Below are 71,703 nucleotides of genomic sequence, written 5' to 3' on the forward strand. Positions count from 1 at the left end.
AGAAGAAAAAAAAACCTTTCTTCTAATGTGAAAAGGAAAAAATGAGGATGGGGGAAACCCATAACAGAGAAAGCTATAACATGATGTATTTTATATGTATGTTATAGATAATACATATAACATTCTCATAGCTATCGTGTAGATATTTTGAATGTTAAAAAAATTTAGTGATGCGATCACATCGTGCACCACAATCCCTTGAAATGAGAAGAGCACGATTGGAAACATTGCTTTTGAAGACCTCCTGGAAGATTACAAGCAGATTTGATTGGCTCGGATTCCAAGAGCAGAAAACACACGACCCGCGAGGTGAGTATGATGAAATCGCTACAGAGCAAGAGAAATCACGGGGAGACTGAGACAGACTGTGTGTCTTCCAGAGATGACCCACCACAGCATCTCCCAGCCCACATGTGTCTTGAGAACGTTGCCATTTCTCGAAAAGTTGAATCCAATTCACCTCCCCTTAAATATGGGAAGGTTTGGAAATTGTTTACAAAAAGATTCGTTAGAAATAGTGTTGTGTGACTTCAAGATTGGAATTAAATCAGAGTTTGTCAATCCTGACACTCCTAATGCTTGTGGCCAGATACATCTTTGATGTGGGGACTGTCCTGTGCCCTGTGGGGATATTTACCACCATCCCTGGCCTATACCCACTAGCTGCCAGCAGCGGTCCTCATCAGTTGTGACAACCAAAAACGTCTCCAGACATTGCCAAAAGTCCCCTGGGGGACAGAATCATTCCCACTGAGAATCACTGGGCTAGGTCATAAAAGGTGATACAGCTTTGTCACTGGGTCACTCACTTTTGAGCCCTTGGTCCCCATGTAAACGGTGCAACTGTAGTGACTCCACCGATCTGTCAGAACAAAACAGGCCTCCAGGAGACGTTCTGGCGAGGTGGCGAGCCATCCAATGGGGTGTGTTCCAAGCTGAGGCCCCAGACATTGTGACGGACATTCCTTCTGTACCCTATACAAATCTCTGACTCACAGCACATGTGAGAGTAAGACAATTGTTATTTAGGATAATACTTTCTTTTAATAAGAGAGAGCATTCTTCCTTTTCTTTTTCTTTTTTTTTTAATGTTTATTTTTGAGACAGACACAGCGCGAGTGGGAGAGGGGCAGAGAGAGAGGGAGACAGAACCTGAAGCCGACTCCGGGCTCCAAGCTGTCAGCACAGAGCCCAACGCAGGGCTGAACTCATGAACTGTGAGGTCATGACCTGAGCTGAAGTCAGATGCTTAACTGACTGAGCCACCCAGGCGCCCCTTGGATAATACATTTTAAGGTAATTTGTTTCAAAGCTATAGTAATGGGGATATTTTGTATCGGGCGTGGAGTGATACAAATTATAAATAAATAACAAACCCTGTTTATCAGATCAGACTAAGAGACTGTAAAATCTTTTTTTTTCAATGTTTATTTATTTTTCAACAGAGAGAGACAGCATGAGCAGGGGAGGGGCAGAGAGAGAGGGAGACGCAGAATCCAAAGCAGGCTCCAGGCTCTGAGCTGTCAGCACAGAGCCCGACGCGGGGCTTGAACTCACAGACCGTGAGATCATGACCTGAGCTGAAGTCGGACGCTTAACCGACGGAGCCACCCAGGCGCCCCGAGACTGTAAAATCTTTTAACACTTAAGGAAGATCCAAGGCACCTTACAGATTTTCAAACAGACATAAGGCCCCTAAGGATCACAAGGGAGTGCCTCACAGATTCTTGCCATTCAGCAAGAGGATTCCGAGAGACCAAATTGTTGTCTCACAGAAGCCCTGTGGGAAGCCCAAAGTGGAAAAGCGTGGATTTGGAGAGATTTGTGGGTGTACCTATCGTCCAATGACACTCGTTATCAATTGAAACACAGCCAACCCACTAAATGTTCAAAGTCATAGATCAGTGTAGACTGAAAGTAAGAGATAACCTGAAATAAAGAGGCCATTGGAGCCCCCAACTTTTCCAGAAAGCAAGCAGGTTGGGAAGACTATGCGGCAGCTACACGAACCGCTTCTTGTGGGAAAGGAAGGACAATTTAAAAGGCAGAACTAAGAAGTGCAGAGGAGAAAGGTGAGCCACGGAGAGCAATGCCCAGGGAGCTGGCCTGCCCTAACGGATATCAGATTTACAACAGACCGGGGACTGCTGTGTGCTTTCTGCCGCTCTCTCATTTTGAAGGGGAGTGTTGGTGATGCACATAACCTCTCTGTTTGGATTGTAGGTCTTCACATTGAGAAGGACACTCACTGAGCAGGGCTGCGGAAACGGTCTTGCTCACAATTATGTCCGTTGCACATGATGGAGGCTCAGTAAAAGAGAATGGATAGAGAATAAATATTACAGGGGTGCTTGGGTGGCTCCGTCGGTTGAGCGTCCGACTTCAGCTTGGGTCATCATCTCACAACTTGCGAGTTCGAGCCCCGTGTCAGACTCTGTGCTACAGTTCAGAGCCTGGTGCCTGCTTTGAATTCTGTGCCTCTCCCTGCCCCTCCCCTGCTCACACTGTCTCTCTCTCTCTCTGTCCTTCTCAAAAATAAATAAACATTTAAAAAATGTAAAGAGGGGCGCCTGGGTGGCACAGTCGGTTAAGCGTCCGACTTCAGCCAGGTCACGATTTCGCGGTCCGGGAGTTCGAGCCCCGCGTCAGGCTCTGGGCTGATGGCACAGAGCCTGGAGCCTGCTTCCGATTCTGTGTCTCCCTCTCTCTCTGCCCCTCCCCCGTTCATGCTCTGTCTCTCTCTGTCCCAAAAATAAATAAATGTTGAAAAAAAAATTAAAAAAAAATGTAAAGAAATAAAATAAATATTGACGTAAGTAGTTAGGGGCAGGGAATCTGCCTTGGAACTCATGTAACCCCACTAGCTCAGTGTCTCATCCCTTTCTTTCCCTAGGTGATCTATTGGCCAACCTTTTGGCCGGGTGCCTCCCAAGGTTAGGGGAGGGGAGGGAGCCTCGCAGGCCTAGGCTAGAAGAGGTTTTAGCACACTAGGGAACTGCAGGAGCACTGGCTGCAGGCTCAGTCTTTGCCCAGAAAAACGTGACCCGGTGGGGAGAAAATTACTCTGGAGATCCGAAAACTCCCAGCCCATGACCTATCAGAGCACAGTCCTGAAATGACCCCAGGTCCGCTGGTTGCCAGGGGAGGGTGCCGGGTCCTTGGGGGTCCTCAAAATTCTATGCTCGATGCCTCGCTCCATCCTCTCTGCACGTGCAGTCTCAACCTCCCAAATAGCCCCGAGTGTCACCTCTAGGATTATGACTTCTGCATGTAGGTCTTTTTTTTTTTTAAGTTTACTTAGTTATTTTGATAGAGATAGAGTGAGCAGGGGTGGGGGGCAGAGAGAGAGAGGGAGAGAGAGAATCCCAAGCAGGTGCCACACTGTCAGCACGAAGCCTATTGCAGGCCTTGAACTCATGAACCATGAGGTCACAACCTGAGCTGAAACCAAGAGTCAGGCGCTTAATGGACTGAGCCACCCAGCTGCCCCGTCCATGTGTATGCCTTTACCCAGAGTCCTATCACCAAACATTAGACCCGTATTTCTACCTGCTGCCCTAGAACGTCTCCACTCAACAGGTCCAACATGGAACATCTATTTTCAAACTTTCTTGCCCTTAAGACCTGGTCTTCTTCCTGTGTTCCCCTTCTATGTGAGTGGATTCATCCTTCTGCTACCAGAGATAGGGACACAGACGTCATCCTTGATTCCTCGACTTCCTCAAAGCCCATACCCAAGAAACCTCACACCATCATTTGAGCACTTATAATATCACCTATCATATTGACGGCTACCCATCTTCTATATAACAACCTTCCACATTAGGGGATAGTCTACCTTACGAATCCTGTGTCTTCAGGTTGTGGGGTTTTGTTTTTTATTTTTTTAAAGCAATCTCTATGCCCAGTGTGGGGCTTGAACTCAGGACCCTGAGACCAAGAGTCGCATGCTCCACCAACTGAACCAGACAGGTGCCCCTCAGTTGTGGTTGTTTTAAAATACATCCACAAACTGCCTCATATTCTTCCTTGTCCCTTCCCTTGACTATATACTGGATGTTGTGACTCCCCTGTAATGCATACACAACATATGGCTGAAATGATTCTGGAAACTTCTAAGGCTATGCCACAAAACAATTTACTGCCTCCTCCACTCCTCTATTCTTTTATCACTCGCTCTAGTTGAAGCCAGCTGCCATGTTGAGCAGACAGCCCAGACCACCATGGGGAGGCCCATGTGGCTGTGATGAGGAACTTCCACGTCCTTCCTGCCAATGTCCATACAAGTGACCCACGGTAGAAGCAGATTCTCTGTCTCAATGAAGCCGTCAGGTGACTTCAGGCCAGTTGATATCTCGACCACATGGGAGACCCGGAGACCACTGACTCTGCTTTCCAATTCCTGATTCACAAAAACTGGTAAAAAACTATTGTTGTTTAATAACTAATTATATATCAACGGAAAACTCAATTAACAATGTAGAAGACGCAATTGACATCTCCAGTCTCCTTTGCAGATAGAACATGGGCACTTGAATACAGCTGCCAATCAGAAGCAATGTGTGACATGTTAATCTTAAAGTGAAAAGCGAAGAGATTCAGGCTCTGTGTGGAAATTCCACGTTTTCTAGCTGAGGTGACGGTTTCCCATGGCGGCAAGTTCAAGTTTCTGGCAAGGAAATGGCACGATCAAATGGCCATTCCTTCCAGTTCTTACCAAAGTCGGCAAAGGTGTGAATGGAATTAATAAAACTATTTATGCTCCTTTTGCATTTCAAGGCAGATTAAAGGTGTATGGACATTTTATATCTCTTTACAGGTATGGGTTAAGACCCAAACATTAAAATACAGATTTAACTACCCCCACAAAGCAATATAAACAGAAAGCAAAGCTTACCATGTTATAATATAAATGATAACATTTGCAAAAATAGAAATTATTATAGGATATTAAATTCTCATTACTCAGGTTAAAATGCAATTCCTTTTCCCCAAAGTATAGTTTCTTATTATTAATACATCATGTGCTGCAAACGACGCACCACATTTTAAAACTGACCCAGACAAAAAATATTTCAGTGAATATTTATAAAATTGAAGCCACACAAATAGATGAGACTCAATTGCAGAAGGTTGAACTGAGTCTCCTCTCCAACTTCCCGGGTGTTCTGATGAGCTTATTAATACAGGGAAAGCACTTCTTGATTTCCACTTCTGAATTTCCAGTCTGACAACGTCCCAGGCAGGGCAGCTATGTACTTTCTTGCCAGAGAAGACTGATTCTTTGCAACTAGCTCCCCACAGGCAGGCTGGCGTCCTCGTTGCTCTGGAGGGTCTTTTCCTTCCCCATCTCCTGCACCGAACTGGTCACCGGGTCGTCCACCTTCTCATCGAGTCCAGTGAGCACTTTCAGCGGTTCGTGCTGGATCGTCGTGAAGTTGGATCATCATCTCCTGAAGACAGAGGTGGCCTGCGCTCTTTGGAACCGGCTGCCACGCACCTGCTTCTGGGGAAACCTGAAAATGTTCTCGGTCCTTCAGGCACGACAGCAAGGACGATCCTCCCCACATACTGCAGAACTGTGACGGTCTCCAGCGCGGGCAGGCCACGGTTCTGGGCCAGGTCGCCGCGGAGGGCGCTGACAGAGCTGGAGAGCATCGTCTCCAGTGTCATCATGAAGAGGCTGGCAGGCCCCAGGCGGGCGTGATGACGCACAAGTCCACCCGGGGGGAGACTTTACCCAGCTGCTCTGAACACCTTGCCCATGAGGTTCTTCATTAGGCCGGGACTGCCGCCTCGGTTCTTATCCCGATCTTCTTTCCACTTTTTGTCAGGGCTTCAGACCACGTCATGACCTCAACACTTCCTTTGTATTGTGACGCTGCAGATCAAACACACTCATGGAAATCATAGAAGTCTCAGTCCAATAGGATACGTTCACCTAAATGAGACCCCAGGTTGAAGTAAAAACCCGACTCTCCGTCCATGTCTGTTTTTCAATTCTAAAAAGAACGCTCAGTGGTTTGATCCAGGTACCATTCTTCCACTTCTCCCAATGCACTCGAAGACAACTTGCCCCAACCCTCTGCATTTCCCTTGTAAGGGGCTCTCCATTAAGTTTGAGTTCTCCCCTATCTCTTTACAGGAGACATGGCTCATATATTCTGACACAGTCTGAAGATAATAGAGGCATAAAGGTGAACTTCAAGGGTTAACTCACAGAGTTCTCTGCATCCTGTCCCCCAGAAGGTGCCGCCTGCACAACACGCGGAAGGCAGTGTGTGGCCATGTGGTCTCACAGAAGGCAAGACAGGGATGGTGACTGCCCTCCAGGGAACAAGGAAGGCAGACATTAAAGACATGGTTCAGATTAATGAGGCACCAGCACAGTCAGTGCAGCTAAGGGCACGTACTAAGAGCTGAGGAAGAGGACGGACTGGAGGGTAGCAGAAAGCCCCACTTTTGCAGACACCTGTGGCTCCGGAGGATAAATGACACCGGATTTTGATCTCCTCCTCAAAAAGAAGTGGAGACATTAGTAGTGGTCACACAGGAAAGTGTAAAGACTAAATGAGATAAAGTTTGCAAATTTTAGGCTGATTACAGATGAGAGTCCACCTGACCGCAGTAAATGGTCGCTGCCTGCAGGGCTAGTAGGACATCCAATACTGGGTAGAGTCCACACTCAGCCAAACCAGCTCAAGCTTTCAGTGCAGCTCCCTTAACACCCTCAGGGGTGTGCATGGGGCCCCTCCCCCCACCCTGGACACTCCTGGAGAGGGCAGTGTCTGCAGGACCGTGAAGGAGCAGAGCCCAAGTTTCCCCTCTGGGGTCAGTACCTGGAACATAAAGGAGAGAGATCTCACAGCGCAAAGAAGGTCTCTGCGGGGAACCAGCCTCTTGAAAGTTGTCTGACAGAAATGGCTGCTCTGTGAATAGGATAAAGCGGTCAGAGCTCCTTCCCTCAGGCTCACTCACCTTCAGACCACTTCTGGTGATAGTTTGAAGGCACAGTGGAGAAGACAAAATTTGTAGAAACGAGGAGACCAGTTTTAAAAATTATGAAGGAGAGGGTGATGAGAAATGGGACATTCCTAGATTTTCAGCCATTGAAATTCATGGCCCTAATTCAAAAGCTATTTCTTGGGTCAGTATTTGGGTAAAGTAGGTGAGTACTTCCTTCAAGTACTAAATATAAAGAGGCACCAAGTCTAAGTAATCAAGATAAATACCTTAATGCAATACTTTAAAATGTAAGTTAATGCAGAACATCCATGTGGTACAAAATATCAACATGTTAAATACAGAGGAGAACTGACCTTGCACGTGCAAGTTCCTGAGTCTTCAGAGGAGCCACAGTGCATATGAAATTTTGGCAAATTCCATTCAGTCTAGGAATTTCTTGCCAAAGAAAATACAAAGATCTCACCTGCTAAATGTGCTGAATGCTTGTGCACAACACCACCCTTCCTCTTTAACCATAGAGTCCAGTTGGAATACTGGGAGAGATGTTTCATTAATCAGGAGTTAAATAAAAATGACATGAAGTTTGTCAGGGAGACACAAGAAATTGTCAAACGTACAGTCCTACCAACTGAAAAGAAGAAGTAATCTCCACTATATTATTGAGTTTGTTTCCATCAATGGTGGAAGAGTAAAGTTATATTCAATTGTGTGCATTCAATCCCACTGCAAAAAGTTAACAAAAATAGCGGTTGAATATCTTAATATGAGAATGTTTAATATCTTATGTCTAATATTTTAATGTAATATTTACTATCAAACACATCATGGTGACCAAGTTGACCACGGTGCTGTGCGAGATTCTCAATTACTCCTTTGCAAAGTGCAATCTGTTCATGCCCCGCACAGGCTTCCAGGTGGCCAATGTTGCTAGAAGTCAGCAGAACGCTAGTGGGCGCCTTCACTTCCTCACAAAGAGCATCCAGATGCTGGCGGCACGCGACTGGCTCCCAGGACTGTATCAGCGCTTTGATCCAAGCGCGCCCCATCGCCCCATCGCTTCATCGCCCATCGCCCCATCCTTCCATCCCCCCACCGTCCCATAGCCCCATCGCCCATCGTCCCACCGCCCCACCGCCCCATCGCCCCATCGCCCCAACATCCCATCGCCCCACAGTCCCATCGCCCATCGTCCCATCGTCCCATCGCCCCATCGCCCCATCCTCCCATCGTCCCACAGTCCCGTCGTCCCTTGATTCAGACGCTGGCCACTGTTGCTAGAAGTCAACAGAACGCTACTGGGCGCCCGACTTCCTCACAGAGACATTCCAGTGCTGACGGCGCGCGACTGGCTCCCACGACTGTATCCGTGCTTTGGTCCAGGCGCGTCCCATCGCCCCATCGCCCCATCGTCCCATCGCCCCACAGTCCCATCGCCCCATCACCCATCGTCCCATCTTCCCACCGCCCCATCGCCCATCGTCTCATCGCCCCATCATCCCATCGTCCCAAGGCCCATCGTCCCATCGCCCCACCGTCCCACCGCCCCACCGCCCCATTGCCCATTGTCCCATCGTCGCATCGCCCCATCGTCCCATCTTCCCATCGCCCCATCGCCCATCGTCCCTTCTGCCCATAGTCCCATCGTCCCAACGCCCCATCGCTCCATCGTCCCATCGTCCTATCGCCCCATCGCCCCATCGCTCCATCGCTCCATCGCCCCATCGCCCCATCCTCCCATCGTCCCACAGTCCCGTCGTCCCTTGATTCAGACGCTGGCCACTGTTGCTAGAAGTCAGCAGAACGCTACTGGGCGCCCGACTTCCTCACAGAGAGCATCCAGATGCTGGCTGCGCGCGACTGGCTCCCACGACTGTATCCGTGCTTTGGTCCAGGCGCGTCCCATCGCCCCATCGCCCCATCGTCCCATCGCCCCATCGCCCCATCGTCCCATCGCCCATCGTCCCAATGCCCCATCGCCCCATCGTCCCATCTTCCCATCGCCCCATCGCCCCATCACCCCACCGTCCCACCGCCCCATCGCCCATTGTCCCATCGTCGCATCGCCCCATCGTTCCATCGCCCCATCGTCCCATCGTCCAAAGCCCCATCGCCCAACGCCCATTGCCCCATCGTCCCATCGTCCCACCGCTCCATCGCTCCATCGCCCCATCGTCCCATCGTCCCATCGCCCCATCGTCCCATCGTCCCATCGTCCCATCCTCCCATCGCCCCATCGCCCCATCGTCCCAACGTCCCATCGTCCCATCGCCCCATCGCCCCATCGTCCCACCGCTCCACCGCTCCATCGTCCCATCGTCCCATCGCCCCATCGCCCCATCGCCCCATCGTCCCATCGTCCCATCGTCCCACAGTGCCGTTGTCCCTTGATTCCGACGCCTGATCACCCCGTCGTCCCATCGCGCTAACGTCCCACTGTCCGCTCATCCCGTCTCTCCATTGCCCCCTCCTCCCACCCTCCCATCTTCCTGCCTTCGGGCCCTGTCCTCCGTACCCTCTTACCCCCCAATCCTGTCCCAGCCGGTCTCGGCCACGGCCTCAGGCTCACACGCTACCCTAGGCTGACAGGGCGATTCAACGCGCTCACGTGGGTTCGGAGCCTCCAGTTAGTTTAGGAAACGATTGTTGGAAAAAATGGCCCGGCTGCACTCTCGGCGCAAAAGGAGAGTTCGGGACACAGGGAGCCCAGAAAACTCAAGGTCCACGCCTCCCTCCCCGTGGAGGATGTTCCTGGCGGAGGAAGCACAGAGGAGGTGCCCGCCAGGCGCTAAGGGCGGGGAGAAGCAGGGCTTTGCAGGGACTATAAAAGCAGCACACAGTTGGCGCCCAGAGCGCCTCAGCCCTCGCTTTGCCCTGGCGCTCTTGGAAGGGCTCAGCCTGGAGTCCCCCGAAGCTGCCCAGAAGCTGCCCCGACGCTCCGCTTTCTGTTTCAAAGCCACAGCTTCTTTGCCCTAAAGCCACTTCCGAGCGCCACCTGCCGGCCGCCTGGAGAACCACCGAAATCGTCAAGGGCCCAGATCTGTGGTTGGCCTTGCTAGGCAGCATCCCTGCCTGCTCCCTTGCTGGAGACCTGCCTTGGCTCCAGAGTCCAGGAAACAGGGACATCCTCCTACTTTTGAGACAGTTGAAAAGGAGCCCCTCTCACACATGCCTGAATGACAGAACCTCCTGTTTCAGACTTCCTTGGGAAAGAGGCTATATCGCCCAAGTGCAGAAGGCACAAACCACCTGTTTCCACCATCAGATGCTCCAGCAGATCTCAGCCTCTTCAGCACAGACAACAGCCGCGCTGCTAGGGGCGACGCCCACCTCCTTACCCTCCTGTCTAGCCTGGATCTCAGCCTGGAACACCTGGAGCCCCCGGAAGAAGACAACCTGGCCCGTGTTTGGGAATTGTGGCCTAGAAGTACTTCTAAAGCATCCATCGGTATATGAAGGAAAAGACACACAGTCGCTCTACCTGGGTAGCAGGTGAGAAATATCTGAAACCAAAACCGTGAACTTAAAAAAAAATTAAGTTTATTTATTTATTTTGAGAGAGGCAGAGACAGCGGGAGCAGGGGAGGGGCAGAGAGAATAGGAGAGAGAGAGAATCTCAGGTAAGCTCTACCCTGCCCACACGGAGCCAGAGGGGGACCTGGAAGTCAAGTCTGATACCATGACCTGAGCTGAGACCAAGAGTGGGAGGCTTCATCCACTGAGCCACCTAGGGTCTCCAAAATCATGAACTTAAAAAAAAAAAAAAAGTATAGAAGACATGTTTAGGAGAAGAACATGATCTATTTCCATAAGTAAATGATCATGTGATGTAATTTTAAAATCTGATCAAGGTTTGGGGCGTATTTGCGATTTCCAAAATGTAAAGTCCAAATTTTAAGTGGAGAGGTGTTTGGGGATAGTATTTTCTGAAAGACGTTTGTCAGTAAGTGAATGCCAGCTGTTGTACCAGATCTATAGAAAACTAGAAGACAACCGTGCAGGAGTTCCAGCTCAGATGTCTCTTCTGGTTGGCTCATCTTCAAACAGTGACTCAAGGACACGAGGCCCTTCCATTCTGTGACTTGACCATATTCAGCACAGGACTCCAAATGGGTGTGAGATGCTTGAGTCTATTCCAGTTAGTTGTAAAGGGAAACAATATGGAAGATCACATGGGAGGTTTTCAAGGGTCAAGGCTAGACCCCACAGGACAGTATCACTTCCACCACCATTTGTCTGGTCCGAATGTATTCTCATGGGCTGCCTAAGTGTCAATATCAAGTGCGTCCACTGGGAAACAGACTCTACTCTGGTGACTGTGGAAGAGAGGAGTCCAGTGAAAGTGAGTTTTCACTGTTACATTATTTGTACTGATGCTTTTTTTTTCTTTACGTTTACTTATTTTTGAGACAGAGAGAGACAGAGCATGAATGGGGGAGGGTCAGAGACAAGGAGACACAGAATCTAAAACAGGCTCCAGGCTCCGAGCTGTCAGCACAGAGCCTGATGCGGGGCTCGAACTCAAGGACTGCGAGATCATGCCCTGAGCCGAGGTCAGCCGCTTAACCGACTGAGCCACCAAGGCACCCCAGTACTGATGCTTTTCTCAAGGGGAACAATAGCCAATATGTTGGCAGCACACTTTTTCTTGAAAAGCTCAAAACGACTGACCCAAAGTCTGACTCCACAGTTTAAACCGGGGGGAGATTCAATCCAAAGGATGTCACTCTTTAGACTTGACAGCATCATTGATCCACTGAAAGAAGCATTGCAATCGATTGCCAGAGGCCGATGTTGGAAAGTGGCCATAAGGGTGGAGATGAGGTCTTGGAACACTTTGTAAAATTCAGTTATCATTATGTGAGGGAGGTGAGCAAGGTATGATGAGGTAGCTCCTTGCAGGTACTTGAGGCTCCCTGAAATAAAAGAGGAGAGTGAGTCTTCCATTGATGACCAGACCCGTGATTCTCGTCTTAATATTCTAAATACTGAAAATACAAACTTGAAGGAAATTTCCACACACAGAAATCTTTCTTTCTTCTTTCTTTCTTTCTTTCTTTCTTTCTTTCTTTCTTCTCTTCTTCTTCTTCTTCTTCTTCTTCTTGTATTGTTTTGTTTTTAAATGCCTCACAGGCTATTCCATTATAAGTTCCCTGTAGGACCGTGAGGAATTCATATAGGATCTTCAGATCTATTGTCCTTGCAAATCACATGATTCATATCTCTGTAGCCTCTGTTGGTAGTATTCTTTCTCCTGTAATTACCATGCTTGTTTTCCTCATGAATATTGATTGTGCTCTGGAAATGATGTGAACCAGACTGGGTGCCTAGAAAAACAGCCGGCTAAGATGATGTCTCTCCCCTTAAGTATTTTACAGACCCCTGGAGGGAGGTATTCTAAGGAGAAAACAGAGCAGGTCAGGGACCAATCTGTTTGGGCTGCCTTAAAAAAATAGCATACCCTGGGTAGCTTGTAAAAAGCAGTAATTTATTGGGGCGCTTGGGTGGCTGAGCCAGTTGGGCGTCCGATTTGGCTCAGGTCATGATCTCGTGGTTTGTGAGTTTGAGCCCCGCGTCGGCTCTGCGCTGACAGCTCAGAGCCTGGAGCCTGCTTCAGATTCTGTGTCTCCCTCTCTCTCAGTCTCTCTCCCACTCACCCCTGTCTGTGTCTCTTTCTCTCTCAAAATATAAATATTAAAAAAATTTTTAAAAAAAGCAGTAATTTATTGGTCACAGTTCTACAGGCTGGAAATCCAAGAGTGGGGTGTCTCTTATAAAGGCCCCAATTCCATCATGAGGGCTATACTCTTGTTCTCGCGCTACCTTCCAAAGGCCCCACCACCTAATACCATCACTTTGGAGTTAGGACTTCAACAGATAACATCCAAACAGTCTGACCATAGCGGCTCCTTAAAGGCTCCATGCCCGCCATTTAGAAGATAGAACACAGCTGTGCCGAGGGACAAGCGTGAGGAGGCAGGTTGGCAGGCAAGGACAGGGCGCCAAGAATTAGGAAGCCAAAGTCTTGCTTTCTGACAGGAAGGGAAGCTCTGATTATTACCCACCCTGCCCTCCCCGAATTCTACATATCGAACTGAAACGGAGCCTACTCTCCCACAGAAATAGACGGAGATAGGAGCATGCAGCTAATGGTTCATGTTCTTTCTGAGTTGTCTCCAGAGAAGCTCAGGGTGAAGGCTCGATCATTGGCGCTTCGGATCACCAAGTCCGGGGATCAACGGTCAGGTGACTGTGAGCTCTGGGGTCCAGGAGAGTTGGAGTTTCGATGTGTTGTTCTGTGCAGGACGCCAGGCTGGTTAGTTTTCTGTGATGACCACGTTGAGGGGCGATTTGAGATGAGGCCACACCTGGGGGTTCTTCCTCGTGCTGGGCAAAGGCTGAAAATAGTGCTGTTTTGGCAGCCGGAGTCCCAGAGCCCTATGTGCAGGAAAGCAAATAAAATCCCAGTGGCTTCAGCAATAATCTCAGTAGGCCACGTGGGTAGCAGGAGACTAGAGCAGAAATTTCAGCCATTGTCTCTACAATCTTGCTCAGCACCTATGGCCCTGATGAAGCAAACTAGCATGGTCATTCACGAATGCCTTCTGGTAGGAGGAGAAAATCAGTGAGACGCCTGCAGTAAAAGTGACTTACTGAGCCAGTATTCAGGGCCCGGTGCTGAGGACAACAGAATGAATGTAACAGAGTCCATGACTAGGAGCTCGTGTGTCCAAGATGGGTACACACCTTCCATTTAAAGAGTTGGTCTGTGGAGGGCTTAGGCCGGGTAACTTCCTATGCAAAATCCAAAGAGTTAAGGATGGGAGCAAAGAGAAAGTTCTTCACATGATAATAATCAATATTTACAAACTTCTGAATTTAGGACAAACAACTTTCTTTTCTTTTCTTTTCTTTTTTTTTTTAAGAATAGATCTGGTTTGGGACTTCTGAAAGTCCTCTGGGAAATTTGAAATTAAATGCAAATATAAAAGAAAATTCAAATTGAATATATATGTTTTTTAAGGTTATCTCTTTTGAGAGAGAGATGGAGCACAAGCGGGGAGGAATAGAGAGACAGGGAGAAAGAGAGAGTCCCAAGCAGGCTCTGCACTGTCAGCGCAGAGCCCGACGAGGGGCTCAAACTCACAAAATGTGAGATCATGACCTGCGCTGAAACCAAGAGTCAGACGCTTAACCAACTGAGCCACCCAGGCGCCTGCGAATATGTTTTCTTACTTGCCTATTTTCTAGGCGATATCATTACCAACGGTGCAAAAATTAGCTCTTGGAGAGTGAACAAATCTTACGTATTACAATGGTTCGTTGCTCTTCAAATCAACCCTATTCAACCAAATCTTATTCCTTAGGATTTATAATCTCATCACCTTGTATCTTCTCGGTGTTTCTTGGGTATCTTATGTGAAGTATTGATGTTGAGTTCATGGACGTTATACAAAATGTATGCATGTTAAGAGCAATAAAACTTACATCCAGTAGATGGATCACCAGAGGACTCTCCCTCCATCATTTGCTAGATTTCAAAGCTGTGTTGTGAGAGGTGGGCTTCCCTTAGAAGACGCCACGGTGCTTACGTTGGAGCCTTAGCGTGAACTGGGCTCTAAAACTAAATGCGAGTAGTTTCTATTTGATCATTTAATTCTACTAAAGTTATTCAACTCATTTATAATTATGTCAATTGCTGAAAAGAAATCGATGTTGAGAATATCTTGATGAATATCTAGCTGCTAGTGAAATTAAAAATTGTTTTTTGATATGAAGCACAATTAAAAGTTAAGGCCTAAAAATACATGTTAAGACAATACTGTAATTTTTCAATTGTTTTTAGAAGTTCTTAAAAACGTTTTAAGTATATCATTACATGTATATTATTATTGTCTTTGTATAATTATTAATTTGAATATGTAACCTAATACATTACTATTTATACATGTAAATATGTTAACATTTGCTCTGCAAACTTAGCTATAGAGATAAATAAAATGGTAATAACTTTTAAATTTGCTTTTAGCTTAAAATTTTTATCAATTTTAACCCTGCCTTGGATCAAAAAGGAAGTTTGGCACTCTCTTTTTCTATGTATAAAGGATAGATAGAGAGAGAGTACATAAATAGATATAGAGTATAACTGTGTCATTAAAATTTCATGAGGGGTTCAATTAGCAAAAAAAATCTAAAAGGGGTCAGGGGAAAGGGGGCAATAATTAAATAAAACGGTTGAGAAGCACTGCTCTGAACCCATTTGGAGAATGCAAAATGAAAACCAGAAAACAAAAGTAGGAAGTAAGAGGAGATTCAGAAAATGGAAACTCATGTGTTCCCATTTAGGAGGTGCGCACAAGGGAAGATGTTCAGAGAACCTAGAGCCACGGGTCACAGAGTCGCCCACCCCAGCCGGGCCAACAGCATCTGCAAGATCCCCAATGGCGCTGCCCTCTTCCTTCTTGGTGGCCCTGGTGGCGCTGGGCTGCAACTCCGTCTGCTCCCTGGGCTGTGACCTGCCTCAGACCCACGGCCTGCTGAACAGGAGGGCCTTGACGCTCCTGGGACAAATGAGGAGACTCCCTGCCAGCTCCTGCCAGAAGGACAGAAACGACTTCGCCTTCCCCCAGGACGTGTTTGGTGGAGACCAGTCCCACAAGGCCCAAGCCCTCTCGGTGGCCCACGTGACGAACCAGAAGATCTTCCACTTCTTCTGCACAGAGGCGTCCTCGTCTGCTGCTTGGAACACCACCCTCCTGGAGGAATTCTGCACGGGACTTGATCGGCAGCTGACCCGCCTGGAAGCCTGTGTCGTGCAGGAGGTGGGGGAGGGAGAGGCTCCCCTCACGAACGAGGACGTTCATCCCGAGGACTCCATCCTGAGGAACTACTTCCAAAGACTCTCCCTCTACCTGCAAGAGAAGAAATACAGCCCTTGTGCCTGGGAGATCGTCAGAGCAGAAATCATGAGATCCTTGTATTCGTCAACAGCCTTGCAGAAAAGATTAAGGAGCGAGAAATGAGACCTGTTCAACATGGAAATGATTCTCACTGACTAATCGTATCACACTATCCACGTGTTCTGCCATGTCAAAGACTCTCATTTCTCCATTCTGCTGTGACATGAATGGCATCAATTTGTCAATATTTTCAGGAATATTAACTACATCATGTCAACTCTACAAGCACTAGTCACTTTCCGATGACCTTGCTGATCTATTTATGTATCTATTTAACAATTTATTTATTTACTTAACCATTTACAAGATTTAAATTATATTTGAATAATATTAAGTGTACTTTCCATTTGTGGTTAAGAGAAAAAATATATTCTTTATATTTATTCAATTTATTATTTTCTTTATTAAATATTTTCTATAGAAAAATTCTTGTCTTTCTTTATTATTTTTTCTTAACGTTTATTTATTTTTGAGACAGAGAGAGACAGAGCATGAAATGGGGGAGGGTCAGAGAGAGGGAGACACAGAATCTGAAACAGGCTCCAGGCTCTGAGCTGTCAGCACGGAGCCCGACGCGGGGCTCGAACTCATGGACCGCGAGATCGTGACCTGAGCCGAAGTCGGCCCCTCAACCGACTGAGCCACCCAGGCGCCCCTGTTTATTATTAAAAAAGAAACAACTCTGATGAAAGAATGGATTGTGCAATTCACTTACTCATTAGTTATTCACGTTATACATTAAAAATAGACTTTCTCTAAGCCAGTCTGTATGCGGCTGTCAGGATAGGGGTGGACATAACAAATCCAGTTCTGCTTCTGCACCAGTGAGTTTTGTGGAGAAAGCAACCTAAAGACAATAATCACACTGAATTTATATCGGTTATATTAAACGGTATAATGAGGAGAAGGGGAAAAATGGAGTTCTCTCAGCAGGATCTGCAGGAAAGCATGCCAGGAAACAGAAACAAAAGCCGTAGATATCTCCTAGAATTGACTGGTGGACTTCCAAGTGCGAATATTCTTTGGAAAATGGACATTTGAGTCTGCAATTTACAAGCAACTCCATTAACTGAAAGCCTTAAAACAGAAGCGGTCACACGGGAAGAGGAGAGCATGAGCAAAGAACTTCAGATCGATTCCTCGAAACTTCAGATGGTAAAGGGAGAAAAGAGCCACAACAGAAACAGAGACAGAATGGCCATGAGGTAGTAGGGTAAGAGAGAATATCGCTAAAAGTCGATTTCAAGGACTGAAATGGCTTCAAAGAGTTGCATCATTGTAAAATGTGGATGTAAAGTGCCCGCCGCACTGGGATGAAGGGGGCATTGAAGCTTTGGTGAGAGCTGGTTTGGAAGAACTCACAGAAACCATATTGGAGGGTGGGAGGGAATGAGTGAGCAAGAGAAGAGAAGTTCAGGTATAAGGAGCAAATAGTTGTGAGAGATGTGCCTGCTGAAATGCAACAACAGGAGAATAGAATGGGAATTGGGAATTACGTGAAGTTTTTTTTTTTTTTTCCTGCAGAGTTCTCCGTTTTGCGCTATGTGTGTCTCTGGATAGATGCATGGATTGGATGTATTGGCAAATCATGTTCATATGCTTAATGTTGTGTTTATTTTAAAGCATGGCACCTTTCATTCCTTACCATGATAATCTATTATCATTTTGATGCGTACTATGCGGAAGGTCAGGAAGCTGTTCTGTGGACGGAAACCATCCAGTATGTGGGGAAGCAGATGGAACTGACCTTAGCGAGGGCTGGGTGGAGTTCGCAAGCAGGCACCACAGTGAGCAGGTGGAAGGTGGGAGCAGAAGCCAAGGGCTCCCGCTGGCTTCCCCTCACCTGGGAGCCACCCTAGTGTTTCCACGGCCGTCACGGTCAGATTTGCCTTTGATTTCCTGGTGCCTCGGTGCATCCCAATGCCGTGACAGCTTTCTAGGAAAGCTGAGTGGAGAAAGAAAAAGATGCTGTATCAAAACTGATGGGAAGTAATGGTAGGGGCCCTTCCCGTTTGCATTCTTGTTTCCCTCTTTTGGTACTGACCTCAAGATGAAGTAGAAAGGAATTCAGAAGAGAAGTCCACCCGTGCCTATAAAATTACTAAATTAAAAAGAACATATACAATTTTAAAAACTCCAAGCTAGTAAAGAAAGGGGTTAGTTTCTCTAGTATGTGGCCTCCCTGCCCCACATCTTGGCTGTGAGATGGATCACGATGAACCAAATAGCTCAGGAGAAAAGAACTGACTCACTAACCCAGGAAGCCTTATTCGTTACTTCAGCGCAAGCCTCCAGCAGCAGGAAAATCAACACTGAGTCCCCTGCGGCCTCAGAAACTGAGAGCGTGAGAAGGACTCCACAGGTTAATAGACTGAACTCCACATAGAAATCAATATTTAGCAAAATAAAATTCCTGTTGCTATTTAAGGTTACAAAAAAAAAAAAAAGGATAGTTTACCCACACCAGTGCCCCCTACACACATGAAGTGCATAACGTTTGTGTCCTCTGGAAGCTATGGAAAAATCTGACTCTTGAGCACCTGACAGAAAGAGAAGGAATTGGTTACAGAAACAAGCTTGGGTCGCAGACAGTTGATTATTTGGGGGACAAAAGCAGCCACCCTCCAATAACATTTTGCTCAAAGCTGGAAGTATGATGAGCTGACTCCTGGCGGCCAGTTACAGAGAAAGAGAGAGTGAGCGAGGGGAGCCAGGTGCCAGACACAGGGCTATGGGCACGCTGACCCAAAGGGACCAGGCATCTTGACTGATGCGCAAAAAATAAAAATCACAACAGAGCTCAGGCTCGGAGGTCAAAGTATGTCCTGAGCAAGGAGGACAACACCTACCTACTTTTGATCGTAACACAAAAGATTTCCGTCATTTGAAAGCTTTGGATCCCTTTACGCTGAAACATTTGAAGTACTGCGGCAAATTAAACTTCACTGAAATAGTGAAATGAGTAATTCATAGGGTTAATGTTTTCTAATCTAATCTACTCTAATCTAAGGCTTACATAAAGAAAGAAAAAAAACTTAAGAAGAATAAAACGTATACAGGAGCATTCAGAAAATGAAAACAGTTTTGTATTAAAAGACATGCGGAGAAAGAACTTGAGAGGAACTAGGGCCCAAGACGCCCCCCTTGCTCGTCACCCAGGCCACCAGACCCCTCAGGTGCTCAGCGCGCACCCCCTCTGCGGGCCTCCTGCTGGATCCCCGTGGCCGCATCTCCTTTCTGGGCTCTGACCTGCCTCCCGGCCACGGGCAGCTTCATAGGAAGACCTACTGCTTCTGACACAGATCAGGAGGACGTCCCAGTTCTCCTGACTGAGGGGCATCTCCCCCGGGGAGAGGAGGGGTGGCTGCCAGTTGCAGGAGGCCCAGGCCACCTCTGTCCCCAGGAGCTGCTCCGGCAGACCTTCTAAGTTCCTCACAAAGTGCCATCTGCTGCCTGGAACCCGATCCTGCTGGACAAGCTGCCCGGGGTTCCAGGGACAGCCGGAACCCGGGACACCTGCCTCAAATGCACACACCCGGACACTCCTGCAAGAACCTTTCACTAGAGGACAAAAGTTCCATCTGGGACTTCATCTCAGTCTCAAGAGAAGCAATGGAGTGATTGTGCCTCTAGAAAGATGCCTGAGTGCAAATCACGTGATCGTTGTCTGCATATTCAAACTCGTAACAATTAGTAAGGAGGAAGGAAGGAGACCCCAAAATCATTCTCTTTAATACATGAAGTCACATTCCCAGGTATTTAGTCATTTCACTGACGTTATTTCTGCTTTCGTCTTAGAATGTATCGAGTTAAATTGTTCAAAAGTGTGCTCCAATGTTCTTCTTCAATGATTATCTCTCGGGGCCTCTTTCCTTGGGAGACACTTACCTCTAACGATGTGACATACGTATTCATGTATTGGCGGACGTTCTGGTACCCACCCAACATGTAATCAGCTGAGCTGGTCGTCAGCCTTGACCTTCCATCAACTATAACACTAGTGCCAAACAAACTGAAAAGCAACAACTCTTCCTAGATCCAGACAGAGACCCTGGATGACTGGGAGCAGAAATGCAAGAGTTTAAAGCACAGCTGAAGCTCGTATTGGTAGAAACACTGAAGCTGAAATGGAAGAATTACTGGCAGGTCCATATGGACGAGCTTGAGATCGAAAAACTACAAGATATCCTGTCTTTGGGGGCCACACGCTTTTGTGAGTGTTACCTTCGGGAGAAACCTTCACCAGGTTCTCACTGTGAAGATGAGAAAACAAACTCCTGGTGCTTCCAGCAGAGGAAAGGAAAGAGAAATCACTGGCTGGGAATCCTCTCAGTCTTCTGTTCCCCTCAACAAAGGCCTGCTCTCCAGGGAAATGATTTTCCTAGAGCCTCCCCCCGCCCCCACCGGGGGAAGGGAAGTCCAGCCCTCTCTCCTCTTCCACTCGGGGGACAGGAAAGACACAACTGCACGCCCCTCTAACTTTCCTGTGTCCCTTAGCGGGGTGGTCACGTTAGAACATTTAGAAGCGCTTAGCGGAGTATTTTCCACTGAATGAAGGCTTACCATCATGTTCTTATTTATTCATAGAGGTCTATAAGAGCATAAGTAACTTCTCCTAGCCCTCTCTCTGTAACTGACTGCAAAATGCTGAGAGTCTAAAAAAACAGAATTGGGAACAAGTGGCTCATCAATGTAATGATATACATACTAATATACTATGTACACATAGATACTATGTATATACACGTGCACTATGTATTCTGACACTAGCACGTTCCCCTTTCCTCCCGCTTCCCCAGATCTCATTCTTCACGTGCATCTCACAGTTTTTCCTTCTGCCCCAGTGTAGAAACCCCCAGTGAGCTCTGCTCTCCTCAGTCTCTCCTCCTGAACCTGCCCTGCCCATTCACACAGCTGCTTCCTTTTCTGCTGTGGTTTCCGGCCAAGTACAAAAGTCACTAACTGAAATCAAGAGTTGTGTGAAAGTTCTAGGTTTTTGGAAACTCTCATAGGAGAGTTCTTGTTCTCTTCTTTTTCTTCTCGTGACCTTTTTTGGCCATGAGGGAATGTTCCTCCTGCAATGATGTAACTAGCTGTAGGGAAAAAGGAAAGAGAAAGCAGGATCATTTTAGTCAGAGGTCTGTTAAAATAGTTACAAAGGAAGAGTGCCACCTACTGGCCAAGATGGACAAAGACAATGACCGGATCTGGAGACCTGGCTTGTGGTCTACAGAAGTCTGTTCCCAGGCAGGAGTCTTTTCTACAGAGAAAAATGACTCTTTCCTGGAAAGAACTGACTCCAATAACATAATAAGCCAATTTCCTTACCTTGGATATAGTTTTGAAAAAACACAAGTGTTCTTTTTTTTTTTTTTTTTTTTTTGAGAGAGAGAGAGTGAGCACATAAGGGAGGGGCAGAGAGAGACTGGGGACAGAGGATCTGAAGCAGGCTCTGTGCTGACAGCAGAGAGTCTGATGTGGGGCTTGAACTCATGAATCGTGAGATCATGACCTGAGTGAAGTCGATGATCAACCAACTGAGCCCCCAAGAGCCGTTAGCTTCACAGCAAAATTGAGTGCAAGATATCGAGGCTTCACATACTCCCCGGTTCTGTATATGAATAGTCTCCCCCATTATCAGCATTGCCACACCAGGTGGAATAGTTATTACAATTGCTTCCAAGGGTATAACAGTAAGTTCCTAGGGTTGTGAACCAGCCTGAAATATTGCAGTGGTCTGTGGCACTCCAAAGCTCAACATTGGGCCAGTCTAACAAAACATTATTCCTTAATATTTATTTTCTCTCATTGGATTTTCTTGGGTATCATACGAGAAGCACGGACATTGAATTTGTTGAATATACACAAAACATCTGCAAGATCAGTGTGACAAACCTGGGGCTAACCCGTCTCTGTGATTGGAAGAGTTTCTCTCCATTGTTTCTTGGATCTCAAAGTCATTCTGGGAGAGGTGGCTTTTGCTCACTTGTGAGCTGCTATTGGCCGTCTTGTGCATGTTGCTTTTGTCTGAGCCTCAATGTGATATGGGCTTTGGGAATTAAATACAAATATATTATATTTTATGATTTAATTCTACAAAACTCATTCAACACATCAGCAATTATCTAGTGAGAAACAGAAAAAATATTGTGACAATACCTTCAAGAGTATCTAGCAGCAGGTTAAGTTAAAAATTATTTTGTCAGGGCACCTGGGTGGCTCAGTCGGTTAAGCGTCTGTCTCTTCATCTCGGCTTAGGTCATGATCTCACGGTTTATGAGTTTGAGTCCCGTGTCGGGCTCTGTGCTGATGGCGTGGAGCCTGCTTTGGATTCTGTCTCTCCTTCTCTCTGCCCCTCTTCTGCTTGTGCTCTCTCCCAAATAAATAAATAAACTGAAAAAAATTATTTTGTCATGAGGCAACATTAAAATTCAGTACACTGAAAATAAATCAGGGAATAATTTAAGTGAATAATTAAAATTTTTTGTGGCTTTTAGCAATTTGGAATGATTTTAAATATTTAAGTACATTGAAATAGTTATGTCTTTATAGAAATTTTAATTTACTTATGTACTTTATATAAAATTTATATAAGTAAATAAGTTATAAGTCACAAATTAAATTTAGGTCTGGAATAGAATAGAGACTCCAGAATTGGACCCACAAATGTATGGCCAGCTAATCTTTGACAAAGCAAGAAAGAATATCCAATGGAAAAAAGACAGTCTCTTTAACAAATGGTGCTGGGAGAACTGGACAGCAACATGCAGAAGGTTGAAACTAGACCACTTTCTCACACCATTCACAAAAATAAACTCAAAATGGATAAAGGACCTGAATGTGAGACAGGAAACTATCAAAACCCTAGAGGAGAAAGCAGGGAAAAAACCCCTCTGACCTCAGCCACAGCAACTTCTTACTTGACACGTCCCCAAAGGCAAGAGAATTAAAAGCAAAAAATGAACTATTGGGACCTCATGAAGAGAAAAACCTTCAGCACTGCAAAGGAAACAATCACCAAAACTAAAAGGCAACCAAGGAATGGGAAAAGATTTTTGCAAATGACATATCAGACAAAGGGCTAGTATCCAAGATCTATAACGAACTCACCAAACTCCACACCCAAAAAATAAATAATCCAGTGAAGAAATGGGCAGAAACATGAATAGACACTTCTCTAAGGAAGACATCCTGATGGCCAACAGGCACATGAAAAGATGCTCAGCGTCGTTCCTCATCAGGGAAATACAAATCAAAACCACACTGAGATATCACCTCATGCCAGCAGAGTGGCTAAAATGAACAAACCAGGAGCCTATAGATGCTGGCGAGGATGTGGAGAAACGGGAACCCTCTTACACTGTTGGTGGGAATGCAAACTGGTGCAGCCACTCTGGAAAACAGTGTGGAGGTTCCTCAAAAAATTAAAAATAGATCTACCCTATGACCCAGCAATAGCACTGCCAGGAATTTACCCAAGGGATACAGGAGTACTGATGCATAGGGGCACTTGTACCCCAATGTTTATAGCAGCACTTTCAACAATAGCCAGATTATGGAAAGAGCCTAAATGTCCATCAACTGATGAATGGATAAAGTTTTGGTTTATATACACAATGGAATACTACTTGGCAATGAGAAAGAATGAAATCTGGCCATTTGTAGCAATGTGGATGGAACTGGAGAGTGTTATGCTAGGTGAAATAAGTCATACAGAGAAAGACAGATATCATGTGTTTTCACTCTTATGTGGATCATGAGAAACTTAACAGAAGACCATGGGGGAGGGAAAGGGGGAAAAAAAAGTGAGGGAGGGAGGGAGGCAAACCATAAGAGACTCTTAAAAACTGAGAATAAACAGTGGCTTGATCGGGGGGTGGCAGGGAGGGAAGAGTGGGTGATGGGTATCGAGGAGGGCACCAATTGGGATGAGCACTGGGTGTTGTATGGAAACCAATTTGACAATAAATTTCATATTAAAAATATAAATAACTAAATACGCAATCATTAAAAAAATCAAATTTAGGGCCATACTTAAGCATCAATGGCTTTAAATTTTAACTTTTAAAAATTTTTAGTAATTCTTAACCCTGCATTGGATAAATAGAGTAAACTTTATATTTCCTTTTTTATGATTTTTTATGTATAAAGTACAGTTAAATATACAGTACATAATTACACATAATGTGTATCTGTGTTATTAAATTTTCTTGGAAGGTTCAATTAGATAAATATGTACAAAAACTCTGGAGGCAAGAGGTAATGATGAAAAAAAAATGGTTGTGGAACCCATGCTCTAAACCCAAGTAGAAGGTGCATAAAGGAAAGCAAAAACAGAAGTAGAAAGTAAGGACAACGTTCAGAAAGTGAAAACTGCTATGTTCCCTACTTAAGCCACACGCACAAGGGAAGATGCTCAGAGAACCTAGAGCCACGGGTCACAGAGTCGCCCACCCCAGCCGGGCCAACAGCATCTGCAAGATCCCCAATGGCGCTGCCCTCTTCCTTCTTGGTGGCCCTGGTGGCACTGGGCTGCAACTCCGTCTGCTCCCTGGGCTGTGACCTGCCTCAGACCCACGGCCTGCTGAACAGGAGGGCCTTGACGCTCCTGGGACAAATGAGGAGACTCCCTGCCAGCTCCTGCCAGAAGGACAGAAACGACTTCGCCTTCCCCCAGGACGTGTTTGGTGGAGACCAGTCCCACAAGGCCCAAGCCCTCTCGGTGGCCCACGTGACGAACCAGAAGATCTTCCACTTCTTCTGCACAGAGGCGTCCTCGTCTGCTGCTTGGAACACCACCCTCCTGGAGGAATTCTGCACGGGACTTGATCGGCAGCTGACCCGCCTGGAAGCCTGTGTCGTGCAGGAGGTGGGGGAGGGAGAGGCTCCCCTCACGAACGAGGACGTTCATCCCGAGGACTCCATCCTGAGGAACTACTTCCAAAGACTCTCCCTCTACCTGCAAGAGAAGAAATACAGCCCTTGTGCCTGGGAGATCGTCAGAGCAGAAATCATGAGATCCTTGTATTCGTCAACAGCCTTGCAGAAAAGATTAAGGAGCGAGAAATGAGACCTGTTCAACATGGAAATGATTCTCACTGACTAATCGTACCACACTTTCCACCTGTTCTGCCATGTCAAGGACTCATTTCTGCTGTAGTCGTGACATGAAACGAAATAACTTGTCAAATGTTTTAGGAGTAATAAGGGACATCATGTCACCTCTACGAGCACAAGCCACTTACCGATGACAGTGCTGATATCCTTTTATCTATTTAAGTATTTATTTATTTATTTATTTAAATATTTATGAGATTTAAATTTTTTCAAGTAATCTGATGTGTACCCTTATGTTTTGGTAATATAATAAAATATATTCTTTATATTTAAGCAGTGTATTATTTTTTTATTTCACGTTTACTGTAGGAAGTGTTTATAAAGAGTAACATCAGGTCTAATGGTGCAACTTGATGGAAAACCGGATGAGAGGATTCATTTACCCATCAGATTCTATTAAAATCAGAGGTAACAACTGTCTTCCTCTAAGACAAGTGGTTCGTTGATCTTACGACATGGGATATAACAAATACAGTTCCTTTGATTTTTGTAGGGATAGAAACCTAAAAGCCATCATCATACTTAATATTATAATGAAGCAGGGAGAGAAGTGAATTCTCTCAACTGATGGCAGAATGAAGAATGTCAGGAAATAAAAATAAAAGCTGTCAGTCTCCTCTACATTGACTGATACACATGGAAGTGCCAATGCCCATTGTCAGTGGATAGGCGAGCTTAGATTTTCTAAAAAATGCCGTAGAACAGGTCCATACATGGCAACAGGAAGCCAGAAACAGAGGCGGTCATGGGGCACGACCGTGTAGTGTGACCGAAAGAGTTACACTTGATTCTAAGGCACAGCAGGGGAGAGAAGAACCACGAAGGATAACAGGTATACTGACCATTCAGTAGAAGGATAACAAGAGAGGATGCTGAGTGTATTTAAGGAAATACACGTGCTTAGAAGAATGTCAGCGGATTCATGGAAGATGTGGGTCTAACTGCCTGCTACGACAGAAAAATGGATACCATCGTGAACTTCATGAGAGTTCGTTTGATGGAATTACTAAGCAGGAAACCACACTGGAATTCCTGAAAGCCTCAATAAGAGAAGTTAGCGCCTCTGAAGTGAAAAAGAATACAGCGTGCGATCTGGAAAATAACGTGGGGCAGTTCTTCTGTGCATCGTTCTGCCTTTTATGCCATAGATCTATTTCTCAGTGATTTCATGGAATTGATGTGCTGGCAAATCATACTAATGTGTCTAGTATTATATTTATTTTGAATCACAGCTCATTTAGTTAGTTACAATTTTTATCCTGTCTTGATTATTAATACTTTGTACATCAGCAAGCTGCTCATCTTTAAGAACCGACTGGGCGGGAATAGATAATTAATTCAGTCCTTCACCAAAATATCTATTACCACTGAGAAAACAATACTCCCTAGAATTACTGGTTTTATTAATTAAGTTACTTCACTGATCGTTAGGACACTGGCTTGCTGCGGCAGCCTTATAGCACGTTTCAGTTTCTAGGGGAGTTTGATACGATAAAAATTCTTTCACGTTACTCACTGGTAATTTCTGCTAATTTTTTGAATATCGCCATCTTTGGTGGGTCCCCAAATAACACAATTATTACATAAAGACTGACAGTCTTTTGGGGCACCTGGGTGCTCAATTAAGTGTCCAACTTTTGTTTTCAGCTGAAGTCATGAACTCAAGGCTCCTTAGATGGGCCAGGTGTCGGGCGCCAGGCTGACAGCAGAGAGCCTGCTTGAGATTCTCTCTCTTCTCTCTGCCCCTCCCCCACCCGTGCTCATATTCTCTCTCTCTCAAAATAAATAAGTAAACTTAAAAAAAAAAAGACCAGCAGACTTCCTTCACATGAGAGTGCGAAGCTGGGTTAGGCATCGTCTTCATATTTAAGGCAACAAAAAATTGTTTAAAATCAGCTGTAACCACAACGTGAATAATGGAAATCCATAGAGCAAATGTGAGCTGTGTATAATTCAGGAACAGAAACAGAGCTAAGAATTATAACAGAATATTGTGAATACTAACTAAAGTCATGCACTTGAATGGCACCAAGCAACGCATCTTCCGTAGAGTAACGACCAAAAGTATGGTTCATATTTTCTTATTTTTCTTCAGACGGCTATATGTGAGAATAGTGTTTGTCTCTTTCAACAAAATTCTTAGCAACTGTGTGTCCCACCTTTCACTAACTGACCTTCAAAGGAGGCAGCATAAGAAAACAGCATTTTGTGGTGAATTCTGGAGAAGGCTGACTGATTCACTCCTTATTTCAAACAAGTGTCTTATTTATATTCAATTAGGAAATAGTGGCTTGTATTAATATCTGAGAGTTGAGAATAAGTATCTAGATGGATGTACAGGGGCACCTGGGTGGCTCAGTCAATTGAGCATCTGACTTTGGCTCTGGTCATGATCTCGCAGTTCGTGAGTTCGAGCCCCACATCCAGCTCTGTGCTGACAGCTCAGAGCCTGGAGCCTGCTTTGGATTCTCTGGAGCTTGTTTCAGATTCTGTGTCTCCCTCTCTCTCTGGCCCTTCCCTACTCATGCTCTGTCTCTCTCTCAGAAATTTAAAAAAAAAATTTAAAAAAAAACTTAGATGGAAGTACAGAAAAACATGATGTTTCTTTACTATTGTGGCACCTGCACCTCTCCCCTCAGCATTCCAGGACACATTCCCCTGTCCTAATAGTTCCTAGTTTCCTCCCTGTCCCAGGAGGAAGTCCCCACACACCCTGTCACTCACTCCCTTCAACTGTCAGCCTCTTCACACAGCAACTTTCTGGTCTGTTGTGGTCTAAGCTTAAACGTTTCCTTAAAGAGCAGCATGTCACAAGTAGAAACTAAAACTCAGATGAAATCCCTAAGTTTTGCAGAAACATCTTCAAGAAATCCTTTTTATTTACTACCGTCAAATGTGATGTAATAGCACTTGTGGCGAAAAAGACAGAAAGGAGGATCCGGTTGAAGGGTGGGCTAACGAAGCTCCTCTCAGAGAAGACCACCCCCTGGTGGCCACGTGCAGCAAGGGCAGCGACCAAGACTGGAGGGCTGGCTTGGGATCCCTGCAGAAATCCCGCCACTTCTTGAGGATGTCCCCTCAAGCTGCAGAAAGCTACCAGCTGGCAACAACAGATTCTAACGCTGTCTATGACAGGGACTGAGTATTGCCCTGAAACGCTCTATAGCCATATTCGGTTTCAATCCCAGAGGTATTAAGTGTTAAATACTCGAAAGTGTTGGAGAACCGAGTCTCAGGGTGGGAGGCACGGGCGGGCGAAGGGAGTGATCACCATCCGCCAGCTCTCTCCTTTGAGCCTCAGGCCAAAGCAGCTATTTTCCTGATTTGGGGGAATTCAGTGTGGCCTTCACTCTTCCCTCTGCCAGAGCTCCGGGCCCCCAGTTTGCTGCACCGATTGTGTTAACCAGCCCTTTGCTTTTTTGCCAGCAGACAAGTCACTTCCCTTTTTTCATTTTCGTGACATTCGGACCTATATTTTCTTTTGCCCAACACAATTGTTGTGTTTTGCTTTCTAGGAGAGTTGAAATGAGAAACAAAAAACCAAAAACCTGATATCTTGGGAATAGAAAAATGGTGCAGCCCCTCATTCTCTTACTTGCCTTTGTATTAACCTGCGGATGATATAAAACATGATGCAGGAAGAGCAAGACAATGTCCAGTAAACCACTGCGTAAAAACTAAGTCATTAAAATTCTTTTTGTTGTTGTTTTTAAAATTTAAAACGAAATAACACGAGTAAGTAAAGGAGAGAAGGCTGTTTCTCCCCGACATAATAGCCGGGGCCTCACCCCCTGCATTCTGACCCTCAGACAGATGAACAGACTAAGAAACCAAAGAGAAATACCCAGACTGAATGAACAATGCAGAGTTGCTAGTTTCTGTGCTGGAAGCTTCCACTGAGAGGCATCATCAATGAGTCCCCCGAGCCCAGCTCAGAAATGTTGAGTCTAACTAGTGCTCAATAGTTGAAGTAAAAGATTGAACAATAAAAGCTGTGGTGGCAAAATGACAAGTATTTGCTTACTGAAGGTGAAATGATTACAGTTGGGCTATTCCCCTACTTTTGTCTCAAAAGTTGAGACAAATTTTGCCCTAAGCATCTGAGGGCTGTTGACACTTTGATACCTGCTCAGGGGAGGAGGAGGTCAGCGCTGAGAGCTAGGGTCCCTCACAAAAACACTCCAGGGACAAGGGCAAGGATCTAGGGGTAATAGCTGTTTTGCTAACAAAGAAACCAGCCCCTCCACAGCAGAGGAATTCTAATGTCCTCAGGACAAGGTGAGCCTGCCCTCAGGGAGTGAGTCCAGGAGAGGCTGGGTTGAGGACACTCAGTCACTCCAGAGGCACATGTTAGTAGAGGTGATAACAACCTTGCGCGTGAGGGGTTGCTGAGAAAATAAAATGATCTGGGATTAGAATCTTCACAGCTACATGTCCCAGACCAGAACTGGGCTTCCTGCTGGGGACACTGGCACAGCCTGAGGAGCACTGTAGACGGGTTACAAAATGGCAGAAGGATAGTGTCTGTATTATTAGTCTTGACCCTGAGGCTCCAGTGAAGCATAACTGCATGGACCTGCATCAATTATTTCTAGAATGAAGAGATACATCCAAGAAACTCATTCACTTATCACCACAAGCCTCTAATGTGAGTACAACAGTAATTAAAACCCAGTCCTGGTTCTAAAGAGCTTATTTACCATACATCGTCTGGTCAGAACCTAGCAAGATACAAAAACCCATAGGATTGAAGGATCCTGTCTCTGTATGAAGTAAAGAGGGTAAAAACCTAGTCCACGATCAAGGCCAAAGCTTCTTTCTAACACAAAGAGCAATGTTCATATATGAAAACATATATGCGAGCAGGTGTGTGTATGAGTACCTACATGCCTACATCACTCCAGTCTTTAGGACAAAGACGTTTCTCCTTTGGTTGATAAGTGTCCATTGGGATGGACATATCAGAAGTTTATTGGGAAATAAAGCTTCCATTGCCAACGTAGTATTTTAGATGGATGACATCTTCTTACACAATAAGGAGAATGCATAAATGAAAACAAAAAAAGGAAGTAGAAGTGGAGAGGATGTTCAGAAAATGAAATTGTCCGCGTTCCCTATTTAAGAGCCATGCTTCGAGTTGGTCCTCAGAGAACCTCGGCCCCGAGGTCCCCCAGCCACCCAGCTCAGCCCTGCCAGCAGCCCCCTCGGCTTCCCCATGGCTCTCCTGCGCCCTCTGCTGACTGCCCTGGCGCTGCTCGCCTGCCGCCCTGGAGGCTCTCTGGGCTGTGCCCTGCCTGGGAGCCACGCGCAGGTTAGCAGGGACAACTTGGTGCTCCTGGGCCAGATGCGGAGACTGTCCCCTTTCTTGTGCCTGCGGGCCAGAAAAGACTTCCGCTTCCCCCGGGAGATGCTGGAGGGCGGCCAGCTCCGGGAGGCCCAGGCCGCCGCCGCCGTCCTGCGGGAGCTGCTCCAGCAGACCTTCAACCTGTTGCACACGGAGCGCTCCTCGGCGGCCTGGAGCCCCGCGCCGCTGCACGGACTCCGCTCTGGCCTCCACCGGCAGCTGGAAGCCCTGGACGCCTGCTTGCTGCAGGCCACGGGCGAGGGAGAGCGCGGCCCGGGGATGCACGGCCCTGCCCTGGCCATCAAGAGGTACTTCCAGGACATCCGCGTCTACCTGGAGGACGAGGGATACAGTGACTGCGCCTGGGAAATTGTCAGGCTGGAAATCATGAGAGCCTTGTCCTCCTCGGCGACCTTGCAAGACAGCTTGGCCATCAAGGCTGGAGACCTGGGGTCACCTTGAAGTGATTCTCACTGCCTGACGTGCCACATCACCCTGCACTATGTCTGCTCACCTCAAGAGACTGTCACTTCAGCCTTCATCACAAAATTTATTGACTTTAATTCCACAAATATTTTGTGAGTAGTATTAAGCAAGAATATGTAAAAAAAAAAAAAAAAATCCGGCTTCAGGATCATCAGTCCTTAAGAGATGATTGCCCTGATGTTATTTATTTATTGTTTATTTATTTATTTATTTATTTATTCATTCATTCATTCTTTTGACTAATTTATATTTATGTTTCCATATAAAGGTTTTTGTCTTTACATTGTGTTAAAACTTATAAAACGTACTCACCTTTTCATTTTATTAAATATGCATTTTGTCTTAATAAATTCTTATCAAAGACAACTTGTTGAGTCTCTTTCTTCTTAAAACCTAAGTCCAGGGTGCCCGGGTGATTCAGTCAGTTGGGTGCCCAACTTTCACTTGGGTCCTGATCTCACAGTTCATGAGTTTGAGCCCAGAGTCGGGTTACTGATAAAGGCCCTACTCACTTTTCCACCTTCCCCTGCATGAGAGCCTCCCTCTCCCTCATCCCAAGCCTCACCATGGTGCCCTTCCCCTGGGTGCAAAACCTCTGTGACCCCAAACAGAGGGACAGTTCCAGAAGGCTTAGCTTTGGACAGATTTCCTTGATGCACAGCAGAGAAGGCTCTAGTAAGATGCTTATACTTTATCAGTGACCTCTCCTCTCTCCTAACAGTGTTTTCCTTTCCACGTAAAAAAAGTGAGCATCAGATGTGCCTCATTTTCATCTTCTTCATCCCAGCCCTACAACCACCTGTAGGTATTATCTTGCTTCTGTCATTCTGTTCATACCCAGACTATTTGAAGTTCTCTTCGGTGTCTGTTCCCACTTCGCGGTCAGGTCGTCCTGCCCTCACTGTAACGTGGCTTCAGCCTCCCTGTTCTCCTGAAACTGCTCGGCCCAGGTTGACACTAAACCGCATCTTACTGAGGTCAGAGATTGCTGTCAGCCAGCGTTGGCTGCCATTTCCAAACATCTGAGCCCTTTGGTCACGCCTCCACTTTCAAGTCTGACCTCCATGTGGCTTCTGTGTCTCTACTGTCTTCTGCTTTTCTGCTCCTGCTCCGCTCTTTCCTCTGTTGACTATTTTCTCTCATCTTGGGGCAATCTGGGTGTTCCTCAAAATTCCACGCTGGGTGCCTTCCTCTCTGCACATACAGACTCAACCTCCCAAATAGTTCCGATTGTCATCTCTGAGATATGACTTCCAGGTGCGTGTCTTTGCCCAGAATCGTATCACCAGCATTAGTCATCATCTCCAAACTCTTATTTCTATCTGCGCTCCTACAATATCTCCACTGATCATGTTCAGAATTGACCATATCATGCATTTATTTGGCGAACTCCTACAGATCCTTGGATGCCAGCTTGGCAGATGCTGCTTGTAGAGTTTGTGCCCCTTTCATGCTCCTTTGTGCTCCCAGCGTCCTGTCCTTTCCCTGTCCTGGCCACAGAATGACATTACTTGAAAGCTCAATGACCCAGAACCACCAGACTGGAAGCTCTGTGACAGCAGGCGGTGTGTCTACTATTTCGTTGTATCGGGCACCCACCGCAGCACCCACGGATAGAAGATGTATTCACTACTTAGTTGTTGAAAGTGAAATTCCAAGATTCTGTAATATCTTTCACTTTGGTGTGTAGTTCATGCAATTGCTGAAATGGAATCAACAATCATCAGACATGATTTCTCCAAGAAACTTTAAGTCCAATGGACCAACTCCAGCTGCTCCAATCTGTCAGAGTGTCTGCTGCATCTCCTTCGTTGTTCTAGAAAGGACTCCTACATAATTACTTATCCCTTCAGGTTGGGGGAAGAGGAGAGACTACAAGGCAGTAGAAAACCCCATTTTTTAAAGAAATCTGTGGCGTCAGCACATAAATGACACCAGATTGTCATTTCTTCCTTTAAAAAATGGTGACAATATTAGTAGTGGTCACACAGGAAATTATAAGGATTAAATGAAATAAAGTTTGCAAATTTTAGACTGAATCATAGTAGATGAGAGTCCACCTGACCGCAGTAAATGGTCGCTGCCTGCAGGGCTAGTAGGACATCCAATACTGGGTTGAGTCCACACTCAGCCAAACCAGCTCAAGCTTTCAGTGCAGCTCCCTTAACACCCTCAGGGGTGTGCATGGGGAGCTCCTCCCCCCACCGAGAACACTCCAGGAGAGGGCAGTGTCTGCAGGACTGGGAAGGAGCAGAGCCCAAGTTTCCCCTCTGGGGTCAGTACCTGGAACACAAAGGAGAGAGATCTCACAGCGCAAGGAAAGTCTTTGCAGGGAACCAGCATCTTGAACGTTGTCTGCCAGAAATGGCTGTTCTATGAATAGTATAAGAGTGGTCAGAGCTCCTTCCCTCAGGCTCACTCATATTCAGACATCTTCTGGTGATATTTTTTTTAATTTTTTAATTTTTAATTTTTAATAATTACATCCAAATTAGTAAGCATAGTGCAACAATGATTTCAGGAGTAGATTCCTTAGTGCCCTTACCCATTTAGCCCATCCCCCCTCCCACAACCCCCCCAGCAACCCTCAGTTTGTTCCCATATTTATGGATCTCTTCTGTTTTGTCCCCTCCTGATTTTTGTCTTTCTCTGACTGACTAATTTCACTTAGCATAAAGCCTCCAGTTCCATCCACGTAGTTGCAAATCTCAAGATTTCATTCTTTTTCAATGCCGAGTAATACTCCATTGTGTATGTGTATATATATATATATATATATATATATATATATATATATCTCACATCTTCTTTATCCATTCATCCATCGATGGACATTTGGGCTCTTTCCATACTTTGGCTATTGTTGATAGTGCTGCTATAAACATGGGGGTGCATGTGCCCTTCCAAAACAGTATACCTGTATCCCTTGCAAAAATCCCTAGTCGTGCAATTGCTGGGTCGTAGGGTAGTTCTATTTTTAGTTTTTTGAGGAACCCCCATACTGTTTTCCAGAGTGGCTGCACCAGCTTGCATTCCCACCAACAATGCAAAAGAGATCCTCTTTCTCTACATCCTCGCCAACATCTGTTGTTGCCTGAGTTGTTAATGTTAGCCATTCTGACGGGTGTGAGGTGGTATCTCATTGTGGTTTTGATTTGTATTTCCCTGATGATGAGTGATGTTGAGCATTTTCTCATGTGTCAGTTGGCCATCTGGATGTCTTCCTTGGAGAAGTGTCTATTCAAGTCTTTTGTCCATTTCTTCACTGGATTATTTGGTTTTTGGGCATTGAGTTTGATAAGTTCTTTATAGATTTTGGATACTAACCCTTTATCTGGTATGTCATTTGCAAGTATCTTCTCCCATTCTGTCAGTTGCCTTTTAGTTTTGCTGATTGTTTCCTTCGCTGTGCACTAGCTTTTATTTTGATGAGGTCCCAGTAATTCATTTTTGCTTTTGTTTCCCTTGCCTCCAGAGACGTGTTGAGTAAGAAGTTGCTGCGGCCAAGATTACAGAGGTTTTTGCCTGCTTTCTCCTCAAGGATTTTGATGGCTTCCTGTCTTACATTGAGGTCTTTCATCCATTTTGAGTTTATTTTTGTGTATGGTGTAAGAAAGTGGTCCAGGTTCATTCTCCTGCATGTTGCTCTCCAGTTTTCCCAGCACCACTTGCTAAGAGACTGTCTTTATATCATTGGATATTCTTTCCTTCTTTGTCAAAGATTAGTTGTCCATACGTTTGTGGGTCCATTTCTGTTCCACTGATCCCAGTGTCTGTTCTTGTGCCAGTACCACACTATCAGGATGATTACAGCTTTGTAGTATAGCTTGAAGTCTGGGATTGTGATGCCTCCTGCTTTGGTTTTCTTTTTCAAGATCGCTTTGGCTATTCGGGGTCTTTTCTGGTTCCATACACATTTTAGGATTATTTGTTCTAGCTGTGTGAAGAATGCTGGTGTTACTTTGATAGGGATTGCACTGAATATGTAGATTGCTTTGGGTAGTATCGACATGTTAACAATATTTGTTCTTCATATCCAGGAGCATGGAATCTTTACCCATTTTTTTTGTCTTCTTCAATTTCTTTCATAAGCTTTCTATAGTTTTCAGTGTATAGATTTTTCACCTCTTTGGTTAGATTTATTCCTAGGTATTTTATGTGGGTTTTTTTTTTGTGCAACTATAAATGGAATCAATTCCTTGATTTCTCTTTCTGTCACTTCATTGTTGGTATATAGGAATGCAACTGACTTCTGTGCATTGATTTTACCTGCCACTTTGCTGAATTCATGAATCAGTTCTAGCAGTTTTTTGGTGGAATCTTTGGGGTTTTCCATATAGGGTATCATGTCATCTGCGAAGAGTGAAAGTTTGACCTCCTCCAGGCCAATTCGGATGCCTTTGTGTTGTCTGATTGCAGAGGCTAAAGCTTCCCAATACTGTGTTGAAAAACAGTGGCAAGAGTGGACATCCCTGTCCTGTTCCTGACCTCAGGGGGAAAGCTCTCAGTTTTTCCCCATTGGGGATGATATTAGCATTGGGTCCTTCGTATATGGCTTTTATGATCTCGAGGTATGATCCTTCTACCCCTACTTTCTTGAGGGTTTTTATCAAGAAAGGATGCTTTATTTTGTCAAATGATTTCTCTGCATCTATTGAGAGGATCATATGGTTCTTGTCCTTTCTTTTATTGAAGTGATGAATCACATTGATTGTTTTGCGGGTATCGAACCAGCCCTGCATCTCAGGTATAAATCCCACTTGGTCATGGTGAATAATTTTTTTAATGTATTGTTGGAGCCGGTTGGCTAATATCTTGTTGATTTTTGCACCCATGTTCATCAGGGAAATTGGTATATAGCTCTCCTTTTTAGTGGGTCTCTGTCTGGTTTTGGAATTAAGGGAATGCTGGCTTCATATAAAGAGTTTGGGGGCGCCTGGGTGGCGCAGTCGGTTAAGTGTCCGACTTCAGCCAGGTCACGATCTCGCGGTCCTTGAGTTTGAGCCCCGTGTCAGGCTCTGGGCTGATGGCTCAGAGCCTGGAGCCTGTTTCCGATTCTGTGCCTCCCTCTCTCTCTGCCCCTCCCCCATTCGTGCTCTGTCTCTCTCTGTCTCAAAAATAAATAAACACTGAAAAAAAAATGTTTAAAGAGTTTGGAAGTTTTCCTTCCATTTCTATTTTTTGGAACAGATTCAAGAGAATAGGTGTTAACTCTTTAAATGTTTGGTAGAATTCCCCTGGAAAGCCATCTGGCCCTGGACTCTTTTTTTTTTTTGGTCAGATTTTTGATTACTAATTCTATTTCTTTACTGGTTATGGGTCTGTTCAAATTTTCTATTTCTTCCTGTTTCAGTTTTGGTAGTGTATATGTTTCTAGGAATTTGTCCATTTCTTCCAGATTACCCATTTTATTGGCATATAATTGCTCATAATATTCTCTTACTATTGTTTTTATTTCTGCTGTGTTGGTTGTGATCTCTCCTCTTTCATTCTGGATTTTGTTTGTTTGGGTCCTTTCCTTTTTCTTTTTGATCAAACAGGCTAGTGGTTTGTCAATTTTGTTAATTCTTTCAAAGAACCAGCTTCTGGTTTCCTTGATCTGTTCTACTGTTTTTTTGGTTTAGATAGCATTGATTTCTGCTCTAATATTTATTATTTCCTGTCTTCTGCTGGTTTGGGGTTTTATTTGCTGTTCTTTTTCCAGCTCTTTAAGGTGTTAGGTTTAGGTTGTGAATCTGTGATCTTTCTTCCTTCTTTAGGAAGTCCTAGATTGCTATACCCTTTCTTCTTATGACTGCCTTTGTTGCATCCCAGAGGTTTTGGGTTGTGGTGTTATCATTTTCTTTGGCTTCCATATACTTTTTAATTTCCTCTTTAACTGCTTGTTTAGCCCATTCATTTTTTAATAGTATGTTCTTTAGTCTCCAAGTATTTGTTACCTTTCCAAATTTTTTCTTGTGGTTGATTTCAAGTTTCATATGCATGGTATGATCTCGATCGTTTTGTATTTGTTGAGGGCTGATTTGTGTTCCAGTATGTGGTCTATTCTGAAGAATGTTCCATGTGCACTGGAGAAGAATGTATATTCCGCTGCTTTAGGATGAAATGTTCTGAATATATCTGTTAAGTCCATCTGGTCCAGTGTGTCATTTAAAGCCATTGTTTCCTTGTTGACTTTTTGATTAGATGATCTGTCCATTGCTGTGAGTGGGGTGTTGAAGTCTCCTACTATTATGGTATTACTATCAATGAGTTTCTTTATATTTGTGATTAATTGACTTATATATTTGGGTTCTGCCACATTTGGTGCATAAATGTTTAAAATTGTCAGGTCTTCTTGATGGATAGACCCCTTGATTATGATTTAATGCCCTTGTTCATCTCTTGATATAGTCTTTATTTTAAAGTCTAGATTGTCTGATGTAAATATGGCTACTCCGGCTTTCTTTTGTTGACCATTAGCATGATAGATGGTTCTCCATCCCTTTACTTTCAATCTGAAGGTGTCTTTAGGTCTAAGTGGGTCTCTTGTAAACAACATATAGATGGATCTTGTTTTCTTATCCATTCTGTTACCCTATGTCCTTTGATTGGAGCATTGAGTCCATTGATGTTTAGAGTGAGTACTGAAAGATATGAATTTATTGCCATTATGATGCTTGTAGAGTTGGAGTTTCTGGTGATGTTCTCTGGTCCTTTCTAATCTTTGTTGCTTTTGAGATATATATATATATATATATATATATATATATATACACATATATATATATCTTTTGGTGTATATATCTATATCTATATATCTTTTGGTGTGTATATATATATATATATATATATATATCTTTTGGTATGTGTATATATATATATATATATATATATATATATTTCATCTTTTTTCCCTTCAGTGAGTCCCCCTTAAAATTTCTTGCAGGGCTGGTTTAGTGGTCACAAACTCCTTTAATTTTTTTTGTCTGGGAAACTTTTTCCCTCTCCTTCTATTTTGAATGACAGCCTTGCTGGATAAAAAATTCTTGGCTGCATATTTTTCTGTTTCAGCACACTGAATATATCTTGCCACTCCTTTCTGGCCTGCCAAGTTTCTGTGGATAGGGCTGCTGCAAACCTGATCTGTCTTCCTTGTATGTTAGGGACTTTTTCTCTCTTGCTGTTTCACGATTCTCTCCTTGCCTGAGTATTCTGTGAATTTGACTATGATATGCCTTTTTGATGGTCAGTTTTTGTTGAATCTAATCTGAGTCCTCTGTGCTTCCTGGATTTTGATGTCTATGTGTTTCCCCAGGTTAGGAAAGTTTTCTGCTATGATTTGCTCACATAATCCTTCTACCCCTATTTCTCTCTCTTCCTCTTCTGGGACCCCTATGATTCTGATTTTGTTCCTTTTTAATGAGTCACTGGTTTCTCTAATTCTTAAATCGTGCTCTTTTGCTTTAATCTCCCTCGTTTTTTTGGTGTCAGTATTCTCTATAAGTTTGTCCTCTATATCACTGATTCTCTGTTCTGCCTCATCCATCCTTGCTGCCGTGGCATCCATCCGTGATTGCAGCTCAGTTATAGCATTTTTAATTTCATTCCAGCTATTTTGTTACTTCTTTTATAGAAGGGATTCTAATCTATTTTCGACTCCAGCTAGTATTCTTATTATTGTGATTCTAAATTCTGGTTCAGACATCTTGCTTGTATCTGTGTTGGTTAAATCCCTGGCTGTCGTTTCTTTGTGCTCTTTCTTTTGGGGTGAATTCCTTCATTGTGTCATTTTGAAGGGAGAAAAGAAATTAATGAGGTAGAAACATTGAAATTAAAAAAATTAAAATTAAAAAAATAGTAAATTTAAAAATTAAAAACATACACACACACAAATCGAATAGATGATACTAGATCCTAGGTGTGTTTTGGTCTGGGTGTTGAAAGTGTTTTGACAGATTAGAGAAAAAAAGGGGGGGGAGAAAAAGAAAAAAAAAGGAAATCATTTGAGAATTTGAAAAAATGAATACACTAAAGTAGACTAAAATGAGACGATGGGGGTAAAATAGAATTTGAAAAAATGTACACAAAATTAAAGAATACAGTAGAAAAAAATTAAAGAAAAATATTTTTAATAAAAATTAAATATTATATGATTTTTCTTCTTATGTATTCAAGAAAAAGGAAAAGAAATGAAAAAGAGAAAAAAGATAAAAAAGAAAAAAGAAAAAAAGGAAATCGTTTGAATATTTGAAAAAGTGAATACACTGTAGTAGACTAAAATAAAATGATGGAAGTAAAATAGAATTTGAATAAATTTACATAAAAGCAAAAAATATATTAAAAAATTAAATTAAAATATTTTTAATAGAAATTGAAAGTAAAAATGAAGTTTTTCTCTTTCTGCATTCAAGAAAAGAAAAGAAACAAAACAGAGAAAAAAAGAAAAAGAAAGAAAAAAAGGAAATTGAAAATTTGAAAAGGTGAATACACTGAAGAAGACTAAAATAAAATGATGGAAGTAAAATAGAATTTGAAAAAATTTACACAGAAGTAAAAAATATAATAATAAAAATCAAAGAAAAATATTTTTAATAAAAATTGAAAACAAAAATGAATTTTTTCTCTTTCTGTATTCAAGAAAAAGAAGTGTAATAGAGAAAAAGAAACAAAAAAGAAAGAAAATTGAATAAATCAACCTGCTAACAGATTGAGGTAGGACTGAAATTACTTTGTTTTCCCCTAGAAATCAGTCCGTGTAGCGCTTTATAGTCCATAAAGCAAGCCAGCGGTGAGACTTGTGTTCTTGAAGAGCAAAGTTGGCCCAGTTGGGCGGGGATCAGTGTAACAGCTCCGTTCTCCACTAGATGGCGCGGCTAGCCTACTGGGGTGGATTATTGCGACGCTCATAGGTGCGTATGCGCATGCGCGGGACTGGTGAAAATGGAGCCACCCAGCTACCCAGTGTGTCCTCCCTGATTGGCGATCTCGCACCTGTTCTCTGCCTTCAGCTCTCGTCCACTCCCCGCTTTTTCACTCTCCGTGACCAAGCCCCAGGCAGTACCTCTCTCCCGAGTTTTGCCTCAGATGAGGCTGTTTTCCCTGTCCCCTTACTTGTGAAGGACTGCGGCTTTGACCTGTTCCGCCCCTCTGCAGGAGGGTCTCATCGACCAATGGCTGAATGTCGGCTGCACCCAGGAACGCTTGCTGGACCCTGCTGCTGCCGGTGCCCTGAGACTACGGCCAGGTGCCAGCCTATCCCAGAAAAAGTTCACAAGATAGTGTAGCAGCAGCGTTTCAGGGATTATGGAAAATCACAACACACATCTGGCACCAGGCTTCACCCTTAACGACCTTGTTCCAGCACCAGCGAATGTGGCCGTTTTCTGCGGTCTGCTGGGACCAAGTGGCTTCAACAGTCTCTACCAAATGTCCTTCCAGCAGTGGAACCGCTTTTCTCCGTGTGGCCCGAGAACCTCCCGGACCCCACTCTGTTCCTGGGGATTCGCCCTTCTCACCAGAGCACTGCCAGGTATGGAACTGCAGAGTTTCAGACTCTGCACTCCCCGTTTATAGAGTCTTAATGGAATTTAAACCCTCTCCTGTCTCCTTTCTCCCTTTTTAGTTTGGTCCCTGCGGCTGTTTCCAACTTTCCACTTTCTCTCCAGCTGCTTTTGGGGAGGGGTGCTTTTCCCGTATTCTCCCCCCCTCCCCAGTCTTGGTCCTCTCTCCGCCCCCAAAAGTGGTTCCCTACCCTTCGCAGCTTCTCGCTCCCCAGATTCACCTCTCCGCGCCGCGTACCTGCTGAATTCTGTGGTTCAGGTTGTGCAGATTGTTGTGTTAATCCTCAGATCAGTTTTCTAGGTGTGTAGGATGGTTTGATGTTGGTCTGGCTGTATCTCATGGACACAAGACACACAAAAAACTTCCATGCTGTTCTGCTATCTTGGCTCCTCCCCCTCTTGTGATATTTTTAGAGGCACAGTGGAGAAGACAAAATTCAAAGAAACCAGGAAAACAGTTTTAGAAATTATGAAGGAGAGGGTGATGAGAAATAGGACACTCAAAGATTTTTACCCATTGACTCTCACAACCCTAATTCAAAACCTATCTCTTGGGTTAGTATTAGGATAAAGTAAGTGAGTACTTCCCTCAAGCACAGAATTAGAGAAGGTACCAAATGTAAAGAATCCATATAAATAATATCTAAATCAATGTTAAATCATGTATACTAATGCAAAACCTTCATGAAGTACAAACACCAAAAATTTAAATAAAGGCAAGAAATCAGCCTGCACTTGGAAGTTCCTGAGAGTCTTCAAAGGAAGAAGCAGGATGCATAGGAAATTTGGGCAAATTCCATCCAGTCTTTCAAGTTCTTACAAAGAAAATGAAAAAATTGACCCGCTAAATGCCCTTAATGCTTGCAGACAACTCTTTAACCATAGAGTCAAGGTGAGGTCCTATGAAAGACGCTTCACTAACCAAACGTTAAATACAAATTATTTAACACTCTCATGGGGGACACAAAAGATCATCAAACATACAGTTCTGCCAACTGGAAGAGGTAAAGGAGTAATCTTCACTGTATTATTGAGTTTGTGTCCATCAGCGGTAGCAAACTAAGGTTATGTCCAAGTGTTGTTTTAATGTAAATAAAGTATAGCTTCAATCCTATTGAAAAAGTTCCCTAAAATATTATTTGAGTGTTTTTATTGTGAAGAAGTTTTGATATTTATGTGTGACATTTTGATTTATTATGCACTGTCAACTATTTCATGGTGACCAAGTAGATGACAGTGCTGAGTGAGTTTTGCTATTACTCTTTTGCAAAGTGCAATCATACTCCCTCCTTCCCATGGGCAAACGGTGCTAGTAGTCAGCCGAGGGCTAGTGGGCACAAGACTCCCTCACAGAGAGGATCCAGAGGATATGGACTCCAGACTTGCTGTGTCCACCAGGTCCTCACTGTGTCCCAGGCGAATGCTGTCATCCCTTCCACCCTCCGCTGTAGCCCAATCATCCCACCCTACTGTCTCCTATCCTCCCATTGCTTCATTGTCCCATTGCCCTATGGTCTCTAGTCCTGTCGTCCTGTCGCCCCTTCGCCCCAAGGATGCACCTCTCCGTTGCCCCAGCACCCTTTGGCCCCATCTCACATTGTCTCATCCCCCCATTACTCATGTGCTTTCCTCCCGTTGTCCCATCACCTCATCACCCTCACATCATCCCGTCCCCTGTCGCCCCATCCTCCCACTGTCCTGTCATCTCTCGCCCCCACCAGTGCCCCATCATTTCAGTGGCCCATCATCCCATCGCCCTATCATCCCATCCTCCATTCATCCTGTCCTCCAGGTACCCTATCTTCCCAACGTTCCTTCATTTCACCCCTCCACCAGCACCCCATAGTCACAGTGGCCCATGGACCCATCAGTGCATCCCTTGCGTTGTCCTGTCATCCCGTTGCCCAATCGTGCCATCATACCGTGGACCCTCTGTCTTTTTGCCCATGTCCCACAGTCCCATCACCCCATCGCTACATGTGCACCTACATGTGTAGCTGTATGTTTCCCATCTTGCTATTATTTTCTTTGTTCCTATGGCGCTCTGTGCCTTTCTTTCTTAATTTCCTGCCTCCTTGGATGAATCAATGGTTTTTCAATGGTTCCATTTTATCTCCATAATGGACTCTGAGTTATTCTTTTTAATTTTAGTTTCCTTTATACTCTTTACCATATATTATTTCAAATTATCACACTCGACTCTTTCTGTAGCTTTCCCTATATTGTTGTAAGACCCTTAAACTAGCATGCTTCATTTGTCATCATCCCACCTGTGGCTCTGTGTGTATGGCCCCTGTGACTTACCTCTTACCGCTATACGTGTTTTAAATGGCTGGACACAATTTTCTTATTTTTGTATTAGACAATGCAATACTTACTATTCTGTATACCTCAAAATTTCCATCTAGTATGATTTTCTCCTTTGCTTCAAGAGTATCTTTTAACCATTCTTACAGTACAAGTCTTACCATGAATTCTGTCAGCTCCTATATTTCTGGAAAAGTCTTTATTTACCTTTAATTTGAAGGATTTTTTTGGCTGAATTGGAAAGTGCAAGTTAAAAAGGTTTATTCCCTCAGCCTTTATATATGCCATTTAACTGATACTGACTTTGCATAATTTCTGTTGAGAAATCCAAAGGTAGTTTTCTTTTCTTTCATCAAATGTAATCTCTTCCGATATGTAACTGCTTTAATATTTTTGCTTTACCAATTTTTCTCAGCAATTTTATGATGATGTGCTTTGCGCTGGTTGTGCTTGTGTGTGTGTGCGTGTGCGTGCGTGCGTGTGTGTGCGCGCGCGCGTGCGCTGCTTAGAGTTTATTGAGGTTCTTGGAGCCAAGGTTGGTGTTTTCATCTAATTCACAAAATTTCCTGCCATCATCTCTTCCAGTGTTTAGTGGGCCTTTCTCACTCTTATGGCCCTGGAAGAATCTGAGACCCTCATTTCATTCCATGCTCCTGTTGGACACATTCTACTCTTGTGCATTTAAGGATCCTGATCTTTACATCTCTACCTCATTTATCCTTCTCTAAAGTGCATGTGGGTTTTTATTTATGTCTTCCATTTCTATCCTTTAGGAAACCTTCAGGAAGAAAGACATGTTTCTTGTTGAACTCAAGGAGATGTTGTTCTTTGCCTCGACATCACAGACAGTTTTCCAGTTGTTTCTCCTAAGAGCACATATTCAGACCTTGATACATCGTGACTGAAACCGCACTCTGTTCCTTTTTCAAATCGAATCTTACACCAATTATGTATTCCATCATGATTTCATTTTCCTCTCTCATATAATAAGAGAGTTGACATTGATCTCTGCCTGGATTGGCAGGTAATCATTGTGGAACCATTTCCGGACAGTGGATCCCACCAGTTGAACATCAGATATATACTTTATCCTAAACTTAACTGTCACTGATAACACAACCATTTTGGATATCATGTGTTTTACCAGTCTCATCCCCAATTTTCTTCCTTGTTACATTGCATTTTCTGTACTTATGAATACCTCTTACTTTTTCATAGACAATGTTATGTCTGGACTTCTTCTGTACTGTTCCTTTATTTTTGATTAAATGAAGATTTGATGTTTAGGGAGAGCAATGATTTCAGAAAAATCATAACTTCTTAGACATCATTAAGTAATGAATTTGCAATGGATATGATAGCCAGGGATGCTTCTGTCATAAGATGAAAACATGAAAGGTAATCAGAAAATTTCTGTTCTCCAATATCTAACGAGCAAACTTAAAAAGCAAGAGCATCATCAGTAAAAGCCAGAATCAAGAAAGGGTATAATTTGGGGATTCAAATGTATGAGAATTTCACAATAAGAATTGTTAGCGAGATTTATGACTGTGATAAAGGATTATGTACTGCATGTAGATTTTACCCAGGAATTTAGATGTTTGATCTTGAATAATTCACTTAACCCCTCTGGATCTCAGTCTCCCCATAATAAAGTAGGTTGGAAATGTTCCTAGAATTGTATTAAATAATCTAGAATATTTCAAAGTACTTAACAGAGTGTCTTCCACTGAGTGAGGACTTAACAGGTGCTGACAAGTTTCTTATCTTTTCATATGCATCTACAAGAGGATAGTGAATTGATAGCCTTGTCTCTGTTACTCACTAAAGAATGCTGATAGTCTAAACACACAGAATTGGGAACATGTGAATCTCACTTGTATGTAATTGTATACATGATAATATAATGTACACATTATACATTCTGATACCTAGCACATTCCTTCTTCCACTTTGTTTCCCTGGACCCTATTCTTTCACTCCCATATCATAATATTTCCTTCAGCCCAAGAGTAGGAACCACCCCGCCTGCCCCCCCTCTGCCCCCCCCCCCCCTGCAGTGAGCTCTGCTCTCTACATTCACTCCTCACTAACCTGTCCTGTCCATTCATAGAGCTGCTTCCTCTTCCGTTGTGGTTTCTGTCTGGCAATTTTACTTCCAAGTACAAAGCCACCAGCTGAAACCAATAGCTGTGTGAAAGTTCTAGGTTTTTTGCAGACTCTCCTAGGAGAGGCCTTGTTTTCTTCTTTTTCTCCTGGTGGCTATTTTTGGACATGAGGGGATGTCCCTGCTACAATGATGTAATGGTGGCAATAGGGGAAAAGGAAAGAGAAAGGATCATTTTACTCTGTGGCCTGTCATGATATTTACAAAGGAAGAGTGCCACCTACAGGCCTAAGAAGGACAAAGATAGTGACCAAGTCTGGAGATCTGGCTTGTGTTCTAAGTGCAAGTCTGCAGGAGATTTTTCTCAAGAGCAAAAAAGTCTCCTATCTGGAAAGAACTGACTCTAATAGTATAATAGGTCAATTTCTGTAGTTTTTATGTATTTTTGAAAAAAAACATACTTTTCTTAGAGAGTTGGTAGCTTCACAGCAAAATTGACTACAAGATAAGGAGATTTTTCACATATTCCCTAGTTCTGTATTTGCATAATCTCCCCTATCATCAACATTCCCTCACCAGATGGAACAGTGGTTATAATTGCTTCCAACCTTGGGGCACCTGGGTGGCTCAGTCAGTTGAGTGTCTGACTTTGGCTCAGGTCATGATCTTGTGGTCTGATCTGTGAGTTTGAGCCCCACATCGGGCTCTCTGCTGACAGCTCAGAGCCTGGAGCCTACTTCAGATTCTGTCTCCCTCTCTCTCTGCCCCTCCCCCACTCATACTCTGTTTCTCTCTCTCTCTCTCTCAAAAAGAAACATTTAAAAAATTAAAAAAAAAATTGCTTCCAACCGTGTAACTGTTAGCTCTTAAAGGTTGTGAACATGTCTTAAATATTTCAATGATCTGTGGCACTCCAAAGCTCAACCTTGGAGCAGTCCAACAAAACCTTATTCCTTAGTATTTATTCTCTCATTGTTTTTCTTGAGTATCACACAAGAAGCATTGACGTTGATATCGTGGAAGAGACACAAAATGTCTGCAAGCTCAGTGTGTCAAACGTCAGGATAACGGGGCTCTGTGATTGGAGGAGTCTATCTCCATTGATTTCTGGGTCTCAAGGTCATCTTGGGAGAGGTGGCCTTTGCTTACCTGTGAGCTGTCATTGGCTGTCTTGTGGATGTTGCTTGTATCTGAGCCTCAATATTATACAGGCTCTGGGAATTAAATAGAAGTAGATCATATTTTATGATTTAATTCTACAAAACCTACCAAAACTTCAATAATTATATCTAGTACTAAACAGAAAAAAAATATTTTGACAGTGCCTTCAAGAGTATCTAGAGGCAGGTGCAGTTAAAACTTACATTCTCATCAACACAGCATTAAAATCCAGGACACTAAAAACAAATGTCAAGTAAATAAGATATTTTTACAATTGCTGTTAGCAATTTGGAATTATTTTAAATATTTGAATACATTGAAATCATTAATATCTCTTTTTAGAAATTGATAATTTGCATATTTGGTTTACATTTTATAATTAATATAAGTAAATACATTATAAGTTACTCATCACATTTAGTTATACATTTAAGCATCAATGGATTTAAAATTTAGCCCGTAGCTTAAAATTTTTAGTCATTATTATCCCTGTACTTATAAAGAATAAAAAGAGTAACTTTACACTCTCTTTTGTATGTACAAAACTCAGATATAAATAGAGTATAAACTATATAGAGAGAGTATAAACTATATATATATATTATATATATAGTATATATATAATATATAATATATATATATATGGTATCTGCGCTATTAATATCTTGGATGGTTCAATAAAAAAAAAAAAGACTCTGGACACATGGACCAATAATGAAAATAATATATATGGTTGGAAACAGTGCTCTAAACCCGTGTAGAAAGTACATAAAGGAAATCAAAAACAGAAGTGGAAAGTAAGGGCAACCTTCAGAAACTGAAAACTACTATGTTCCCTACTTAAGCCACACGCACAAGGGAAGATGTTCAGAGAACCTAGAGCCACGGGTCACAGAGTCGCCCACCCCAGCCGGGCCAACAGCATCTGCAAGATCCCCAATGGCGCTGCCCTCTTCCTTCTTGGTGGCCCTGGTGGCGCTGGGCTGCAACTCCGTCTGCTCTCTGGGCTGTGACCTGCCTCAGACCCACGGCCTGCTGAACAGGAGGGCCTTGACGCTCCTGGGACAAATGAGGAGACTCCCTGCCAGCTCCTGCCAGAAGGACAGAAACGACTTCGCCTTCCCCCAGGACGTGTTTGGTGGAGACCAGTCCCACAAGGCCCAAGCCCTCTCGGTGGCCCACGTGACGAACCAGAAGATCTTCCACTTCTTCTGCACAGAGGCGTCCTCGTCTGCTGCTTGGAACACCACCCTCCTGGAGGAATTCTGCACGGGACTTGATCGGCAGCTGACCAGCCTGGAAGCCTGTGTCGTGCAGGAGGTGGGGGAGGGAGAGGCTCCCCTCACGAACGAGGACTCCATCCTGAGGAACTACTTCCAAAGACTCTCCCTCTACCTGCAAGAGAAGAAATACAGCCCTTGTGCCTGGGAGATCGTCAGAGCAGAAATCATGAGATCCTTGTATTCGTCAACAGCCTTGCAGAAAAGATTAAGGAGCGAGAAATGAGACCTATTCAACATGGAAATGATTCTCACTGACTAATAATAATACACACTTTCCACGTGTCCTGCCATGTCAAAGACTCTGATTTCTGCTGTAATGGCGACAAGAATGTAGTCAATTTGTGAAATGTTTTCAAGGAGTATTAAGTAACATCATGCCTACTCTACAATCACTAGTTGCTTACAGATGACCATGCTGATGTCTATTTATCTATTTAAATATTTATTTACTTAACTATGTATAATGTATAAGTTATTTCAAGTAATACTATGTGTACCTTTATGTTGTAGTAATATAATAAAATGAATTTTTAATATTTAGGAAGCATATCTTTTTTTATTTCACTTTTACTGCAGGAAGTGTTTGTAAAAAGTACCACCAAGCCTAATGGTGCGACTTGATTGAAAAATGGACAACAAAATTCATTTACCCATCAGATTCTATTAAAATCAGAGGTAACAACTGACTTCCTCTAAGGCAAGTGGTTCGTCGCCCTTAGGACATGGGACACAGTAAATACAGTTCCTGCTGTCTTCATCTTCCATTTTCATAGGGACAGAAATCCAAAAACAATAATCATGCTTAATATTACATTTAAGAAGGGAAAGAAGTGAATTCATTCAACTGATGCTACAGTGAGGAATGTCAGGAATAAAAGTGAAAGCTGTCGGTCTCCTCTACAGTTGACTGGTCGACCTGGAAGTGCCCATACCCGTTGTAGTGGATAGGTGAGCTTGTATTTTACAAAAAACGCCATGGCTAGAGGTCCATTTTAGTCCTGGGAAGCCAGAAACAGAGGTGGTCATGGGGTGAGACCAGTGTAGTGTGACAAAAAGACTTATGTTGATTCTAAGAAAAAGCAGGGGAGAGAAGAACCACAAAGGATAGGCAGGTATACTGGCCATTCAGTAGAAGGATAACAAGAAAGGATGATGTTGAGTGTGTTTAAGGAAATAAATGTGCTTAGAAAAGCATCAGTTGATTCAAGAAAGATGTGGATTTAACTATCTGCTATGTCACAAAAATAGATACCACCCGTGACTTTCAGGAGAACTGGTTTGGTGGAATTAATAAGTAGAAACCACACTGGAGAATGTGGTAACATAGATAAGAGAAGTTAGTTCCTCTGAAGTGGAGAAGAATATAGTGTGGGTTCTCAGAAAATAATGTGGGTTAGTTTTTCTGTGCAGCGTTTTCCCTTTTGTGCCATATGTTTTTCGTGAGTGATTTCATGGATTTAATGTACCAGTAAATCGTATTAATGCATTTAGTATTATATTTCTTTTGAGTCATGACTTACTGAATTACTTAAATTGTTTATCCTTTCTTGGTTATTACTACCTTGTGTATCAGCAAGGTGATCAACCTTAAGAATTCACTAGGCAAGAAGAGATAATTAATTTAATCCTTCATCAAAATATCTGTTACCACTGATACAATAATATTTCCTGGAACTATTGGCTTTATTAACTAATTTGCTTACCTTTCGTATTGAGACAGTGGTTTACTACAGCCACTTTATAGCACGTTTCACCTTCTAGGAGAATTTGATATGATAAGAATTCTTTAACGGTACTCACTGGTAATTTCTCCCAGTTTTATGAATATTACAATCTTTGGTAGATCCCAAAATAACACAATTATCATGGACACGAAGACTGACAGACTTTTGGGGCACCTGGGGATGCTCGATTAAGCGTCCAACTCTAGTTTTCAATTCAAGTCATGAGCTCAAGGTTTATGAGATGAGCCAGGTGTTGGGCTCTATGCTGACAGCATGGAGCCTGCTTGACATTTTCTCTCTCCCTCTCTCTACCCCTCTCCAACTCATGCTTGTGCGCTCTCTTCTCTCTCTCTCTCTCTCTCTCTCTCTCAAACTAAATAAATAAACTTAAAAAAAAAAGGACTAACAGACTTTCTTCACATGAGAGTGGGAAGCTGGGTCAGGCATTGTGTTTCTTAGTATTTAAGGCAATGAAAAAAACTGGTTAAAATCAGCTGAAAACACAACATGAATAACAGAAATCCATAGAGAAAATGTGAGTTGTATATAATTCAGGAGTGAAAAAAAACATTTAACAATTAAACAGAATGTTCTAAATAATAACTGAACTCAGGCACTTGAAAGGCACCAAGCATCACATCTTCCATAGTGTAACAATTGAAAACATGGTTCGTATGTCCTTATTTTTCTTCATACAGGGGCTATAATGAGAATAGTGTTTGTCTCTTTCTGCAAAATTCTTACTGTGTGTCCTACCTTTCAGTAACTGACCTTCAAAGGAGGCAGCCTAAATAAACAGAAATCTGTCATGATTTCTAGATAAGGCTGACTGACACATTCCCCATTTCAAAGAAGTGTCTTATTTATATTTAATGAAGAAAGGTGGCTTGTATTAATATCTGAGTTTCAAGAATAAGTATCTAGATGGGAGTACAGAAGAATATAATGTTTCATTAATATTCTGGCACCTGCCCCACCCCCAGCATTACAGGATACATTCCCCTGTCCTAATGGTTTCTTCCCTGTCCCAGAAGGAAGTCCCCACACACCCTGTCACTCACTCCCTTCAACTGTCAGCCTATTCACACAGCAACTTTCTGGTCTGTTGTGGTCTAAGCTTAAACGTTTCCCTAAAGAGCAGCATGTCACAAGTAGAAACTAAAACTCAGATGAAATCCCTAAGTTTTGCAGAAACATCTTCAAGAAAGGCTTTTTATTTACTACCGTCAAATGTGATGTAATAGCACTTGTGGCGAAAAAGACAGAAAGGAGGATCCGGTTGAAGGGTGGGCTAACGAAGCTCCTCTCAGAGAAGACCACCCCCTGGTGGCCACGTGCAGCAAGGGCAGCGACCAAGACTGGAGGGCTGGCTTGGGATCCCTGCAGAAATCCCGCCACTTCTTGAGGATGTCCCCTCAAGCTGCAGAAAGCTACCAGCTGGCAACAACAGATTCTAACGCTGTCTATGACAGGGACTGAGTATTGCCCTGAAACGCTCTATAGCCATATTCGGTTTCAATCCCAGAGGTATTAAGTGTTAAATACTCGAAAGTGTTGGAGAACCGAGTCTCAGGGTGGGAGGCACGGGCGGGCGAAGGGAGTGATCACCATCCGCCAGCTCTCTCCTTTGAGCCTCAGGCCAAAGCAGCTATTTTCCTGATTTGGGGGAATTCAGTGTGGCCTTCACTCTTCCCTCTGCCAGAGCTCCGGGCCCCCAGTTTGCTGCACCGATTGTGTTAACCAGCCCTTTGCTTTTTTGCCAGCAGACAAGTCACTTCCCTTTTTTCATTTTCGTGACATTCGGACCTATATTTTCTTTTGCCCAACACAATTGTTGTGTTTTGCTTTCTAGGAGAGTTGAAATGAGAAACAAAAAACCAAAAACCTGATATCTTGGAAATAGAGAGAAAAATGGTGCAGCCCCTCATTCTCTTACTTGCCTTTGTATTAACCTGCGGATGATATAAAACATGATGCAGGAAGAGCAAGACAATGTCCAGTAAACCACTGCGTAAAAACTAAGTCATTAAAATTCTTTTTGTTGTTGTTTTTTAAATTTAAAATGAAATAACACGAGTAAGTAAAGGAGAGAAGGCTGTTTCTCCCCGACATAATAGCCGGGGCCTCACCCCCTGCATTCTGACCCTCAGACAGATGAACAGACTAAGAAGCCAAAGAGAAAAACCCAGACTGAATGGACAACGGAGAGTCGCTAGTTTCTGTGCTGGAAGCTGTTGACTACAGTACAGTATTAATAAACTCTTGCCGCCTACTGTATATAATGTAACTGGCAGTAAGGCAGCAGAAGAAGGGTCTATATCTGCAGGCAGCCTGACCTAGAATGAAGCAAAGCATTCCTAAGCTTCCTCTTGTATGGAAAAACAAAGGACTGTCCACAGGTGCTTAGAAATGACAAAAAATACACGAGAGCCAGTTGTGGACACCTTCCAACATTTTGAAAAATCCCAAATTTCTGCCAAACACCGTGGCCTGAGACCGAGCATCTGAGCATGGGAGAGGATCACCCACAATCCAGCAGTGTGAGAGAGAGAGAGAGAAAGAGAGAACCATTGGCTCAGTGGTGATCATGTGACACTCAGCATCACCTACTACCCTTACTGCAAGACATCGCTCCTTTATCAAGTTAAAATTTATTAGAAATGTTTGCTCCTCTTGATGAACACTCAGAGAACAAGTTACTCACAATCCAAGGTTTTACTGTATTTGCTTACTAAAGGTGAAATGATTACAGTTGGGTCACTCCCCTACTTAGAGGAAACTAACTGTGACCCTCAGCATCGGAGGGCTGTTGACACTTTGATACCTGCTCAGGAAAAGAAGGGGTCACCACTGAAAACTAGGGTGTCTCACACAAACACTCCAGGGACAAGGGCAAGGATCTAGGGGCATTACCTGTTTTGCTAACAAAGAACCTAGCCTCTCCACAGCAGAGGAATTCTAATGTCCTCAGGACAAGGTGTGCCAGTCCAGGAGAGGTTGGGTTGAGGACACTCAGTCACTCCAGAGGAACATGTTAGTAGAGGTGATAACAACCTTGCAAGTGAGGGGTTGCTGAGAAAATAAAATGATCTGGGATTAGAATCTTCACAGCTACATGTCCCAGACCAGAACCGGGCTTCCTGCTGGGGACACTGGCACAGCCTGAGGAGCACTGTAGACGGGTTACAAAATGGCAGAAGGATAGTGTCTGTATTAGTCTTGACCCCAGTGAAGCATAACTGCATGGACCTGCATCAATTATTTCTAGAATGAAGAGAAACATCCAAGAAACTCATTCACTTATCACCACAAGCCTGTAATGTGGGTACAACAGTAATTAAAACCCAGTCCTGGTTCTAAAGAGCTTATTTACCATACATCGTCTGGTCAGAACCTAGCAAGATACAAAAACCCATAGGATTGAAGGATCCTGTCTCTGTATGAAGTAAAGAGGGTAAAAACCTAGTCCACGATCAAGGCCAAAGCTTCTTTCTAACACAAAGAGCAATGTTCATATATGAAAACATATATGCGAGCAGGTGTGTGTATGAGTACCTACATGCCTACATCACTCCAGTCTTTAGGACAAAGACGTTTCGCGTTTGGTTGATAAGTGTCCATTGGGATGGACATATCAGAAGTTTATTGGGAAATAAAGCTTCCATTGCCAACGTAGTATTTTAGATTGATGACATCTTCTTACACAATAAGGAGAATGCATAAATGAAAACAAAAAAAGGAAGTAGAAGTGGAGAGGATGTTCAGAAAATGAAATTGTCCGCGTTCCCTATTTAAGAGCCATGCTTCGAGTTGGTCCTCAGAGAACCTGGGCCCCGAGGTCCCCCAGCCGCCCAGCTCAGCCCTGCCAGCAGCCCCCTCGGCTTCCCCATGGCTCTCCTGCGCCCTCTGCTGACCGCCCTGGCGCTGCTCGCCTGCCGCCCTGGAGGCTCTCTGGGCTGTGCCCTGCCTGGGAGCCACGCGCAGGTTAGCAGGGACAACTTGGTGCTCCTGGGCCAGATGCGGAGACTGTCCCCTTTCTTGTGCCTGCGGGCCAGAAAAGACTTCCGCTTCCCCCGGGAGATGCTGGAGGGCGGCCAGCTCCGGGAGGCCCAGGCCGCCGCCGCCGTCCTGCGGGAGCTGCTCCAGCAGACCTTCAACCTGTTGCACACGGAGCGCTCCTCGGCGGCCTGGAGCCCCGCGCCGCTGCACGGACTCCGCTCTGGCCTCCACCGGCAGCTGGAAGCCCTGGACGCCTGCTTGCTGCAGGCCACGGGCGAGGGAGAGCGCGGCCCGGGGATGCACGGCCCTGCCCTGGCCATCAAGAGGTACTTCCAGGACATCCGCGTCTACCTGGAGGACGAGGGATACAGTGACTGCGCCTGGGAAATTGTCAGGCTGGAAATCATGAGAGCCTTGTCCTCCTCGGCGACCTTGCAAGACAGCTTGGCCATCAAGGATGGAGACCTGGGGTCACCTTGAAGTGATTCTCAATGACTCACGTGCCACATCACCCTGCACTATGTCTGCTCACCTCAAGAGACTGTCACTTCAGCCTTCATCACAAAATTTATTGACTTTAATTCCACAAATATTTTGTGAGTAGTATTAAGCAAGAATATGTAAAAAAAAAAAAAAAAAATCCGGCTTCAGGATCATCAGTCCTTAAGAGATGATTGCCCTGATGTTATTTATTTATTGTTATTTATTTATTCTTGTAGCTTATCCTATTTATATTTATATTTTGATAGAAAAGCTATTTCCCTTACACTGTATTAAAATTGATCAATCATATTCACCTTTTCATTTTATTAAATATGTATTTTGTCTTATTAAATTCTTATGAAAGACAATTTCTTGAGTCTCTTTATTCTTAAACCCTAAATCCAAATCTTGGTTGTTCTAAACCAAATGGAAGAATGGATGGTAGTATTCATCTACTTACTCATCCTTTCAGTTCATGTCATATGTAAACAGGACATCAAGACGGCAGATACAGAATCACCTTCACAAAGCACAGCCGAGTAAATCGAACATGGCAACTTCTGTGTCAAAACTTTTAGTCCCACAGGCAAAGAGGCATTAAAAGAGGATAAATATTTAAAAATTTTTAATTATATTAAAAAACACAAAATGATGTAAAGGAAAATGTTATTCTTACATAGAAGCTTTAAATACTATAATTTTGAGACGGGGGAACATGGATACCCTTTCTAGAGCACTTGGAAAATACATAATTGCAGAAGTCTTGCTGGCTGTTGGGCATAGGGGTCAGCAATGAACAACAAATGCTATGCGGGGGTGGTATTAATTTGAGATTCTTTATTACATAATTGGGAATGAGCACATGGGAATGGGTGTGGTAATTTTTGTCTTTTATTTGAGAGAGAGAGAGAGAGAGAGAGAGAGAGAGAGAGAGAGAGAGAATCTTATGCGGGCTCCATGCTCAGTGTGGAGCCTGATGCGAGGCTTGTTCCCATGACCCTGGGATCATGACCTAAGCCAAAATCAAGAGTCGGATCCTCAAGCAACTGAGCCACCCAGCACCCCTGGATATGGTCACTCTTTTTTTTTTTTGAAGGTTAAACTTTGATTTAGAAAGGCTGAAACAATTGTATGTTAATTGCAACAGCTAGGTTGTACAAAAATATGACTTGAAAATTCCCTTTTGATATCCTTGAAGAACTGGATTCCCATTACATACATGCCTTATTCTCTCTTCAGACCTCTGATTTCAGACTGGAGCTGAGCAGAGAAATGGCTGAGGGTCCCTCAAATCATTCTTGGGCTCCAGACAAGGTGCTGGGCCTCTAAGGAAATAAGCAGGTTATGGGTAAACCACACCTGTTAACTCTGGAGGCTTTTGGGTAGCATACAAGAACAAACTACTCCATCCTTAACTCTTTCCAGGAGTTCGACCCAGGGTACGTCAGTGGGCATCATAAGCTAGGTGAACGTATCACCATCAGGACAACCGGTATTCACCCTGGGAGGCAGCTGGATTCCTCCAGCTTGGTGAGGATGCTCACGTAATGCCTAGTTTGCAGGGATAGATCTTGTCCCATCCTCCAACCTGTGAGGTCTTTTGAACTGAACCACATTCTAACAAGTCGGCTCTCTTTCCGCTCTTTAGTGTTCCAGTGTGCACCTGAACCCGAGTGCCATGAAAAAATTAGCTGGATATGGTCACTTCTAAGTAGAGTGGGCAATGAGAAGAGACCTAAATGTAGTCCTGCAGACCCTCAGCATTTGGAGGTCAAGCAGAGGATAGTCTGCCAGGGGCACAGAGGTGGCGTGGTCAGTCCAGCTGGAAGGACACATGGGGACGATAACACATGGGGGGAGAGACCCCACAGGGAAGAAGGGTCAGAGTGGTGCTCGCAGGGTAGGTGCAGACGAACTGCCCAGGGGGTCTGAAAACAGACGCCATAGGGGACCTTAGCATGATCTGGTTTAGTGGAATTAATGAGGCAGAAACCAGATGGGTGTAGGTTGAAGAGGAAACACAAGAAGAGGAATTACTGGCACTGTGTATAGGAAATTATTTTGGGAAGCTTGTTTGTGAAGTGGAGACAGAAATAAGGTGGGACTTTGAGGAAAATGCGGGTCGGGCGGTTATGAAGAGTTTGGGCGCCCCCTTCTGGCGGTTGGGGCGCAGCGAGAGGCCTTGGAGGCGCTGCGGATTGCTGTCCACGCGTGTTTCACTACGGCCTGCGGAATCACAGAACGCAGTGACATAATCTATTCGCTAATGGTGCTGGTGATGCTTTGTGCCAGCCCCCCTGAATCTGATGGTTGTGAAAAACAGGAAATCATGCTTTTGAGATATCTGAAAATGATAGCTTCTCAGTCACGCCAGAATAACAGGACCTGGGTTTTTTTTTTTTTTTTCACCACAAAATAGATATCAACAGCCAGAAGGCACAAGCCACCTGTTTCTGCCATCAGATTCTCAAGCTGTCCCACAAAGACTACAATACAGATCGTCAACCTGTTTACACAGAGAACTACAGCACGGCTTGGAGTGGATCTGCTGGTTACATTACTCCCGAGGAAGTCTGGAACAACAGCAGAAAACGAAAGTAGAAATTCTTCTGGTTTGTGCTTACTTGAAGGTACCTAAAAGCACTCTCAAGGAATCAGCAACTGTCTAAAGAGCAAGGAATGTAGCTGCTGAGCCTTGGAGGTTTTTAGAGGGATGGCTGAAGTGTGCTTTTCCCTCTTTAATACATTCCAAAAACAATCAGGAAATGAGAAAATTATTTTCATGACTCTCTAATCACTGTATTATTGTTTGTCAAATCAAAGAAAGCAATCTGCACTGTTTTTCTGCACCAGCTATAAAAGATCTGAAATCAGGGGTGCCTGGGTGGCTCGGTTGGTTAAGCATCAGACTTTGGCTCAGGTCATGATCTCGCCATTTGTGAGTTCCAGTCCCAAGTTGGGCTCTGTGCTGACAGCTCGGAGCCTGGAGCCTGCTTCGGTCTGTGTGTCTCCCTCTCTCTCTCTCTCTGCCCCTCCCCTGCCTGCACTCTGTCTCTACCAAAAATAAACATTAAAACAATAATAAGAGATCTGAGATCAAAACTATATTTTAGGTATAAAGTCTCCAAAAAGTGTTCAGAAAAGTAAATGATCTGTTTCTTTAAAAAATAACCTATGATAATACATTTTTCATTTATCTTTTCAAATTTTTGGAGGGTATTTTATGTCCCTAGAATCTGAAATATAATGGAGGGTATTTTATGTCCCTAGAATCTGAAATTTTATGTCCCTAGAATCTGAAAACCTTCTTTACATTATTTTGTTACAGACTTCTGTAAAGATAATGTTAGGTGTTCAAACAGATACAAATGAAAATATCAGTATTTTGAACATAACACATGTTTATCTTCCCTCCATGTAACACTTCAATGCAAGTATTACTGAACAAATGACTCTTCTGGTAGGTTCTCCCTCAAACAGTGACTCAGGGATCCAGCTACCTTCTATTTAGTGCCTTCAATATATGACTTTAAATATGGCTGTGGTGTTTGGGCTTCTTCTACTTAGTTATAAAAAGAAAAAGTACCATTGATCACATGGGCATATTTTCACGGGCCAGATCTTCACAGAGCAAACGTAACTTCCACCCACATTCAGTTGGCCAGGATTCATTCACATGGCCACATCTAACTGTAAAGAGACTGGGAGAGGGAGTGTAATTTTGTGACCAGTGGGGAAAAGGTACAAGTTTAAGGAACAAGACCACTATTAATTTTTAAACTATGTGCACTAATGCTGTTCTTTAGAAGAAATGGCCAATTTTCTTGCTTTTGCATCCAAAAAATGCTGAGTGCAGATCTGATTCCACAAATGAAAACCAGGCAAGAGACCTAACAGAAGAAGGCATAGGTGTTTGTATTATTGATTGGCCCTTTAAAAGGGAGATTCACAGGGATTCCCAAGGGCATAGGTTAAAGTTGAAACACACAGCTTCTGGATTGGAAGTTCTTTTTTTTTTTTTTTTTTTTTTTACATTTATTTATTTTTGAGAGACAGAGCGTGAGCAGGGGAGGGGCAAAGAGAGGGAGACACCGAATCTGAAGCAGGCTTCAGGCTCCAAGCTGTCAGCACAGAGCCTGATGTGGGGCTCGAACCCACGAACCGTGAGATCATGACCTGAGCTGAAGTCGGACCTCAACCGACTCAGCCACCCAGGCACCCCTGGATTGGAAGTTCTTTTGAGGTCCCTCTTACAAATCAGTCCCCATTCAAACTCTCTCCTGGCTTGAGACCATGCTGATTTGTAAGACTCTGGCAGATTACTTCTGGCCTGTTGTTAACTACTGTAAAATTTGGGATTGCAAGTAACTTGTTCTGGGAGTGTTCCACAAGACGAGCAAACATTTCTAATAAATTTTAACTTGATAAACGAGCACTGTCTTGCAATACAAGTAGTATGTGATGCCAAATGTCACGTGATCACAACTGAGCCAATGATTCATGAAATTCGCTTTGATATATGAGTGCTTTGGATTACAAGCAGGTTTCCAGAATGAATTATGCTCGCAAATTTTTACTGTACTTGGAAGCTTTAGGCTGAGAGATCTTATCCATTCACCTCTGCTCCCTGGGCAACGTATATAGGGTAGAAGGAGTTGATCAGGATATACTAGCCGCTCTCACTGCCAATGGTGCTTCAACTTGAAAATATCCCTGTTAGGCAGCTAGAGGAGCACATACCGCAGACATCTCCACATCCCCAGATATCTGGGTGCACATTCAGCAATGTTCTGGGAAAAGCTGGACTATGTGAACCCAGACAATGACACTCAGAACTCAAGAATTGTGCCAAGTAGGAGTAACTCTATAAGGAATGAATGGTAGCATGCCTGCTCCTCTCCTTTATCTTCCAGAAAAGCTGTTCATTGTCAATAATGCAGCATAACATAATTAGAGTGGTTGGAATTTTTTTTTAATTTTTAATGTTTATTTATTTTTGAGACAGAGAGAAACAGAGCATGAACGGGGGAGGGTCAGAGAGAGAGGGAGACACAATCCAAAACAGGCTCCAGGCTCCACGCTGTCAGCACAGAGCCTGACATGGGGCTCAAACTCATGGAGTGTGAGATCATGACCTGAGCCGAAGTCAGACGCCTAACCAACTGAGCCACCCAGGCACCTCTAGAGTGGTTGGAATTTTCAGTTAGACTATCTTGGGTTCGAATCTTCATTGCTTGGTAACTGTGTGGCCTTGGATAAATTATTTAATATTTCTAAAGTTCATTGTCCTCATTGAAAAGTGTGAACAATAAAAAATGATAAATCTGCATTATTATAGAATAGTTGATATTATACACTTTATGATCAGACAAATTTACAATCAGTTGAAAAATGGGAATAACAATTTGGACCCTTTGAGGTGTCCTTTGTTGGTGTCACCAGTATTCTTGCTCTGGTCCTCCAAAGGAAATTTAGGCACTTTAGTCTCCCAAGGGGCTTTAGGGACTGAGAAAGGTTGATGGTGATTTTTGCCAGTATTCTTAACCTCAGAGCTGTGATTGTGTTCTTTAGTTCTTTTTTTTTTAAATTTTTTAAATGTCTATTTATTTTTGAGAGAGAGACAGAGTATAAGTGGGGGAGGGGCAGAGAGAGAGGGAGACACAGAATCTGAAGCAGGCTCTTGGCTCCGAGCTGTCAGCACAGAGCCCAACATGGGGCTCGAACCCATGAACTGTGAGATCATGACCTGAGCTGAAGTGCGACGCTTAACCCACTGAGTCACTCGGGCACCCCTGTGTTCTTTAGTTTCTAAAATTCATCAGTCTGTCCTGCCCATGTCTTGCCCATAAACAAGAGTGTCTATGAGGCAACCGTGTGTCAGGCATGGAGAAACCCTCACTACAACTGCGTGTAGGAGTTGTTACTGATGAGAAAATACAGACTTAGGTTAAATAATTCTCCTTACAGTTCAAATGGTTCAAAATACTACCTGAAATTGAATCCAGATCTTTCTGACTTTAAAATTAGCATAATCTTGCCCATTTTTCTGAGACAGAAAGCACAGTTAGAAGCCAATCTCCTAGACTGTAGCTGACATAGACAGCATGTTTGAACACAGGCATCTTGTTCAATGTGAGCTGCAGCCTTGGAGTCACGACAAGGATGATCCAAAGTTTAGAACCACTGACTGTCCTTGACATGGGTATTACTGTGCCTGGTTCTTCCAGTTTATCATCAGTCATTAATATGCTCCAGGTGTGGCAAAATAAAAGCCTAATGATGCCTCTCCTCTTGATGTCACTAAGAGGGCCAAAAGCATCACCACTGCACAATCTTCCAAGCTAGATGGATCACTGTGTCCCCACTCTGCATCCCCCTTATGCAAGTCCCATCTGAAACAGAAGTCTGATAAAATCTTTAAATGAATCTGAAAGGGCAAGTTACTCATTCATCATACTCCGCTCCTTCCAGCCTCAGAAAGACAAATTCTTAGCTTAGGACAGACAAAGATGGCCATCTAGGTAGAGGGCTGTATGGCATTCTCTCCATATGAGGATCCTTTGGGGGAAGTATGTTCAGCTGCCACACAGAAAATGTCAGCAAACCATTCCATTGTGAGTTTCTCAGCCCCCTGGGATCCCATATCTACTACCTAATCGTAAAACCCACTCATTCTTGGGCAGCATTTTGCAAAGTTTTCTCTCACCCAGAATCTCACTGGAGCTGCTATGAGGAATGATTTTCAGATCAAAGTGCGAAGTGATATCTTCAAGGACACTCATCCAGGCTGTGGCGAGTGGCAGAGATAGGACTCACAGCCAGTTCTGAATGTATAACTAGTGTTCTTTTTGCCATATTGAATCTGTCTAAGCTACACCTTGTCACCAGTCACGCGAGATTGATGAAAACCCTCAACAGTAATATGGCTTTCGAAGAAACTTTTATTTTTCAGTCTATTTCTTTTTTAAAAGTGAGCAAGCTCATTGATGCTTATCCCGGTGGCTCAGCATCGGAAAGAAGAGAGTTCAGCACAGTCAGAAAATGAGGAAGAGAAAGAAAAATGTATCTGGCCATTTATGCACCATCTACAAGGTAACTAATATTACTTCCTAAATTGCCCTGTCAATTTGTGGAAACAGGGATGCTGTCAAGTCCATGTATAAATGAATAAAGCAGAAGCCCAAGAGATGAAGTGACCCATCCAGTGCACAGCAAGTGGAGCTAGGAGTTGAGCCCAGGTGTGCTGATGGAGACTCTTAATACCTGGCAGAACTGAGTTAATGTCATGCTTCCTCCCCTCCCAGATGACTGTGGCAAGCAGGAGAGGTCAAGTGCCCACAAATCACGCTTGCCTTGCTCCCTCTCTACCTCATGCCCCAACCCCCTTCTCCTTCTCCTCCTACAGCATTTATCTAGATAACGAGCAAATCGTCTGTCACCAGCATGAGTACATTCGAGACCCCAACGATTCCCCCTCAGTTATACTGAGATATAACTGACATATAACATTGTATCAGTTTACAGTATACAAGATAATGATTTGACATGTGTTTATATCGTGAAATGATTACTAAATTTAACTAACATCCACCACCTTATATGGTTACAATTTTTTTTCTTCTGATGAGTACTTTTAAGATCTACTCTCTAAGCAACTTTTAAATATATGATAGAGTATTGGTAACTATAGTCATCATGCTGCGCATTCCATTCCCAGAACTGATTATCTTCTAACTAGAAGTTTGTGCCTTTTGGCCACCTTCACCACCCCCTTACCCATCCCCGCCCCTGCCTCTGGCACCCACCAATCTGTTGCATACTTTTATGCCCTTCATCTGTATTTACTCATTTCACACACTAATCCTTGAAAAATACCATTATTGTCCCCCACATTAAAGATGAGGAAACTAGAGGGGCGCCTGGGTGGCGCAGTCGGTTAAGTGTCCGACTTCAGCCAGGTCACGATCTCGCGGTCCGTGAGTTCGAGCCCCGCGTCGGGCTCTGGGCTGATGGCTCAGAGCCTGGAGCCTGTTTCCGATTCTGTGTCTCCCTCTCTCTCTGCCCCTCCCCTGTTCATGCTCTGTCTCTCTCTGTCCCAAAAATAAATAAACGTTGAAAAAAAATTTTTTTTAATAAAAAAAAAAAAAGATGAGGAAACTAGAGAACGTAGTGTTTATGTCATTTACAAAAGTTCCACTAACAGTGGATAGCAGAGCTGGGATTCAACCCTCAACTCTGGCTCCAGAAACACATTCCTTAACCACTAAAATACATCGTGCAAACCATCAGGACAAGTCAGGGCAGAGTCCAAAACAATAAAATGAGATGTTTTGAACAATAACCACTAACTTCCCCATAGGACCTTGCATATGTTTTCCCACACACTCTTCCAATGTATATTTCCTCACATGCAGCAAGGAACACTGGTGGGGGGGGGCAGTGTGAGGTTCTGAGATGAGAAGGGTTTTGCCCAAGAGCCACAGCTGGTGAGAAGAGTCAAATGTGATCTCAGGACAGATGAGGGCCTATTATTTTCTTATCCATTTCACAGAGGACAATAGTAAATAGAGGCCAGGATTAAATGTGTAATAGTATCCCACCTCAAGTGAGCCCAGCTAAGCATGTTGCAGGTGTTTGGTGTTTAAAATGTAAGAAGTTCTAGAAGTGCCTTCTCTTTGTACTGAATGTAAAGAGCCTAAATGTCCAACAACTGATGAGTGGATAAGGAAGACGCGGAATGTATACACAATGGGATACTACTCAGCGATCAAAAAGAATGAAATCTTGCCATGTGCAACAACGTGGATGGAACCAGAGTGTATGATGCTGAATAAAATCAGTCAGGCAGAGAATGATAAATATCATACGATTTCACTCATATGTGGAATTTAAGAAACACAACAGATGAACCTAGGGGAAGGGAAGGAAAAATAAGATAAAACCAGAGAGGGAGGCAAACCATAAGAGACTCTTAAATACAGAGAACAAACTGGGGGTTGCTATGGGGGAGGTGGGGGGGGGATGGGTTTAATGGGCATTAAGTAGGGCACTTGTTGGGATAAGCACCGGGTGTTACATGTAAGTGATGAATCACTAGGTTCTCCTTCTGAAACCAATACTACACTGTGTGTTAACTAACTTGAATTTAAATAAATAAGTTAAAAATAAAATAAAATAAAATAAAATAAAATAAAATAAAATAAAATAAAAGTAACTGTTCATAGCCAGTCTTGGAATCTCGCTTCCAGGAAGTTTACTTCTAAATATCTTTTATTTTTAATGTTTATTTATTTTTGAGAGAGAGAGCGTGAACAGGGGAGGAGCACAGAGAGAAGGAGACACAGAATCCAAAGCAGGCTCCAGGCTCTAAACTGTCAGCACAGAGCCCTACGCGGGGCTCGAACTCACAAACCGCCAGATCATGACGTGAGCCGAAGTCAGACGCTTAACCGACTGAGCCACCCAGGCACCCCAAGAATGGATCTACTTTAAATTCTTTTTAAAAAAAGTTTTCTGTCAAATACTTTAGGACAGATTTGTATAAACACTGTACCAAGGAAATATCCAGGTGACGAACAAAAATGTGAGAAGATGCTCAACGTCATTAGTCATCTGGAAAATACCATTTTACACACTTAAACACCACGACACATTGATGAAAATAGTTAGAACTAAAAAGACTGACCGTACGGAATGTTGGAGAGGATGTGGAGCAAATGGAACTCTCCGTCGCTGCTCACGAGGAAGTCCATTTTGGAAGAGAGTTTGGCATTTCCTTGAAAAGATAAACGTATACTTCCATGTGATTCGGCTATTCCATTCCTAGATATTTACCTAAGAAAAATGACAACAGACAGACAAAAATGTTACTTTGCTTTCTCGCATTTCTCTCATCTCCCCTCTTCACAATCCTATAGGAAAAGCAATTCCTGACCAGGGGCGGCTGGCACTCTAATGGATTCGCCTTGAACCTCAGTCCTCCCACCTTCTCGTGCCTTATGTCTATCCCATGTTTTGAGTCATTTCCACATTCATCTGATTTCCATCCAGTAAAAAAATAAAAACAATAGTGTTTGGAATTGAAGTGTATTTACTAAAATTTAAAAAAACGCGGTGGCCAAGTGCATGGCATAAAAGTAAGTGCTCAAAGATTGTCATACAAAGTTCTAGGCCATAATTTCTCATTTCTTTGCCAACATGTGTCATTACTCTGGCTCCGGTCGATAAAAGACTGCCTCTTACACATTTTGTCATATCTGTAATACTTGACATTCTTTGAGAATTAACACCTGCTTCTCCCTTCTCTTAGCGCTAGGAGAATATTTTGAATTTATGGATTCAAGCTCTAAACGGATCTGCCAAGACAGAGGAGACTAGGGCTGGAGGTTTCGGGTAGTTCATTACGAAGTCTAATTGTTGGTCAGATACACTTGCTGCAGGGGAAAAAAGAAAACATGTAATTAGTGAAAAGAAAGTTTGTGTGTGGTGTGGTGTAAAGGCAACTTCCCTAGCAGACCCAGGTTATTAGATTTATTATTATTATTATTATTATTATCGTTATTATTATTAAATCTCTTATTTAAAACTTAAACTTCTGTGGGTCTCAGGTGATTTATCTACTTGATGTTGGCTGCATAGGAGAAAATAGAAGGCATGGTCCAATTGCTCTCTGAAGTTATTTCTCTATCTGGGATCCTATGAGAAAGGTCTAGAAGAAATATGTTTTTGGGCAGGCAGAGGGTACCCCTCTGTTCCTATTCACTCTTCAGCTCCCCTGAAAAGGAAAATTGAACTATGTGTAGTAATACCAACCATAGGATAGTCAAGGGATACAAGGTATCCTACAAGGTAGGGCCTTAAAAAGCTCCACATCCTTGGAGATCATTCTTCACCTGGGACGGCTGGAGTTCTAATGGATTCTCCATGAATCTCAGTCCCACCTTCTCATGCCTTATGTCTATCCCCTGTTTTGAATTGTGTCCACATTCATCTGATTTTTGTCAAACTGCCTCTCACCTGACTGCTTTCTTGTGACCTTCCCCTTCAAGTCTGATGGGTAGCTGGAAGGTCACCTCTCAGTGACTCCAGGGGTCCCAGTTCATGGTCTTCCTCCTTCAGCACTTCACAGAGACCCAGGAATCAGCCATCCTGGTCCTGGCCTACAATCCCATGGCCAGCTTGCTTGAATAGGGTATCAGGAACTTAGCTCCAATGGATGGAGATGAAATTTGGCTTCTTATAGTCCAAACACTTAGAATGATCCTCTGATTATTCCAGGAAGGTTGTTGGGAAAAGTCTGTCTGGGAAAAGTCACTTTTCTCTCGGCTCATCATAAACTAATCACCTCTCTGAACCTTCCTCCACAATGAATTTATTTTCTGGCTCAACAAACTGTTGTTCACTCTATCCTTTGCCATCCACCCTAACCACCAGCACTCTGGCTGCCACTCCCAGAGAGTGGATCCTGATCACGTTGCACCACGCAGACAGTGTTCATTGTCATGTGATCATGCCATAGCTCGTATGATTCCACCTGGAGAAAAATGTCAAGTGAGCATCTGCTTTTACTGAATGTTTTCCATGAAATAAATTATTGATGTGTGTAGCAAAGAAAGTTCCTGATGGTGGAGGTGGGGGGAGAAAATTTGCATAGCAGAACTCTGGGATCCTTTGAGAAAACAGGAACCAAAAGCCCAACCCCATTCATCCCCAGATTCAGTTATTAAAACTTGGTAATTGTCTTAGTGTGGTGCTTGAGACAAGGCACGTCAGCCCAAGGATGGCAAGAAGTCTTACAAACAAAACTGTTAATGAGATACAAATGTCTCTTTTTGGTTTAAATTAGCCTACTTATACACATATGCCAAGTATATGCACAAACTTACTTTGGAGTAAGAAGAGGATGATGTAGGTCTAAAAATGTACATTTCACATTACTAGGATCATTATGAATTAGAATTTATTTTGCTTCACTTATACATCTGTGTCTTTGTTTTCAAATGGGCAGGACATCAAAGTGTTCTTTCTTTTATTTCTAATTTCCTGCGCCTTCTTCCCAGCAGGAGGTCCTGGAAGGGAGCGGTGGTCTCTGAGTCAGTATTTGACCTACATGCAGTAGATGGCAGTATAACACCAAACTTCCACACCTTTCGTTCTGGACGCGTCAGTCAATAGGCCAAACAAGACTCCAGAGCTGAGGGCTTGGACCACAGAGAAGGAATGTCGTCTAAAATCTTTATTCTCTCTTTGTTTTAGCTTGATCCAGTCCAGCATTCCATAATAAATTACCAAAGAGAAGCCATTGAAGGCCTACAGGAAGAAATGAAGATCATAGAGTAAGGAAGTAACCCCTGCTGCTTATACTCTACACTCAGACTAACTAGCCTCTTCTCCCTTTTTGGGTAAAGGTTGGAGGGAGCCATCAAAAAAGCATAGCCTATGGGGCACTCATGTACATCTTTCAATTGTTTCCTTTTCTTTCTTTTTTTTTTTTATGTTTTTATTTATTTTGAGAGAGAAACCACGAGCAAGGGAGGGGCAGAGAGAGAAAGGAAGAGGGAGACTCCCAAGCAGGCTCCCCAAGTCAGTGCTGAGACTGCCGTGGGGCTTGAATTCCTAAACCATGAGATCGTGACCTGAGCCAAAATCAAGAGTCCGATGCTTGACAGACTGAGCCACCCAGGCACCCCTTGGTCATTTTCTTAACTGAATGTGCCTTACCGTAGTTTCAATCTGCATCTTGGAAAACATGTCAGAAATATAATGACTGAGAATGGCAACAATATTATCCTCATTCAAAAGATTTTGCGGGACACCTGGGTGGCTCAGTTGGTTAAGCATCTGGCTCTTGATTTCAGCTTAGGTCAGGATCTCACAGTTTGTGAGTTTGAGCTCCACATCAGGCTGACAGCACGGAGCCTGCTTGGGATTCTCTCTCTCCTTCTCTCTCTGCTCCTCCCCTGCTCGTGCACACACACACACTCTCTCAAAAATAAATAAACTTAAAAAAGAAGATTTTGCATTCTAGGATGAGAACTGCCTTCAGAGCCAATTTACAAAGTAGCAAGTTGGCGTCTGGGTGGCTAAGTTGATTGAATGTCTGACTCTTGATTTCAGCTCAGGCCATGATCCCAGGGTTGTGGGGTTGAGCCCCACATCAGGCTCCATGCTGAGGATGGAACCTGCTTAAGATTCTCTCTATCCTTCTGCCCCTCTCCCCTGCTCACGCACGCTCTCTCGCTCGATCTAAAATTTAAAAAAAGTTTTGGGGTGCCTGGCTGGCTCAATCAGTTAAGAATCCGACCCTTGAGCTTAGAGTCATGATCTCAAGGTTCATGGATCAAGCCCTGCATTGGGCTGTGCACTGACCGTGCAGAGCCTACTTGGGATTTTCTCTCTCCCCCTTTCTCTGCCCCTCTTCCACTCACATGTTCTCTCTCCCTCTCTAAATAAATAAATAAATAAATAAATAAATAAATAAATAAAGTTTAAAAATAGATTTAAAAAAACAAAGTAGCAAGAATATCAAAGTCATTGACCTTCAGTCATATGCTTCATCTTAAAATGTTTAATGCAAGCTGATTACCACCTCATTGACCACATGACCCTAAGAACTTCCAGTGGTTACATTTAGAATACAGGTGTTTATTTCACAAACTACATCCAAGTTAGTACTATTCTCAGAGCATTCAAAATTAAATAGTTTTGTTTTCTAAAACAAGAAGTCAGTTTCCATTCACTAACTTTTTAGACCTTCTTATCTGTTTATGTATAAGCATGAATTCCCATGCATATATATTTATATGATGTCTCTTATGCACAATTATTATGACTAAAAGCAACAGTCCCTGTAAGAACTGGGAGTAAATAATAAAAGCAGTTAAAATTAATCTTAAATTAAAATTTAAAAAATTATATTTAAAGCATTGTGCAATGTTTCACTCAAAAATTAAGGGACATTTTAAATTGTTTTGAAAAATATATGGTCCTTAATAACAATTGGGGAGCTGGAGGGAGTATGACAAGTTTCAAAAAAAATAAAAGTCATCTGAAAAATAAGGCATAAGTCAATACATTTGAGAACCAAATACGTAATGGTCAAGATTAGAAGTATAAACTGCTTGAACTTCCTTTTTAAAAGAAAAAAAAAATCATTGATTGGTTTAAAGCACCAGTCTCATTATTAGTTTGCATAGGGGGAAAAGCCTAAAATCAAGTTATACTACATGTTTGGTACCAAAACAGTATTATAAGAAAAGATGGGCAAAGACGGAGCAGGAAAACACAATGGAGGAAAGTATTTAGAGGTGGCAATATTAATACGAATGAGATATTAATAATGATTAATATCAATATTGATCTCCAAGAGAATTGAATGAAATAACTTTGAGAAAGAAGATCACTATACCTAGGAAACAAATAGAATCTATAATTAAAAAGCTATGGAGCTAAAATTCAAATAATATAAAACATTAAGCAAAAGTTTTTAGCAATATATACAAATGTGAACAGAAACATGATGGTCGCATTGAAATTTTAGCACGTTGTCTATAAAATAATGTAGAAAAATAATAAGGACAAGAAGATTTAAAAGTAAATTATTGGTTAAGACTCTCGAGCACTGTAACTTCTTTCAAATATTTATAAATCATTCACAAAAATCATCATATATTAAACTACAAAGAAGGACACCTGGGTGGCTCAGACGGTTAAGCATACGACTTTGGCTCAAGTGATGATCTCACAGTTTGTGAGTTCAAGCCCTGCATTGGGCTCTGTGCTGACAGCTCAGAGCCTGGATCTGCTTCACATTCTGTCTCCCACTCTCTCTGCCCCTCCCCTGCTCACACTTTGTCTGTCTCTCTGTCTCAAAAAAAAAAAAAAAAAAATTACCCACTGAGGTCAACTCACAGCCTAAACAAACATATGAATTGAAAACAGACCCACCTCACATATTAAAGTAAAAAAAAAATTCTAAATAACATTAATACACTGTATAAAGAATACGAGCTAGCATTTATTGAATGTTCACTCTCTGCATCAGAGACAGAGCTAAACACATTACAGGAAGTATTTTTATCTTCTCAACAACGCTGTCAAGCTCTTAAACAATAAACAATACCTTATTCTCTACTGCATAACCTTAGATAATAATATTTATTGAGCACCTACTGTGTGCAAGAGCAGCAGATAATAGAAGCTATTAAGCAGCAGAACTATGATTCAGAAGCAACCAGTATTTTCCCAATTCTATATGCTGTCCAATGTGACATCACGTTAATAATCTAATTCATCATGATTAAGAAGAATATCATGGAAATATAGAGATGATTTTATACTAGAAAATATATTTATATAATGTGTTATTTATCACACCAGAGCTTGTTAAGTGGTAGTTTCTTAAGGATTAGTTGCAATGTGGAGTCTAAAACTAAAACAATAAAGTTTAAAAAGCCTATTACAAAAAACCCATCAATCTGACTTGCTCTTTGAATAGATCTCTTTCACCCAGGCATAATTTTGTAATATATGCATCACTTTCATTTTCCAAATGAAAATATCTGTTCACTAAGATATTCTGACATTACAAATCTATATATATTTCAATTATTATAACCAAGTAATTTATTTGTTAATATCACCATTGTTGTCATCACAAAAGTCTTTTAAGTATTGAAAAGTTGTCAAGTTTGCAATGATAGGTTTTCCAAAATTTTAATTTCTTTTCTTTTTAAGTTTACTTATTTATTTTGAGGGGGGGGGGGAGAATCCCAAGTAGGCTGCACGTTGTCAGCACAGAGCCAGACATGGTGCTTGAAGTCACAAACCATGAAATCATGACCCAAGCTGAAGTCCAGAGCCAGATGTTCATCTGACTGAGCCACCCAGCTGCCCCCCCAATTTTAATTTTCTATTGAAAGCTCAAATGTTATCATTGGAAACTAATGTTTTTCTTTAAGTAACAAATTCACTTTGTAAGTATCTTGAGAAAGTGTTTGTCAAATACCTAAGTCTGAGTAGCCATGCTTTGTCTGTCTGTCATTCTTTCAAGTGAAAACGGATTCTGCGAAGAGTGGCTAGTTTAGCTCGCAACTCTAACAATCATATAAATGGTTTTCCTCAAAACGATCATTTTGCATGCAGCAGACGTGCTTGTCACTCAGAATATTAAAAGACTATCACAGAGAATATTCAAAAGATGTGTACTCACAAGTCAAGATTTAATCATTATTATTATTAATTATTAATAAAATTAATAATCTTTTTATTTCATCAAGGACATTATTAAGTGAAACTGGCTTTATTTGTTGCTCCAAGTATATTACAGTGAAAAATATAATAATTACTGGTACATTTTGGTGACACTGCCTTGATTGACACTTGGGCATTAGCAGTTTTATTCACTGTTGGTGTTACACCATTAGTGCAAATTGTTAATGTGGTAAACAAAGCAAATAATGTCTGGATGTTATTACCAAAGTATTTTTGATTTCCTGGATCCCCTTAAAGTATCTTGGGGACCTCTAGGGGCCCACAGGCCACACTTTAAAAAAAATTTTTTAATGTGTGTTTCTTTTTGAGAGAGAGAGAGAGAGAGGCAGAGTGTGAGCTGGGGAGGGGTAGACAGAGAAGGAGACGCAGGATCTGAAGCAGGCTCCAGGATCTGAGCTGTCAGCACAGAGCCTGATGTGGGGCTCGAACTCACAAACCATGAGATCATGACCTGAGCCAAAGTCTGACGCTTAACCGACTGAGCCACCCAGGTTTCCCAGGCCACAGACCACACTTTGAGAACTGCCAAGTCTAATGAATTTCCTTGCACCTGCTCTGGTCAGGCTACTCTCTTACTTTAAATCCTGAAGTCACTTTCCTTGGTTCCTAAGATAAAGTCTAACATCTTTAACATAGTCTGTTGCTGGACTTCTTTTCATTTCTCCAGCGTCATGACAAGCCATACTTTCCATCTGTTGGTACAGTCCACCTACTCTGGTGTTTTGCGCTCTTTCTGAAGTACCAGCCCCTTTCCTGCTACAGGGCCACTCCCTCCCTATGCAGCTCCTTTTAACTTCCCTGTGATATTTTGCCCTCCATGTGATACTTACCAAACACCCGCTCATCTTTCCAGCCTCATACTTCATATTACTTCCCTGGGGAAAACTGAAGGTAGTATAAATGAGCTACCCATGAAACTCACTGCCAGAACATCTTTTCTTTCTGCGTAGCCCAGATCCCAAATGTAAATACCTAATTACATTACAACTACTTCTTTATTTATTTTTAATTTTTTTAACATTTATTTATTTTTGAGAGATGACAGAACATGAGCAGGGGAGGGACAGAGAGAGAGGGAGACACAGAATCCAAAGCAGGCTCCAGGCTCCCAGCTATCAGCACAGAGCCTGATGTGGGGCTTGAACTCACAAACCATGAGATCATGACCTGAGCCGAAGTCGGACGCTTAACCGACTGAGCCACCCAGGTGCCTCACAACTACTTCTTTAATGGCTATGTCTTTCGCTCTAATGTAAGTTCCAGAAGGACAGACACTACATACCCATAATCAAGACTCTATCCCCAAGGCCAATAAATGAATGAATGAAGTGCACCACATATTTTTATGTTTAGTGTGCAGAATTAGAACCTCAGAGAAATTTAAAAAAAGAGGAAGAGAAACGTCTTAAATTTAATAAGTAAAAAAACCTCACATTTTTATTAAAGATGAAAATGTAAAAATACTTCTATATAAAAATAGAACATACGAGTGCAAATTCTATAAAAATGAATAATAAATTAATATAAGTAAATATATACATAAACATTTTATAAAATGAGGTTCAGCCCCAGGGCACCAGTTACATTTTCTCCAATTGTGAAACTAGCTGGGCACAGACGTGCTTAACATTACTGATAAAAATACGCCAACTATGATTCGTATTATTTTATAACTGAAGCAAAAAATAACAGTTTTGGAAATAAATGAACAATTAAAAGCCTGAGCTAGGACATTAGTCACTGAAAACCAGGCTCCTGTTAATTCCTGAGTCTTCTTATGAGCTTGTAAATGAAGAGATAGCGACTCCTGATTTCCAGCCTGACAATTTCCCAGGCGCAGTCACTGTATCCCTCGTCCTCCAGGTAGACGCGGATGTCCTGGAAGTACCTCTTGATGGCCAGGGCAGGGCCGTGCATCCCCGGGCCGCGCTCTCCCTCGCCCGTGGCCTGCAGCA

The 71,703-nt window shown here is 43.1% G+C and overlaps 6 protein-coding genes across 6 annotated transcripts in view; 5 read left to right on the plus strand and 1 right to left on the minus strand.

Annotated features, from left to right (window-relative positions):
• Window positions 1–15,293: 15,293 nt before the first annotated feature.
• LOC125150435 (interferon alpha-like) lies at window positions 15,294–15,986 on the plus strand. The gene has a single exon (XM_047830390.1). It carries the CDS (start codon window positions 15,294–15,296, stop codon window positions 15,984–15,986), a length of 693 nt encoding a protein of 230 aa, XP_047686346.1.
• An 8,410-nt stretch (window positions 15,987–24,396) lies between these two features.
• Window positions 24,397–24,993, plus strand: LOC125150431 (interferon alpha). The gene has a single exon (XM_047830387.1). The coding sequence runs from the start codon at window positions 24,412–24,414 to the stop codon at window positions 24,991–24,993; it is 582 nt and encodes a 193-aa protein (XP_047686343.1). The 5' UTR covers window positions 24,397–24,411.
• Window positions 24,994–30,255: 5,262 nt separating this feature from the next.
• LOC125150656 (interferon omega-1-like) lies at window positions 30,256–30,846 on the plus strand. The gene has a single exon (XM_047830804.1). The coding sequence runs from the start codon at window positions 30,256–30,258 to the stop codon at window positions 30,844–30,846; it is 591 nt and encodes a 196-aa protein (XP_047686760.1).
• A 15,835-nt stretch (window positions 30,847–46,681) lies between these two features.
• Window positions 46,682–47,709, plus strand: LOC125150359 (interferon alpha-like). Its single transcript, XM_047830180.1, has one exon. The coding sequence runs from the start codon at window positions 46,927–46,929 to the stop codon at window positions 47,491–47,493; it is 567 nt and encodes a 188-aa protein (XP_047686136.1). The 5' UTR covers window positions 46,682–46,926; the 3' UTR covers window positions 47,494–47,709.
• A 5,080-nt stretch (window positions 47,710–52,789) lies between these two features.
• On the plus strand, window positions 52,790–53,473 carry LOC125150358 (interferon omega-1-like). Its single transcript, XM_047830179.1, has one exon. It carries the CDS (start codon window positions 52,883–52,885, stop codon window positions 53,471–53,473), a length of 591 nt encoding a protein of 196 aa, XP_047686135.1. The 5' UTR covers window positions 52,790–52,882.
• An 18,033-nt stretch (window positions 53,474–71,506) lies between these two features.
• The window catches only part of LOC125149867 (interferon omega-1-like), a 562-nt gene continuing 365 nt past the window's right edge, over window positions 71,507–71,703 (minus strand). Inside the window, 1 exon segment of the mRNA XM_047829020.1 lies at window positions 71,507–71,703. This exon segment is cut by the window's right edge and continues 178 nt beyond it. Coding sequence (XP_047684976.1) covers window positions 71,507–71,703 — 197 coding nt within the window.

Source organism: Prionailurus viverrinus, chromosome D4, assembly GCF_022837055.1.
Source record: "Prionailurus viverrinus isolate Anna chromosome D4, UM_Priviv_1.0, whole genome shotgun sequence".
In the NCBI taxonomy this organism is placed as follows: Eukaryota; Metazoa; Chordata; class Mammalia; order Carnivora; family Felidae; genus Prionailurus; species Prionailurus viverrinus.

Excerpts from the sequence above, each read along its gene's own strand:
- LOC125150359 (XM_047830180.1), top strand. The coding sequence starts at position 46,927 with ATGGCGCTGCCCTCTTCCTTCTTGGTGGCCCTGGTGGCGCTGGGCTGC.
- LOC125150656 (XM_047830804.1), top strand. The coding sequence starts at position 30,256 with ATGGCTCTCCTGCGCCCTCTGCTGACTGCCCTGGCGCTGCTCGCCTGC.
- LOC125150431 (XM_047830387.1), top strand. The coding sequence starts at position 24,412 with ATGGCGCTGCCCTCTTCCTTCTTGGTGGCCCTGGTGGCACTGGGCTGC.
- LOC125150358 (XM_047830179.1), top strand. The coding sequence starts at position 52,883 with ATGGCTCTCCTGCGCCCTCTGCTGACCGCCCTGGCGCTGCTCGCCTGC.
- LOC125150435 (XM_047830390.1), top strand. The coding sequence starts at position 15,294 with ATGTGTTCCCATTTAGGAGGTGCGCACAAGGGAAGATGTTCAGAGAAC.